Below are 68,890 nucleotides of genomic sequence, written 5' to 3' on the forward strand. Positions count from 1 at the left end.
CTGTTAACTTTGATCATAGGCCATTTATTTAGCATTTGAGTATCTTAATGGTCTTATAATTGAATGATATTGAGCTTATTGGATTTATCTTATATAGCTACTTGATTTGACTATATTGAATGAATTGGAGTCTACCAGATCATTCAATCAATATCCTTAAACTTTCAAATATGCTTCAAAGGCTTAATTTATATTGATTTTAACTCAAATAACCAATGATGTCAATGAGTTTGTCCCATTGAGACGATCAATACGACTAGAAGCTTGTTAAAATTAGAGCTTGAGTAGTCATGAATTTAATTCATGCTAATTAAATGATTTTTTATGATATATCAATATTGATATGATATATATACTACTTCTTAATTGATTCATTAACTCATAATAAATAATAAAATTTTATATTTTAATCATAGAAATGAACTATTTTCTTAAAAAGATGGTTTATTTTTACCACCCTTATATCACTTGTAGAAAAACCGTCCCATTTAAATGAAAAATTATTCCGTGCAGATATCAGACGACATCTGGAGACCAATTGGAATGTGGCATATCAATTTTTTGCTTGGTACCGGTGCTTATTATCATTGTGTATCGGTGATGTGACACGTTCTGATTAGTTTCCAAACCGTATGATGCCCTCACAAAATAATTTCCCCATTTAAATATACTTATGATTGGATATAAAATGTGGAACGCGTTCTGAATCAAAGCATGCGATCCGAATAAATTTGGCCTAACAATTACATGACGAGAATACACTTTTATCATCCCTTGACCAAAATGTCCACTGATGAAGTACAAAATAGCGGCCGCGTCCTCTTACCCGGTGAGAGCTTTCCTCTCCCGTCTCCACGTTTCTCTTTATTTTGCGCGAAGGAGAAGAAGCAGAAGACAAACGCTCGCGATCAATGGATAAAGGAACCCTAGCTGCAACTTCTTCTTCCTCTTCGGCCTCCTCTTCTCATACTGGAAACGTGGATCCTCCCCCAGAAATTGCTTGGACTGATGCTTATCACAGATTGTTTCACAGGTGGAAGTCCTTGCGCGAATCTTCCCAGGTAGTTGTATCTTTCTTTGTCTTCTGACGCCGTGGCTATCACGGTTTTCTGCTCCTAGATGATTTATTGCTTCCCGCCTAATCATTCTTGTGCACTAGCAAGATATGCCTAGGGTTTTTGCGAGTGCTTTATAATTTATTCACTTAGATGTTCAATGACGGCATTGAGAAAGAATTGTTGTTTGTTTACTTTTTAATGTTGGTTAGTGGCCACCAATACCAATTTCAATATCCAAAGTGAACCAGTTTGATGCTGCAAGGTTGGATGTGGAAATGTCAGCCATGCTGAAGGAACAGCTTGTTAAAGTTTTTTCCTTATTGAAGGTGCATTTTTTTTTACCAATCTCCTGTAGTTTTGTTGTCTTATTTGAATGAAGTTTAAATTGTACTATTTTTACTTGTTTGGGAATTAGCCAGGGTTCCTATTTCAATACGAGGCGGAGCTTGATGCTTTTCTTGAGTTTCTTATCTGGAGATTTTCAATTTGGGTAGACAAACCTACTCCGGGAAATGCTCTTATGAACTTGAGGTATAGGGACGAGCGCAGGGCTACCTCTGTTGGACAAGAAGGTTTGTGCACTTTGGCTTTTTTCTGCTCTGCTGAAGTTTACGAAATTAGCTAAAGGCATTTAAAGCAATGATACCTAGCTGTTATAATATTTGCTTATGTTATTGTTTTTTTCATTTTAGAAACTTATTAATAAGATAAATGGGGTTTATGATGTTCGATAAGTAGCTTTAAAATGTCTTTAAATTTCATTAACCACCATAAGCATACTAATTAGAGAGCATTATATTAGTAAATATGTACCCATTATGAGATCAAAAGTAGCTCTGAAGTTCACTCTCGAAAGGCTTTGAACGATTGGTTTTTTTCCGAAGCAAAAATGTACTTTACGCCAAAAATGAACTAAAGCGGGAGTTCCAAATACATCAAGAAATTAGTTTACTTTCGTGGCCAACCAAACACCAAAAAGTTAAAAAGAAAAGCATTTATTATGTATTGCATTTACATTTCCTCCAACCAAACAACCCCTAAATGAGTCAACAATTTACTTTCTTTAATTGCAAATATGAGAATTAGAACACAAATGGTAATGTAATGATCGAATAAATGTGAAGAAATTAGCTAAAAATTCAAACCATGCTAATCAATTAGTAATGATAATTTAATCACCATAAACAGATTCTTAATTGTGTCAAATTTGGACAATCAGGAACGCTGCCAAGCCAATATCAAAATATGTTGAAGAAATTAAGCCAAGGAAAGAATTTACCTAAGAAATTCTGGCCTCATTCTGGTAGAAGAAAAATGACTTGATACTGGTTGTCACACTCATATGCATCCAACTTGTACACATATGATTGAAAACTTGAAAAAAATTTGCTTGATCCAAAATTTGTAATTTACATGGCTCTGAACTTCTATTTAGGCTCATAATTCTTAACTTAGTAGATTCGATTAGTATGATTGATGCGGACATCGGTACGAAGATTTGGCGCATCTATCACAGGAGGCGTCGCAAATCGACGGCTATCATTTAAACCTTCTATTATGATTTATTTTTCTGAATTTTAGTTCTAAATTAATGTATTTTCTGTTTTACCCCTAGGATAGTTTGTTTGAGTGTTATGGCCCAAGGGGCAATTTTGTAATTTCGAATTTTCTCATATTGGGGCCTATAAATAAGGGCCTTAAGCTATTGTAATGGATGGTGAATGGATATGAAAATTTTGTGTTCCACACTTGTGTTCTTGGGAGAGAACGAGAGTGAGAGTCCTTTGGGAAGGAATCGAAGTTGTCACTAGCCGCAGGATGGGTCCGGGATCGTGATTTGAGATCCCTTGGAGATGGAAATCGTATCACCCACCAACCTTGGAGACGGCCAGGTTCGTGGTTTTATCTTTGCATCTCTCGTTTTATCTTATATCTTTTGTTTTGTTCCATCTTCCTCTTCCCGATCTTCGTTTGGCCACCGGATTCACCTCCACCCGAAATCCCTCATACCCTCTCCACCTCACGGCACACCACCCTACCCGAACCCCCCATGCCGCCGGCTCCACCTCCGTAGCCGCCGACCGAACTCCTCCTCCCACCCTCTTTGGGATTTCCTAATTTGGTTGGGTTAATTTAGGGATTGATTTGAATTTGAAATTATTCAAATTCAAATTTCAAATTCTTTCCTAATTTAGTTCATCTATTTTTGAGAATTGCTTAATTGAAATCAAGATTTCAAATTTAATTCCCTCCAAATCCCTCATAGATTTTGAAATTCAAATATCAAATTACCCATAATTACTTTCCTAAAATACATCCATGCTATTTAGGAAAGATTCATTATTGGGACTCAATCTATTTTGAATTTCAAACGCCTTCCTATGAAAATAACCCCTTATTAGGAAGCAACCTTAATTTAAATCAAATATGAATTTAAAATCTGATTTGATTTAAATGTGATTAACTCCATTGGGGATCACATACATTGAACTTGGACTCCTTTCTCTCCCCTCTCTCATGGCCGGCCCCTTATTCCCCTCCAATCAACATTAATTGGCATTCATTTTTGGATCCAATTAAGTATTTCTCTAATCACCTTTCCCTCCCACCGTCCATCTGTTAGAAATCCCTCAGGAGTTGAATTCCCTCAGATTCCCTTGGGTCCCGCCTTGCCCTTACCCGAATTCTCCAACTCTATTTACTTTCTATTTCTCACATTAATTCCGAAATTTCCCATGAACTGAGTGCTGTCCGAGCTTTCCCAGGCAAGCTCTAATCTATTTCCTCCTAGCCTCCACTCTCACGTACCCGCCAGCCTCCCTATTGAAATTTCTTTTAGAAATTTCTCTCTTAGGGCTTGATCTCCCTGTGATAATAGCTTGGAAAACATTACCTGCTACTGGCTGAAATTCTCAGGTTTTCCCATTGGTTTTATACACTAAACCCTACCCAAACTCCTCCCACATGGAGTCTGCTATTTTCTAAGACTGCCGGCAAGGATTTCCAACCCTTGCTCTCACGTCTCCAGTAATAGTAAGCCTAATAACTGCTGTTTGGGAAGATCAAACTGCTGTCCAACAGTTTTCGCTGGACTGTTTCCACTACAACACCATGAAATTTCAGATTTCCTGAAGTGACTTTTCAAATTTTGTGAGGAGATACTTGGAGTTTGTCCATCTTCCATAGCAAAGCGATTTCCGTTCTACATCAATGATACCATCAAATTCATATATTAATTCTTTGGAAGATTAAGAAATTAAATAGCCACATAAAATCTTGTGCACAAAATTATTCATGCAATGAACATTATAACCATCCTATAATAACATACCAAACTTAGCAATAGTGATGAAACCAAAGAGGGATTGTTGGTGGCTCTTGTTCCTTTTTGATTTAAAAATAAATCTTGTTTAGTTATGTATGATATGGAGGCTTTACTCTTAATTTTTTGTGCAACTATGTATATTGTAGAAGCGTTTCCCATTGTAAATATGGGAATAGTTCTTTCATTCCATCATTTGAAATGCTAGTTTCATTACTATTGAGCATCATAAGCAACATCATCATAAGAATTGTTAGAATAATCTTCATCAGCACTAATTTAGCAATACTAGCAATATCCTTAACAAGAGAATGTGTAGGAGTCTTGCATAAATTTACCTGATTTGATAAATTTTGACCTGAATGAATTTAGTTTTTTGATATGCATCCATATGTAATTAAACTTGAGGATATATAAGAACCAAATCAACCTGACCTCATAACAAGCCATATAGACTAACCTAATGCTAGGAAATAATAAATGCATCCCCTTCTGAAGGCCATCATCACATACTTGTCCCAAACTGTTAGAATGATAAATACAACAACAACAATATCAAGCATTTATCCTACTAAACGGTGTTGACTGCATGAATCCTTTTTCTCTATTGTGTCCTGTTAATAGTCAAATTCTCATTTAAATCTAATAAAAAAGGCCATTTATGATTTTTTGTAACCAAGTCTTTTTAGTTTTACCTCTATCTCTCGTAACATAGCCAAATCTAATACATCTACTCTCCTAATCGGGTCATCAGAAAGCGTACTTATATATGACCAAACCATCTAAGTCTACTCTCTCTAATTGTATTTGCCACTGGAGCTACTCCAATCTTTTCACATATATGCTCGTTTTGCATTCTATCTCTAAGAGTAAAGCTATTCATCCACCTGAGCTTCTCCATCTTTGCAACACTTAACTTAATTGTATGCTTCTTTTTAATGGCCAACATGCTGTGCCATAAAGCATTGCAGGCCAACACTGCCATTGCCGGGCCGTTGCTGGGTCTCAAGTTTTGGATGAGAAAAGTAGAGAGATGTGTTAGGTAATCGACAACCAGTGTAGAGCTTGTCGAAAAACCATGACATGTTATAATGATAAATAAAATAAATAAAGTTTTCCTAAATCATTGCTTAATGCAACACTTCCAACGAGAGTAAACATGTAGATTTTCATAAAAAATGTCTGTGTTGAACATATGAGATGGACAAATTTAGCATTGGGTGCTTATTAAGCATATTATGACCTATATTTTGTTATTCTTATAAAGTAGTCCATGAGTTATTACAAACAAGTTTGTCTAAATAATGAATACTTTATCTTTGGAATCCATAATCATAATGTTATCTTTGGAATCCATAATCATAATGTTAGACCGGTCCACTGGACCGGTCCAGCCGGTCCGCACGGGACCGATAGTTCGCGAAATGTCGCGTGATCTCCGCCTCCTGCGGAGATCGGGCGGGCCGAACGCTCAAGAGGAGCATTTTAGGAAGCGTTTTTGAGGAAGTTTAGGAGGGAAATTGATTGTAGGGACTCTTTAGGGAATTCCTTTTGAATTGTATACATTAAATAGTTGATTTCTCTTGGGTTGGAGCATCTTGAGTTTGGCTGAAATTTGAGATCTCTTAGATTTAGGTTTTCTTTGGGCTCTAGTTGCGTCTAGAGATTTGGGAGAGATCGATCCTCCTCTCGAATTGAGGATCAATTGTATCTTGTGGTTTTTCTTGCATTTACCATTAATATCAAATATTTTGGTGTGATTTTTCTCAAGTCTTCTCTCCGTTTTCCCTGTTTTTCCTCTGTTGGCTGCTGTTTTACTGCTGAAAACAGCAGTTTGGTTGCTGTTTAATACTGATTTGGGCGGGGAAATACTTGATTTTGAGTATTTCCTATCAAATTGGTATCAGAGCATCGATTGGGGACCTTAGGCGGCTGAAATCCCTAATTTTCAGCGAGCTTTCGGCTTCCGGAAGTGGGTTTTTTGGGAAGAACGATGGCCGGAAAGAAAGTAGACGTCTTGGAAGGCGAAGTCGGACAATTGAAATCCGATTTGGAGGCAAGATTCTTCGACTTCCAAAATCAAATCACCTCCAACAATGAAAGGTTGGAGGGGAAGTTCATCGCGATGGAAGAAATGATGAAGAAATTAATTGAAATGAAGACTAATCGGGCGACATCAGAAGTAAGAGAGACCACCGACAGCCGTGGCATGGGAGGAAATCCGAACCCTTTGCGGGGGAGGAGAAATTCATAGGTGGAGATCCTAGAGGAGGAGAACGACATGCCCTCTTTGGAACCGCTTTCTAGAGAGGAGATGAGTAGGGGATACGACCAACGGGAGGCTGATTTGGTCGGAAGAAGGGAAGACTTCAATCGCCGAGGTGCTGAATTTGAAAGAATCTAACATCGAGGTGCTGATTTTGAAGGAGGAAGGGAAGAAATTCATCGCCGAGGTGCTGAATTCGAAAGGATTCAGCGTCGAGGGGCGGTTTTTGAAGAAAGAAGGGAGGAACGTCATCGTCGAGGTGCTGAATTTAAAGGAATTCAGCGTCGAGGTGATGATTTTGAAGGGAGGAGAGGAGAGTATGAAGAGGGATTTGAGTATAATCGTCGGAGGGATGAACGAGACAGGTGGGGAACTCTTCCCCTTCGAGGAATGGGAGGTTATGGAGGGTACCGGGGAAACGGAGGAGACCCACGGGTGAGGAAGCTGAAGATTCCCGTCTTTGAGGGTGAAGACGGCCATGACTGGATCTACAAAGTGGAGCGTTACTTCGCTGTCAACGGTTTAATAGAGGATGAAAAATTGACATCGGCGGGTTTGTGTCTGGAAGGAAAAGCTTTGGCATGATATCAGTGGCGTGACAGGAGGGAGCCCATCCGGAGCTGGAGAGAGTTCAAAGATTGCTTATTAGAGCGTTTCCGAATTGACGGGGGAGGAGACTTCTATGAGCAATTCTTTGCCTTGACTCAGGAAGGGACTGTGACAGATTATCGGGATCGATTTGAGTACTTGGCTAGCAGATTGGATCACATTTCAGAGTCAGCTTTGGAAGGGAATTTCATTAGGGGTGTCAATATTTGACACGACACGACAACCCGACTCGGACCCGACCCGTTTGATAAACGGGTCGGGTTCGGGTTCACAGATTTGACCCGTTTGATAAAACGGGTCGGGTCGGGTTGACCCGGCGGGTTACTGGGTCAACCCGAAAACCCGTTTAATTTAAAAAAATAAAGAAATGTTTCTGTACAAATAAGTTCCCCGATGCTCATTTGATGGATTCCTCAGCCACTCCATGACAAGCTCCATATCCTTGCTCCGCCCAATGAGATCATTTTTAGGCAAGGATCTTTTTCACGTGCTCCGTGCAGCTCAAGCTGCTGCTTCTGACGCTCCTGCTTTGCGTGTTTTACAAGATGAAGGAAAGTATCAACACCAGTTATTGCAACTTTATCAAGTTTCTGCACAGCTGTCTCCAGTCCCTTCAAGGTGGGATCAATTTTGAGAGCACGTTTGCCAAATTTGAAAAAAAAAAGAGATTGGAAGAACGCTGCCGGGTCGCAGGTCGGGTCGGGTCAACCCGGCCGGGTCGGGTCCGGGTTGAAATGTCCGACCCGTTTGTAAAAACGGGTCGGGTTCGGGTTGACCCGTTTAGATACGGGTCGGGTCGAGTTCGACCCAAACCCAGCGGGTTGACCCGAATTGACACCCCTAAATTTCATGAAGGGGCTGAAACCAGAGATCTGAACAGCAGTCAGGGTACTGGGGCCGAGGAACCTGGGAAAGGCCATGGAGTTGGCCCAGTTGGTTTGAAAGAGGGACTCGAGGGAACTTCTCAGGAGGCTCTTACAGGACGACGACCACTCTTCTAGCACCCAAGGGGCCTGCATCAGGCAACATTAATGAGACCACCCGGGAGAAGCCAGTAGGAGGAGGGAGTGGGGAAAATTTCAAGAGGCTGACAGAGAAGGAGATGCAGGAGAAAAGGGCAAAGGGGTTGTGCTTCAGATGTGATGAGAAGTACATGCCGGGGCATAGGTGCAAGGACCGAACTCTTCAGGTTCTCCTTGTCTGTGAAGACAAGGAAGATGAGGAGGGAGGGAGGGGGGAGCAGATCTGAAGAGGAGGAAAAGTTGCACCTGGATGTGGCAGAAGTCTCTCTGAACTCTGTAATCGTATTCACTCCGAGTCACACTATGAAAGTGAAAGGAGAGATAGCTGACCGTGAGGTGGTGGTGCTAATTGATAGTGGGGCTACTCACAATTTCATTTCCACTCAGGTCGTTAACCAACTGAGAGTGAAATTGGTGGACACCGGTTGTTATGGGGTGATGATGGGTACAGAGAAGGTGGAGAAAGGCCAATGAATTTGTAAAGGAGTGGTGTTGACCATCCAGGGGATTCAAGGGAGGACTTTCTCCCACTAGAGTTAGGAAGTACTGATGTCATCCTGGGGATGAAGTGGTTGCAAACCTTGGGGGAAACCAAGGACAATTGGGGAGCACTCACGATGGAATTAATGGTGGATGGAAGAAGGGTGGTCATAAGGTGAGATGCAGGGTTATCCAAAGCCATCACATCACTTAAGACCATGATTAGAGACATACAAGAGGTGGGGGAAGATTATCTGGTGGGACTACACAGGCTGGATGCGATCATATTGGAAGAGGGAGGGGATGTGCCTCCTTCCGTGCAACCCTTGGTTCAGCAATACAGTGATGTTTTTCAGTCAACTCAAGGATGGTCATCTCCGCGGGAACACGAGCATATTTCCACCTTGAGGACAAGGTGGATTTTTGGGAGGGGAGTATTGTTAGACCGGTCAACTGGATTGGTCCAGCCGGTCCGCACGGGACCGGCAGTTCGCGAAATGTTGCGTGATCTCCGCCTCCTGCGGAGATCGGGCGGGCCGAACGCTCAAGAGGAGCATTTTAGGAAGCGTTTTTGAGGAAGTTTAGGAGAGAAATTGATTGTAGGGACTGTTTAGGGAATTCCTTTTGAATTGTATGCATTAAATAGTTGATTTCTCTAGGCTTGGAGCATCTTGAGTTTGGCTGAAATTTGAGATCTCTTAGATTTGGGTTTTCTTTGGGCTCTAGCGACGTCTAGAGATTTGGGAGAGATCGATCCTCCTCTCGAATTGAGGATCAATTGTATCTTGTGGTTTTTCTTGCATTTACCATTAATATCAAATATTTTGGTGTGATTTCTCTCGAGCCTTCTCTCCGTTTTCCCTATTTTTCCTCTGTTGGCTGCTGTTTTACTGCTGGAAACAGAAATTTGGTTGCTGTTTAATACTGATTTGGGCTGGGAAATACTTGATTTCGAGTATTTCATATCACATAATGTGGACACAATATCATTATTCCTAGTAGATATTGTATGTAGATTCACATGGAGATGAAAAGAAAGAATAACAAACTCATGAAATAAGATGAAATTATGCACATTGAAAATTATAGCAAAGCTAGCCTTTCTTAGATTTTCTAATCTATAGATGTTAGTTCCAATAAGTTGAAAATTTTTAAATAGCCTTGTATTCCTCACATTTAATTTTTTTTGTAAATTTTTAATGGAGGCCTTTTATGACTTTAAATATGTCGTGATTTTATCACAATATGAATTCCACTTATTTCTTGTTCACATCAATCTCAAACTTGTAATTTTGTCTGGATTTTTATATGAATAGAGCATGATTTTCGAGATTTTATGTGGGCTTATCTTTTTTATAGCTTTGTTAAACTTTCTAAACCATGCTTTTGGGGGCCATTTGAGCCCGTTTAAAGTTTTCTTTAGTCTGCATGCATGGTTAGTACTGAAAATTTGATTAAAATATAGTGAGGGTTTCATATAAGCTTCATCTTTTAGTTTGCAATATTGAAATTCATTTTTCATATCTTACTACTGTAAGCTTGTAAAAACCAGTTTAGATTGGCTGTCAAGGATAGAACTATCAAAATGGTGTTTAATTTTGTGATTGGTACAAATGTTCTCTATAATCAACTCCATAGGTCTAAGTGTAGGTTTTGCAACGAGTCTACTTTTTTTACCAATTTTAGAGTGTAAAGGTTTTCATTTGAGTGAATTTAAAACCTAATACATGGAGTGTAATTTTAGTACTAATATATCTAGTGGGGGCTTGTGACTTTGAGTGATCATCCCATTAATAAGTGCTCGTTTTAGATATCTTGGATCTATGGTTTGTAGTGATGGTTAGATGGGGATATTATTAGTAGAATTCAAGTTGGACGGTTGAAATGGAGGAATGCTGGATTTGTTGTGTGATAACAAATTACCACTCAATCTTAAGGGAAAATTTTATAAGATGGTGGTGAGATCTGCAATGCTTTATGGCGCATAATGTTGGCCATTAAAAGAGAAGCATAATATTAAGTGTTGTTGAGATGAGGATGATCAGGTGGATGAGTGGACTTACTCTTAGAGATAGGATGTGAAACGAGCATATCCGGGAAAAGGTTGGAATAGTTCTAGTGACAGATAAGATTAGAGAGAGTCTCTACAGATGGTTTGGTCATGTAAAACATCGGCCTTCCGATGACCATGTTAGGAGAGTAAATGTATTAGATTTGGCCTATGTTAAGAAAGGTAGAGGTAGACCTAAAAAGACTTGATTAGAAAATATTGGAAATGACTTTTTTTTATTAGATTTAAATTAGAATTTTTCTCTTAATAGGACATAATGGAGAAAAATGATTAATGTAGCCGACCCCATGTTGTGGGATAAAGGCTTGATGTTGTTGTTGTTGTAGTGTCCCATTGCATTATAATTGATAGCGCATGCTCACTTAAATTCAATTAATTTCTTTCCCTTTCAAATTTCATCACCTCTTAGTTTTAGTTTTCTTTTAGGGCTCTCGTTTTTTCATTTTTTTTTTCGGTCCTTATTCTTCGGTGCTTCTTGGATAGTTTTTGGAATATTGATATTGTTTATCTTGGTGAGAAAGGTTTTGTGTAAGATATTGGAAAGTGAAATAAAATTGGCTCATGAATGTTGGGTGCATGTTTGTGTTTTCTTTCTTACTACAGTAGGGAAATTGATATCATGATGGGTTTTAATTTCAAGGGTAGAGATTATAACTTTATTGCGTGGTGATTAATCTTGTACGAATGCAAATGGCTAAGCATGTTTTGGTTCAATGTTGAACTCATCTTTTGATCTTCTTGAATATACATGTAGTAATGGTTTAGGCTTTTTTAGTAAGTTTTTTTTGGGGCATTGTTATTGTTCGGGGAAGTTACTTCTCTTTTTAGGGATGCTCATGGTTACATGTGACTACATGGGTTGGTTGTGTGTTTGGGAGATCAAGATTAAGAAAATGAAAGTTGTCTTCATTATGAGTCTTCCCTTGAAAACAATCTTAGTTATAGAATATTTGATTTTCAACAAAAGTAACATCCTAGGAGATAATTTTTTGGAACTAAACACTTGATGCAACCAAAATTTTGGAAAAAACTAAGATTGTATACAAATTCGTCTTCCCCTCCCCTCCCCCCCCTCCCCTTGTCTACATCAACACTTAAAGCCTTTTTTAAGTTGGCATCCAAAGAAAATGTATTTTCTAGCTCTTGGATTGGGTTTAGTGTTTTAATGGTGATTATGGGGATAGGCACCACTTTTAAAGATTTTTAATGGAATTAGCGAGTATTTTTTGTCAGGAAAAAATTCAGTGAAGGTTTTAATGAGTGTTATATTTTGTGAAATTCTACTAGGAAGGTGATCTATTAGGAATGTGGCAGTTAAGGTGGCTCCCTCCTAACAAAATTCAAAATTTCCAAATTTTCCTCTCAAAGAGTAGGATCTTGGTAGTCTCCAGGATCTGGCATTTTTTTCCATACGTTTTTATCTTGTTATAGGGTGTCAACACAAGTGGATTTATGGATGATGTCTTTTTTGTAGAGGTAGGACGATAGGGCTTGGTTAAAATATCCCTTCACTTAATACATTTAATGTTGGTGTCAAATTGGTTAAGAATTATTGTAGTATAGGATACCATCAAGTTCATATATTAATTATTTGGAAGATTAAGAAATTAAATAGGCACATAAAATATGTGCACAAAAATTATTCATGCAATGAACATCACAACCATTATTTTAATAACACCAAAGTTACAAACTTAGCAATAGTGATGAAACCAAAGAGGGATTGTTGGTGGCTCTTGTTCCTTTTTTATTTAAAAATAAATCTTGTGTAGTTATGTATGATATGGAAGTTTTACTCTTAATTTTTTGTGCAACTATGTATATTGTAGAAGTGTTTCTCACTGTAAATATGGGATTAGTTCTTTCATTCCGTCATTTGAAATGCTAGTTTCATTACTATTGAGCATCATAAGCATCATCATCATAAGAATTGTTAGAATAATCTTAATCAACACTAATTTAGCAATACCAGCAATATCCTTAACAAGAGAATGTGTAGGAGTCTTGCATAAATTTCCCACGTGGTGGGACAAAGGCTTGATGATGTTGTTGTTATTGATAAATTTTGACCTGAATGAATTGAGGTTTTTGATATGCATCCATATGTAATTAAACTTGAGGATATATAAGAACCTAATCAACATGACCTCATAACAAGCCATATAGACTAATATAATGCTTGGAAATAATAAATGCATCCCTTCTGAAGGCCATCATCACATACATGTCCCAAACTGTTAGAATGTTAAATACAACAACAACAATATCAAGCTTTTATCCCACTACGTGGTGTTTACTACATGAATCTTTTTTCTCCATTGTGTCCTGTTAAGAGTCAAATTCTTATTTAAATCTAATAAAAAAGGTCATTTATGATATTTTCTAACCAAGTCTTTTTAGGTCTGTCTCTATCTCTCGTAACATAGCCAAATCTAATACATCTACTCTCCTAATTGGGTCATCAGAAAACCGACATGTAGTAATGGTTTAGGTTTATTTAGTTAGTTTTTTTTTGGGGTATTGTTATTGTTCGGGGAAGTTACTTCTCTTTTTAGGGATCTCATGGTTACTTGTGACAACATGGGTTGGTTGTGTGTTTGGGAGATCAAGATTAAGAAAATGAAAATTGTCTTCATTATTAGTCTTCCCTTGAAAACAATCTTAGTTATAGAATCTTTGATTTTCAACAAAAATAACACCCTAGGAGATAATTTTTTGGAACTAAGATGGTAACACTAAAATCCTTTTTTTAGTTGAGGTTCATCCAAAGAAAATGTATTTTCTAGCTCTTAGATTGGGTTTAGTGTTTTAATGATGTTTATGGAGATAGGCACCACTTTTAAAGATTTTTAATGGAATTAGCGAGTATTAGTTGTCAGGAAAAAATTCAGTGAAGGTTTTAAAGACTGTTTTATTTTGTGAAATTCTACTAGGAAGGTGATTTATTAGGCATGTGGCAGTTAAGGTAGCTCCCTCCTAACAAAATGTCCAAATTTTCCTCTCAAAGAGTAGGATCTTAGTAGTCTCAAGGATCTGGCATTTTTTTTCCTACGTTTCTCTCTTGTTGTAGGGTGTCAACACAAGAGGATTTATGGATGATGTCTTTTTTGTGGAGGTAGGACGATAGGGCTTGGTTAAAATATCCCTTCACTTAATACATTTAATGTTGGTGTTAAATTGGTTAAGAATTATTGTGGAACATGGGGAAGATTATACTTGCATGAGATTTATTTTTTATGAGGAAAAGCCAGTTGTGCGCAAGCAATCATATATATAACATATTAAACCATCTAGCCCAATTTATATTAGTGATATGGGATGGTTCCCATATGTTTGTGTGGTATTTGATCATTTGACTTCACATTAAAAATCTTTAACCTTTTTTTAAAATTGTATAATTTAGAAATATGGATTGTAGTATACTAAAAGACGGATGACCCATGTTATATGATTGAGCCAAATTTATGCCCTTCCTTTATTCAGGCTTTCATATAATTGTTATTGAGGTATGTGATTAGTACTAATGGTGCTTAGATAGTAGAATCCTTTTTGTACCTTAGCATGTCCAATCATCTTCCTTTTGGTTTGATTCTAAAATATACAATGAGTAGGATGAATACTGCAAAGCAGTTTAGGTTAGATGTTGATTTTTGAATAGATGTTAGTTTGTAGATAATCATGGAGAGTATATTACAATAAAAAAGAACTTGTGAGTTTTAAGATCCATTTTTGACAATAGCCACTAGGGTTACATCAACTACTTTTATTTTATTGTTTCTTGGGCAGGTTTTATAGGAAGAGAATTTGGTTTAAGAGTTGTTTATGTGATTTGTCGCTTCCTGGTCTATTATTTAGATTTTGCTTAAATTAGTTTTAGACACGAGGGGTATGACGTGCCATATTGACCTGATTGAACCATCTAACACGTGCTCATTGATTTATCAAACGATATCAAAAGAAGGTGCAGAGTTTCTCGATTTCTCTTACTTTTTCTTCTTTCATGGAAGTAGTGTTTGTTTGATGGTGTCTGGACTGATTTTTGTACGAAGACTTGTTTTTGTTGTATGGAAGTTTCTCATGGAGTTTCTAGAGCATATTTATTGTGTATTTTTTGCCTTGGAACAATAACTATAAAACTTATGTTCTTGATTATTCTTCTTGGGCTCAATTTAGGCTTTTATGGCTTGGTTCTACTTGCGTTTGGTGCAAGCAACACAATTGGGGCAACTCTCTCTCCAACTTGGGATGTTTCTAAACATCATATTTCCCTTCTTCATTTCTAATAGTAGATAATACGTCATTTATGTTAGAAAAGGAGTCTTTTTCAAGTATTTATATGTGTACTAAGTCATATTTAACATTAAGTACAACTAGGAATTTATAAATTATTTCTCATTCTATAAAAGTTCATAGAATTGCTACTCGCTCACGTTATTTCATTTTGCTACATTTGCAACAATCAAGTTCAATCCACATATTTTTCATTTTGTTATATTATTTGGTAACCGAAAGAGTACCTTGCTTGGTGGTGTGAATTTATGTCTTAATTTCATATACGAATGTGACATCATGCATTTTGGAATAAATTTTCTTCACCATGTCCTAGATATCCGTAGTTATGGTTAGGAGCATGTAGGTTTCATTGACTTTAGGTATCATTGAATTCCTTAGTCATGACGTAAGCGAGGAACCTTATACATACCTGGTGGCAAAATTGAGATCATTTTTGCTTGGTCTGTCTGTTAGCAATAAGATGCCTCCACGATCTGGGACCAAATAAGGTAATTTCTTTCATTCAATATAAATAAAGATCGAAGGTTTTGGTACTCACCTACTAATATTTGATTATGAACATTTGTATTGTCAACAACTTCCAATTGAGAAAGCATTTTCTTAAAGAAAATAAAAATATCCTTTTATGGATGTGGATGCTGGACTGCAGGTGTCCTTGTGGTGGGATAGTAGGTGGAGATGATTTAAAGTAGGTGCAAGGTGAGGGTAGCAGGTGGAGGGGGTAGAAAGTGGTGGATAACAAGTGGAGGTGGTGTTCAACAAGTGCAGCTGATGCACAACCAATACAGCCGCTGAAGACATCGAGGCAAAATATAAATAATGGTGAAATAGGATCTTGGGGCTGTTGGAAGGGAAGATAGAAGATATTACTCGAGATTTTCTTGCAGTTTAGAGCTCTAGTACCATGAAAAAAAGGTGAAATGATTTTATTTTTGTGTGTAATTTATTGAGGATCTTGCACATCTATTTATAAGAAGGATTTTAGGTTACTTTTGGTAATTTTAACCAATGAAAACTGCTAATTACATTGTAATTACATGACAATACATCCTAGAATAGAATATACAATGATTGGCCATATTTCTATATTTGTAGTTATGAAAATAAGGAATAAATAATGTAGCTTACACACATTTTTTTCCTCTTAAAATTTGAGAGAGAGTTTAGCCCGTAAAATTGTCACATTATCCATAATGATGGACATAACACTGTCGTTTCAGGTCCCAAGTCCTGGATGAGAAAGTAGAGGGTTGCGTTAGGCAGTCAACAGCCAGCTTAAGAGTTGTCGAATAATCATGTCATGAATCCTTTAAAAAATTGTGTTAATGCTAGGTCGTTCCCTAGAAGCGACACGCTGTATGGCCTGAATACAACGACAAGTGTACAAGGGCCACTACACCGATGCCTGGGTGCAGTGTTAAATAAGCAAGGATTCCCATATCAAGGACGGATGTGAGTAAATAAGCTAGTCCATGAAACTAAATTTAGGATATAAACTTGTATTATAGATTCCCTTACATGAAAATTAATGAAATTAATAGATATTATGATTCATAGGAAGATACATATTATGTACATTCAAGAAACTAAATGGGTTGGAGAGAAGGCTAAGGAGATTGATAGTTTAGGATTGAAATCATGATATTCGGGTAGGAGTCATACTAGAAATGGTGTAGGTGTGATTATAGACAAAAGTTTGAATGATAATGTTATAAAAATTAATAGAATTAAAGATTGAATTATAGCTTTAAAGTTTGTTGTTGATGCTAAGATTGTTAGTACTATAAGTGCTTATGCTCCTTAAATAAGTTTGGATATGGGTTCAAATTAAAATTTTAGAATGACTTAGAAGAATTAATACAAAAGATACTTCTTGAAGAAAGTGTTTTTATTAGAGGAAATTTAAATGGACATGTTAGTAGAGAGGTAGATGATTTTAAAAGTATTCATGGTGGCCATGAGTTTGGACCGACAAATGAATGTGGTAAGATCATATTGGATTTTTTTTTAGCTTATGATCGTTAATTGCTAATATCTTTTTTTAAGAAAAGATATGAGCATTTCATCACTTATACAAATGGATATAGTAAAACTCAAATTGATTATTTTCTTATAAGAAAATTAGATCATTTAGATTGCAAAGATTATAAATTTATTATGAGTGAAAATTTATGTACCGTACATCGATTATTAGTTTTAGACTTTAATATAAATGGGCATAAAAAAAATAAAGTAAATGATATTTTAGGATTAAATAGGGCATTTAAAGAATAGAAACAAAAATATTTTTTAGAGTAAGATTTTAGATCTTAAGATTTTGTCTGTGCATGAGGATAATTATGTTATGTGGGAAAAATTGGCTAGTGATATTAAAAATATTGTAAAAGATGTGCTTGGAGTATTAAAAGGAAAATCTCTTAATAGTAAAAATAGTTGGTGGTGAAATCCAATTGTGCAAGAAAAGATTAAAAATAAAAAAAATTATTATAAAAATTGGTTTAGATGTAAAAATTCTGATAATTAGGAAAGATATAAAAGGCACGTAAGAAATCTAAGAAAGCAATATGCGATGCGAAGATCTTAGCTTTTAATGATTTGTATAATAGATTAGATACTAAGGAGGGAGAAAGATATATGTATAAGTTAACCAAACAAAGAGATATGAGTAGTAAGGATTTAGTTCAAGTGAAGTGTATTAAGGATGAATATCAAAAAATACTTTTCTTAGAAGTTGATATTCAATAAAGGTGGATGTGATATTTTGATAAACTTTTTAATGAAGAATGTAAAAATACGATTGACTTTAGTGACCTTAGCACCTTAATAAAGATTTATGTTTTTATTGATGTATTAATAAAACTGAAGTTATAGAAACTTTAAAGAAAATGAAGTGTGGAAAAGCTGTTGGACCTGATGATATTCCAAGAAAGGTGTGGAAATGCTTAGGAGATGAAGGAATTTCTTGATTTACTAAACTTTTTAATTTTGTTTTAAAAACTAAGAAGATGCCAGATGATTGGAGAATGAGTGTGTTAATTCCTATTTTTAAGAACAAAGGTGATGCATAAGATTGTGAGAATTATAAATGAATTAAGTTAATGTGTCATACTTTAAAACTATGGGAGCGAGTTATGGAGCGTAGGTTGCAACGTGATACTAATGTTTCTCAAAATCAATTTGGATTCATGCCGGGTAGGTCTATTATGGAAGTCATACATTTATTGAGAGTAGAAATATAGAGAGAATAAAGAGGATCTTCATATATGATATTTATTGATTTAGAGAAAACATATGATAAAGTTCCAAGAGAAGTGCTATGGAGAATTCTTGAAAAGAAAGGAGTTAATAATGCTTATATTCAAATCATTAAAGATATGTATGTATGAGCTATTATTTGTGTTCAAACATAAGGTGTTTTGACCAAGTATTTTTCTATTTCAGTTGGATTGCATCAAGGATCAGCCTTACATCTTTTTGCTTTAGTCATGGATGTTCTTACTAGACATTTGCAAGAGGATGTACCTTGGTGTATGCTTTTTTATGATGATATTCTTCATGTTGATAAGACTAAAGAGGGAGTTGAAGATAAACTTGAATTATGGAGGTCAACCTTAGAGTCTAAAGGTTTTCGCTTGAGTAGATCTAAAATTGAATATAAGGAGTGTAATTTTAGTAGTAATGGATCTAGTGAGGGGATTGTGACTTTGGACGATCAAGTCTTTAATAAGAGTACATTTTTTAGATATCTTGGATCTATTGTTTAGAGTGATGGTGAAATAGATGAGGATATTATTAGTAGAATTCAAGTTGGATGGTTGAAGTGGAGGAATGCATTGGGCTTGTTGTGTGATAGAAAAGTCCCTTTCAAACTTAAGGGAAAATTCCATAAGATGGTGGTGAGACTTACAATGCTTTATGGTGCCGAATGTTGGCCATTAAAAGAGAAGCATGATACTAAGTTAAGTGTTGTAGATATGAGGATGCTCAGGTGGATGAATGGCTTTACACTTAGATATAGGATACAAAATGAGCATATACGTGAAAAGGTTGGAGTTGCTCCAGTGGAAGATAAGATTAGAGAGAGTTTCCTTAGATGGTTTGGTTACATAAAACGACAATCTCCTGATGACCCGATTAGGAAAGTAGATGTATTACATTTGACTTTTGTTAAGAAAGGTAGAGATAGACCTAAAAAGGCTTGGTTAGAAAATATTAGAAATGATCTTTCTTTATTAGATTTAAACGAGAATTTGACTTTTAACATGACACAATGGAGAAAAAGGATTCATGTAGCCGATCCCACGTAGTGGGACTAAGGCTTGATGTTGTTGTTGCCATAATGATGGACTTCCAACTTTACAATGTAAGGGATTGCCAAATTGGCCTAGAACTGCCAACATAGTTTTTGCCATTATGGTAATGGTTGACATATGCATGTTAACATGTTAAAGACTTGTGAGTTCATTGCTCATTGTGAAGGACCAAAATGATCATATACTTGATAGAAGTCACAATTTAGCCCTCTTGACTCTTTAAAGGAGGAGCTAAATGATCCCACCATCTAAAGTAATGAATGTTAGAGTTAATGGTGTTAAAAGTATATGTATTTTTGAAATTTTTTTTCTTCTTGAATTTTTTTTGTAAATCTAATTTTCTACTAAGTCATATTTTTCATGAGCAGAAGGTACGTTCATATGTAAGTGGGAGCGGATTGAAATCATGTATGGTGCTGGCATTTTTTTAAATAAGTTTATTTAATATTTCTATTTTTTTAATCAATTGTAATGAAAGAAATTGAGTTTTTTTTGTTCTTTCATGATGCTAAAGTTTTAAAATTGTGTATTGATTTTATTGAAAATCTTTTTAGCGAAAATGAAATATATATCCATTTAATTGAAATTAACGTTTATGAAAATTATTCTTTTTTTAAAAAAGAGAAAAATATATATTTTATGCATAGGGCACACTCAAAGTAAAATATATTTTATAAAAGAGCAAAAAATATATTTTATACTTCTTATGTTGGCAACTGATTATTTAAATGCTGAAATTAATTGGATTCTCCATGAAATTCAAGCAAGGTGGCAGACGAGAATGGGCAAAAATGGCTTTTGAAAGCTTTGAAACCTTGTGCTGCTATTTGAGAAGTTAAAAAACTTTAATAACAATTTATTAAAAAAAAAAAGGCCATCTATTGAGATAGAAACGTACTGTCTAGCAACCAAATGAAGTAGCTATTTTCATTACAAAAATGATATTTCTGCTGATCCTTGATCCCCTTCCATTTTTGTTATTATATAAAATGAAATAAATCATAAGTTATGGCAGCCACGTAATGCCGCCTATAGCATCCAAACCAAAAAGTTTGGTGCGATAGACGAATTTTTCTTTCAATTGGTTTTGTTTTTTTCTTTTGGAGCTGCATACCTTAAGAAATAAGCAGCCTCAATTAGTTTCGCTTAAGAAAAGATAAAGTGAACTTTGAAGAAAGTTTTTTTATGAACTTATCATAAGCCTCTTGTTTGAAAGATTGCAACATTATTTTGGATTGAGATTGGCTTTCGTCTGAAGTAAATGTAATTATAGAAAATATCATTTCAAAATGAAATGAATGTAAATATTGACATTACCTGAAGCTAAGAAAATCAATATAATTATAGAACTCACCATTTCATTCTTGTGAGTATATGTTTTTAAAACTTCTGGGCTAACTCCATGTTCTTCTCATTATTTAACATCATGTTGTTATACTTTTTCTTACCACAAGTGCTGCTATTTTGTTCACTATGTATAAATTTATTGCAATGGAGTTTGATTGGGGATCAACTTTCTTTGTTGTGAATTTAATAATTGTTCAGCAGTTGACCTTTTCGTATCTTTAGTGGCCTGCCTCTTTTAGGTTTAGTTTATCTTGGTGACAATGGTGGGATCATGTAACTTTTTTGTGGTCTTAAGCGCCATGTACATGAGGTTGCACACATAAATTTTTATGCATGTTTTCGCAAAATAGTAGGGATCGACATTGTCTTTGTAGTCACCCATATTCATATAAATTACATCGCAAGCATCTAAACATGACAATCTAGCTAACTACCACCTCCTGCATTTGTATGATTTGGACTCCAAATCCACCTTATATTGGGCCCCTTATATATTACTTCTTTCATAGTTTTTATTATTAGATTTATAATCAATGTACGTACCTGCGTCATGTATATTCCTCCCAACAACCTCCCTAATCCTTTGACATAACTTCACACCCTATTTCATATACTTCTTGTTCTCTAACATTCTTGTCATAACCATAAATCTAATATTCTCAAGCATTAAATTAATTGGCAATTCGCTAGCATCAATGATGAAAACATTGAAGTATTCACATACGTTGTTTAGTAAATTATCACATTTTGGGGTAAAGTTGAAATGTGATATTGACCATTTATTTGGACACTTTTCATATAAACATTGAAATGCTGCAGGATCTAATTTTCCAACTCCTTCATTCTGAATGTGCATTGATCAACAGTAGTTACCCTTGGTGCTGCTCGTATTGTAGTCTTTAATGCCACTCCAGTATAACCCACAAAATTATAGTTTTGGTGCAAATGTAACACAAAATTTGTTAGTAACATTAGGTAATATGTTCTCAAATTCAAGAATTGATATTTTCTGCTTCTTTGAAATGAAGGTGAATTTGTGTTGATTTTTAAATTTCTGTCAAGCAGGTTAAAAAATCATCCCCAATCTCTCACTTTATCTCTTTTTTACTCTCCGACTCCCATCCTCTCTCACTCTCCCACTCTCTCTCTTTTTTGCTCTGTCTCCCTCTCTCGATTGCTTTCTCTCACTCACACTTCCTCTTACTCTCTCTCTTTCTCCCTCTCTCTCTTCTCTCTCTCTATCTCCATCTCACTAAAAATTGACCACTCTCTTATTCTCTCCCTCCCTTACTCTATCTCAGTCTCTCCCTACCATGCTGTCTTGCTCCCTCTCTACCAATTACACTCTCTCAATCTTTCTATCTTACTTTCTCTCTTCTCCCATCTCTTTTGCTTGCTCTGCCTATCTCCCTTTCTTACCCTCTCCCTCTCTCTATCTCACCCTCTCTATCACTCTCTCTTTTCCATCTCTGTCACTCTCTATCAATCTCTATATCTCAGTCACTTTCCATTTCTCTCCTCTCCCACTTCCTACATATCTCTCTATATTTTTTATTCTCTTTCTCTCACTTTATCTGCTCACTCTCTCACCCACCATCTCTACTTCAACTATTGATCATACAATTAGAAATATGCAATTTTTTCCAACAAATTTAATTGCTGTCAAAAGCTAGCCCCCTTGCTGTCCCTTCAGAAAACACCCATCCACGCTTATTATTGGCCTACAACCTAACATAAAGCCTTTTTGTATGCATCAAGACAAATATATAGCCTCACAATTTTTTTTTCTTCAATACAAATCCTAGTCATGACTTGTAAGCGCATACATAGTTGAATCTTAATGAGTGTGTACTTTCAAGATGGTAGCCCCAAATTTTATTAAGTTGATCTTCCTCTTTTATGTGGACCAATTGAGTGCTTTCTTCAAAGTCTTTTTAGCTTGACCTTTCTACGTGTAATTTATTTTTCCTTCTAAATATATCATACTTATTCTATAGACTGATTTTGATTTTATTAAGTTTTTTTACAATGATTGTAGAGTTTAAAGCATTACTAAAATAATTCCAAGTATTTGTGTGCTCCTATAAAGATCTAATTTTCCACAATTGCTCCTCTCATGCTTGGAAATATATTTGACAAATTGGCAATTTGCACTCCAACGATGATCCTACATCTTTTGTCATTCTTGACAAATTTAATTGTTTTCCCTATCTAAATTAACTAATTTTGCATAGCTGCTTTGAAGTAATCATTGCTACTAAAAAGCATGCCAACTTCAATATTATAAGTCGTTGATTTTGTCCTAGGGTTGAAGGTTTTCCATTTTGTAGTTTTATCTTCATCACTATCTTGAATGCTTGCATTATTATTCAAATTAATGCAATCAATATCACATTTTTTTCCATATTAAATCTTAATAGAATATTCATATGAAAAGCAATGTTATGTTTCCCATCTATGTTGCATAGACACAGATATGGCACGACACGGACACGAGACATGTTAATTATTGAAAATATAGGACATAAACACGGGTTGGACACGGTATTATAATTTTTATATTTTAAAACTTGTGTATAAAATTTAAATAAGTATAATATTAAAAATAAATTTAAAATATAAGTAATTTAACTAGAATTTGTGCTTAAAATGATTAATATTAGGATACCGAGAGTAGGACAGTTATGTTGTGTATCAGACATCTAGAGAGGAGACATCAATGCTGTCGAAAAGAGGGCATCGATGTCAAGAGGGCATCTGTCATCAATGTTGAGAGGGCGTTGGTCGTCGATGTTAAGACGCGTCAGACAAAGAGGAGCTGTCAAGTTGTGGGTGTCGAAATTGGTAGCATTGAACATCAATGTCAAGACAATGTCAGGCTTTGATGTTGAGATAGTTTTGAAATGTCGTTGTTGTAATGACGTCTGATGTTGATGTTGAGATGACATCAGATATTGTTGTGAAACCAAAGTCGTGACCTGTCAAATAGAAATGAAATGATAATATTCAATGAATGAGGTATTGAGTGCGAGCGATTGATTTGATGTTGTGGATAAGAAATAATAAATTAAGTTTTTATATTCTACATAAGTAAAAAATTTAAATACAAGAAATTATTTTTTACAAAAATTCTTAAAATATCTAAGACGTGTGTTGGACACGGGTATCCAATTTGTATTTAGTATTTTTTCAATCAGACACATTTTCGGCATGTCCGACACATGTTGGAGGCTTGTCAGGCGCATGTCAGAGGCGTGTTGGATGCGTGTCAGACACTTCTCGCCTTTTTGAGGAGAAGAGTCCATGCTTCATAATTTCCCATTATCATGAGTCCCTGCAAATTTAGCGCAATCATCTACATTGTTTTCAAGCAAATCTTCTTTTTCTTGCATCTTTTAATGATTATCATGAAAATTTTCAGAAAAATTTGATCCAGTGACCTCAGTCTCCAACATATTCATCATCATCATCAATACAACTCTCATTTACCTCTATATATATGGATCACCGTATATTACTGTCTCAATCAAACCATCAAATAATTGTGAGAAATTTGAATATTCAAGCCATTCAGTTGGTAATGTTTTATGGCAATCATATAAACTATTTGTTACATTTCAAATATGTTCTACTTTATTTTTAGAATATCTGTCATAAAAATAATACATGACAAGTCCGCTAAAAATAATTTCGAAGTTCAAATATCAAAGTCACTTATTGGAAAAATTATCTTGATGTGGATGCCTAATTCTTTGGATCTTTGATTTGTGCCTATTATAAATTTTGCCACTGGAAAATGCCTTAAATAAAAAAAAGAACAAAATAAATTACCTATCAACACATTGTTCTTGATAAGCAGTTGCTGCGTAGCATGCTCTGGCTGATGAGAAGAATGGCATCGTAGCTTGCTTTGTCAACACTCATCTCCCAGGCTCAGGGTCTCATTGCTGCTTTGAGTGGCTACGAAAAATAGAACAACCTTTCTCTTTGTCTTGGGATTTAGGGTAAAAAAATATTTGCATTCCAAAAATACCTTGCAAATTTAACACAATCATCTACATTGTTTTCAAGCAAATCTTCATTTTCTTGCATCTTTTAATCACTATCATGAAATTCTTCAGAATCATCTAATTCAGTGCACTTGGTCTCCAACGTAGTCGTTATATTTGTCATATAATATTTTCTATGTTACAAAATTTAAACGTCTACGTGGTACAGCCATTGCAAGGGCTTAATGAGATTTCTGATTTACTGCTGACATGGGCCTGAAATGTCAATATTGCTTCTAGATGCAAGCTCTGGTGATCTGAGGATAAAACTACCTAGAACTTGATAATATTGCTATGAAATTAGAGTAAGAGAGTGAAATAAGCAATAGGTTTGTTTGGTTTGCTTTATAAGTGGCTTAGGGCTGTCATATTCTAAAGTGCTTGAAGAACATTACTAGATTCACAAATGCATGTTGGTGTTCCCTTGCAGATCAATGATACATATGAACTGAGAGGAGAGGTAGAACAACAGTCTACTTGTTTAAGTTAGTCAAGAGCTCAACCAACTTTGAGTGTAAACATTAAAGTTTGAATTTAGCCGCCTTCTTAGTTCATCTTCTTCCTATCTGGCGTATCTTGAATGCTTTGATGAAAACATCCTTTGATTATGCTCTATGTATGTAATGACCATTATCGTGCAACCTCTGATTATGGTGAGTTGAATAAAAGGCAACATGAATAACTAGTATTTGTTAAATCCTAGTAAATTTTGATGGTCTTGGGTTTGTCCTTGGTTTTCAATATCTTCTTCATCATCATTACCATTATCCCGTCTATTTGAGGTTGATGTTATAAATCCCCATATTTTATTCATTCAGGTTAGTTTTCAAAATCCCCTAAATCTTGGTTGGTCCTTTATTCTGATATTTTAATATAAGTAATCCCTTTTTTCAATATATGAATGCTTATAACTACATTGTACAACAGTATTATTGATGTGATACAAAGTCGTTCAGGAATTACTTTAAGGAAATTAAAGAGAGCAGATTGAACAAAATAATCCAAAATAAAATTATCACTTATAGCAAAAGATTAATCATTGGAATTCTCAGTTTTTAACTTGCTTAGGCAAAGAAGAGCGAAATCGATCGACCAAACAATTCAAGAAAACACAAAGAATAATTGTACGCTACGACAATAAACAAGAGTCCACGATTTAATAATGAGAATTTTCACCTTTGGAGTCCACACGCTCAACTAGTCTGGCTTAGCGGAAGAAGAGTCTCCACATTAGAACCGAGGTCACTCCGAGGAAGAAGGAACCTAAGATCGTCGTTCTTGGATAGGTGGCCGGAGCGGTGGAGGATGATGGTCGAACTGATGTAGAACGGGGACGCCGGCTTTGCTACGGAGAGGATCTCCTCTCCAAAATCTGAAATTGTTCCTTGCAAAAACTGAAATAAATCTGGATTTATCTCAGCTCACAAAATCTGAAAATCTGAATGTGAGAATTCTGTGTTGGAAATGAACAAACTGTCCAATAGTGAGAATAAAACTAATGGCAGCAATTGAACGGACATTCCAGGATTTGGATGTGAGAGGAAAGGGCTAGAAGGAGCAATCGGGATTTGAAAACCAAGGAAATGAGATTTGCCTGAGAAGAAAATTGAGGGAGACAGGTTGGACAGCAATTGACAAGGGGTCTACAGCCACTAGGAAGCATTCAATTCCGGAATTCAATTCAGGAATTCAATTCATTTTCTGAGAAATAACGTACAGGAAATTAATTCCTAATTCTCTTCTCAGGGAGAATCCAGCTGAAAACTACTGAGCTGTAATTTTAGGAAGGAGGAAGGCCAGATTTAGCAACGGCTGAATTAATTAGATTTGTCTGAGAAGAAAATTGAGGGAGACGGGATTCAAATTTCAAATTTGGATTAAGTTCCCTTAAAAAAAACTTCCCAAATCAGGAAGACCAAATAGGAAAGCAAATTAATCCTAGCAATTTTGAAACCCCTGGAGCTGGACCAAGGGATGGCCGGCGGCCAGATGGCCTGGTCAACAGGGGTGGCGGGGGGGAGCGGGCTGGCCGGGGGTGGGCTTCAGCCGGCGGGTGGTGGCTGGGTTGGGGACGGCAGCAAAGAGCAAGGGAGGGGAGTTTGTGGGGAAAATTCTTGGGATCCAAAGCATGAAACTCCAATCTCCCACAAGTGGCTTCAATCCCAATCTCCACAACAATGAATTGATCAAGAGAACTAAAAGAAAACGAAAGAGCAAGAAAACCCAGAACTCACAAAGAGATCTAGCTTCTCCTACGAACTCACTAAGAGATCGTGGAGGTTTGCACTCACAAAGAGAACATGAAATGTCAAATTTTCATTTATCCAAAAAACTAAAATTATAAATGCATGAGGTCTCATATAAATAGGCCAAAATGAAATAACAAGAAATGACACAAATGCCCTTCCGGGCTACATAAGCGACTCAATGCCCATAAGGGCAAAAGCGGAAAAATATTAAAATAAAATAAACTACTACATAAAATGACAAAATACAACTCATGATCGTGGCCGTCGATCTCCGGCATGTCATAAAGGTACATGTGTTGAAAATGCTGACGATGTCCTAATCAATTATGCTTTAATATCAAACATGATATTCAGCATTTTCTTGGACACCCATAGAAAATTATTCTTTATTTTCATTTTTTATATATTTTTGGCTTCATGTATTGGCCAACTCATCAACAGTATAATGCTTATATATTAACTATGTAGGATACTCACCATTCTGTTCGACACCTATAGAAATTTATGCTTTATTTTCATTTTTTTATGTATTTTTGTTTAATGCATTAGCAAGTCATAAGGCTATGGAAATAAATCCCAATAACCCATGACCAAACCTGAGAAAAGTACTTTGTTTCTTTCGTATTTCAAATCAGTCTTGTTCTGAAAGCCTTAAAAAAAAACTCTGGGTAATTCTTGGATTTGGGAAAAACTGTTCAGATTTTGAGCCCTTGTTATGATTCTTTGCTATAGTCATTAACCTTGACACTGCATTAACGCAATGGAAAGAAATACAATGAATGAACTACATGATGAACTCTGTTTTTCTCAAAATTTCTTTCATGATTGAGAATTTCAACTTGAATGGCATTGCTGAACAAGAATTTATGATAATTGTTTTTGCATTAGGCTTCTATGAACGCTAATTAATGGTGTTCAGTTAACATTTAGTTATTTACTGATTGATTAACCTTTTGGTTATTTATTAGGTAACCCTTACGTAGAATATAACCACTTCTATTCTTTGGGTTTCATTAGAATTTTATGTAAATAGCATTTACCACGTTGATCCCTTTATTTTTTTCCTGTACCCTACTTCATGCCTACATTGGGGCTTCAACTCATAAATTCTTCCCATGCAGTGAGAACAGGACTGGAAGGAACTGGGCTCTCTGTATCACAAAAATTATGGTACTGCATTGGTAGTGTTGGTGGGCAGTATATATGGGCTCGTTTACAGTCATTTTCGGCTTTTAGAAGATGGGGCGACTCTGAGCAGGTAACTTAACTTTCATTTGACAAGACGTAATGAATTTATATTTCTTATGGCATTAGCTTCTGTTGGGTAGTTTTTTAGATGCAAGGTTTAATTATTGTTCTGCAGAGACCGCTGGCACGACGGATATGGGTTTTAATACAACGTATTGAAGGCATTTACAAAGCTGCAGCTTTAAGTAATTTATTACTATTTCTGTATTCTGGAAGGTATCTTCTTATGTCCTAAAGACTCCCTTGCATTTATTCCAAGCTGAATGCATCTTTATAGATTTAGAGATAGTTTAAAAGAACAATTCTAGCTAAACGAGTTAATTTAAATAGAAGATAATATAAACAGAAGAATTTTCTTTACCTGAAACTTGCTCTGGATAAGGTCATATAAAATATGTATCAAATTTGAGGAGAGGTTGAGGAACTTTTCACCTTGCTTTACTGGAAGGGAAAATGACCTTAATTTTAATTTCCGACATCTAGATCATGAAAGGAAAAACTTAGACAGGCCAAATGATTATCTTAACTAGAAATTCATGAAAAGCTATATAATTAATATTTATTACAAATTCTGAACTGCTAATATTTTGTTAAAATTTTAATATACAACAGTCGTACAATATGATTTCATACTCTTCATGACATAATTACGGAAATTTTATTTTATGTGATATTACCTTAGTTTTCTGTTTCCAAGTGCAGGTATAGAACGCTTATTGAAAGAATTTTGAAAGCAAGACTTGTGTATGGAAGCCCTAATATGAATCGGGCCGTTAGCTTTGAGTATATGAATAGGCAATTGGTTTGGAATGAATTCTCGGTAATTTTTCTGGTGTTGAAAGCTCTAAATTTTATTGGAAAAACTGGAAAGTATAAAGTATAAACCCTCTTTGTTTCTAAAACTTTTAAGTTTTATATTCTGAAAACTTTTTCCATTTTTTTTACGGCTTTTATGCCAAATCGGAGTCACTGATTAAACATCCAGAGTACACTACAGAGGAAAGAATACTTAATATAGTTCTCATCCTAGCAGTATCTTTTTTTAATCCCAGTCTTGGTATATTCGGCTCACTCTATCTAGTCGGTCTCATCCAGTATATGATCTCTGCTTTGTGGTAGGACTACTATGCCAGGAATGAGAAGTTTTTAATTTCGAAGGAAATTATGTTTGACTAGTTGTATATTTGGTTATCTTTTTAGATGCAGTAAACTTGTTTATTCTGTACATTTGCTTTCCTTGTACATTGTGTCCTTTCCGACTTTCCAAAATAAAATCAATAACATCAAGCGCATCTACATCGAAATCAAACTGTCTGCATCAAAAACAGTTATGGATAATAATATTATTGGATTTTAAAATCATTTAGTTGTCAATGAATCATGGTGTTGAAGTTTCATCAGTAGAAAAGTCTACTATTGTGAAAAGCCCTTATTATGCTTCAAAGTTCAAATTCATTCAAAATTCCCTTGGATCACTAAGTTTGGATTTGAAATAGGACCAACTTTTTTATTCTCAAAGACATTCTCAATGATGTGATTTTTTTGGGGGGATTTACATACATACCATTTTATTTTATGCTATTTACATATCTAACTTCTAAAACTTTAATATTACTTGCCTACCATCCATAGAATAAATATGGGTGCATGAAATGAAATATTAAAGTTTATAGGTTGTTATTGGTGGTAAGAATGAAATATATGAGTGATGTGTTTGATATTAAAATTTCATATGAGTGGTAGGAATGTAATATTAAAGTTTTAGATGCTCGATATGCAAATAGTATGAAATAAAGTGGCATGTATGCAAATCAACCCCCCTCTTTTTTTTCATAACCGTGATAATGCACATAAGCAACGTAGGTACTACAAGTCTTTTGCCATATGAAATTCAAGAAGTTATCTGATAGAATACCATGTGTTGTATAAACATAAAGTTCCATCATGAATTCATGATATCATATTTGGTGGTTAGATACTGATTATTGGCATGATGTTTGTACACATCTCACTTTCCGAAGGGTTTCTTGTTTTAAAATATTTTAGTACCCAGCTAAGTTTATCCCGGTTCTTGTCATTCTTTATATTTCATGTATCGAGTATATTATATCAATGCCTTGTGAGCTGATCAATTAAAACAAGTCCAAACCTGTAAACAAGCTGAAGATTGACGAGATAACCATGCTATGTTTTTATTTTTGGATTGTTGGGTTGCTAAATAATGAATAAGCGTTTGGTCAAGGTTTCTGTGTATAATTTACAAAAGAAATATTGCTAATCATTGATGCCTGTGTGGAAATGAATAAGCTTTTGTTATGTGAAGTTTTGCTTGCTTGGTGGCTATATTAATGATTCAATCCGATTTTTTTTTTGTTTTGTTTTGGGTGTACAGGAGATGCTGCTTTTGCTGCTTCCACTTTTAAACTCATCTTCAATAAAAAAATTTCTTCTTCCTTTCTCCAAAGATAAATCATCTGGATCTTCAAGCAATGAGTCAGAATGCCCAATCTGCCATGCAAATCCCACCATTGCATTTGTGGCTCTTCCTTGCCAACACAGGTAAATTTAGTTTCTATTACTTTGGTATGTAAAGTTTTTTGACAGTCAAGTGTGCTTGTGAACCACTTCTGTTGATGTACTGCTAATTATCCTCGTTATGACGGTTTTTAATGCTTGTTGTTTTGGCACAGTAGCTTTCTTTTTGGGATAATCTGATTGTTTTGAACAATTCCCTGAAACCTTTATCCTTTAGGACTTTTTCTGCCTTATGAGTTATGAAAGCATAATAAGGGGCTATTTAGTTGGTTGAAAAGAAATGCAATGTAAAAGCCTGTAAATGGAATATAGTATAAAATGAATAATTTAGATTTGTTTGAATGAATATAAAATGAATGCATGAGATTATTTTTTTCATTTGATTTGAAGTAAAATTAGTGCAATGTAAAGTCCAAAGAGGTTGGTGGCGGCAGCCAGCGGCACCAGATGGTTGTTGGCGGTGGTGCCAGACAGTGGTCAGCCATGGCAGCGGGTGGTGGCAAATTTATGGTGTAATATGAACTCGCTCAAATCTGAGGACTTCCAAATATGCAAAAGATGAATTAGAGGGTGAATTCTAAATACCCCAAAGTTTTACGTTGCATTTGTTTTAAACTTCAAATGGGCGGCATAAACTAGAATTTTGTGATCATATATAGTCCTGTGATTTAGGGCAAATTATTGGGTCAGGTGACCGGAGGCGAAAAATAAGTTCGGACATCCAATAAAAATTTGCCGCGTCACCTTGCGCTTTTGACTGCGCTTTTGACTTGCGCTTTAGTTGTGCTTTACTTGCGCTTTACCTGCGCTTTTTGACTTGCGCTTTAGTTGCGCTTTACCTGCGCTTTAACTGCGCTTTACTTGCGCTAAATTTAAAATAATATTTTAGTGGTTGACTTGTGACCGGACTTGGCGGCGGCGGTGTTGGTTGGTTGGTGGTGGTGGTCAGTGGCGATGAATTTATGGTGTATTCGAAACTCGCCCAAATATGAGGACATCCAAATACGCAAAAAATGAATTAGATGGTCAATTCTAAATACCCCAAAGTTTTACGTTGTATTTATTTTAAACTTCAAATGGGCAATATGTCCTTCTATTATATCTTATGATTGCTCTTAGAACTTCAAAGAATTTTGTAATCCGGTCTTCATTAGAAAAGTCCCATCATTTGAATAAACAGAAATTTTGTAATCATATATTTTCTTCTGATTTAGGGGGTGTGTTAATTTAGGTTCATGTGTTGAACCTGCCTGATTTTAAAATGATTGGACACGAATATAATCAATTCAAACCTGAACCCAACTTATTTATTAAACGGGATAAAAATCTCAACAGGACCTGAATCTTCACTGTTTGATGCAATCCTGACTTTTTTGTCAGTTTCAAATCTGATTTTTATATTGTGTCAAATATTAAGAATAGTTGATTTTGTTACAGGTATTGCTACTATTGCCTTCGCACTCGTTGCACGTCAGTTAGCTCGTATCGGTGTTCACGATGCAATGAACCAGTAGTTGCAATCCAGAGACATGGATCAACCGAAACCAAAACGCCCAGCTTCAGCTGAGGAATTGTGTTGTTGTAAAAACAATGCGTGAAAATGCCTCTCCACTCTCCAGGCATGTATGTGTTGTTCATTCTTCTTGCGAATCTCACTGTAGGTATCTTTTTCTTTCCATTAAATTGATATATAGATGGCTTTTCTAGGATATATTTATTGCATCTGAATTCTATTGATATCTTCAGAAATATATTAAAAAATTTTCATTTATGAAGTTGGCAGCTAAGGCTTTGGAAAGCATATAATGAGTTGAATCACATGGGTGAATAACTTGCAGGTGATAAAGTTCACCTATGGTTAAGGTTATAAAAGACTCGAGTCACGTCAAGTAAAAGTAAATGCAGGGGCGGATCCAGCTTTTATCTAGCTAAAAGACTCCAACTCATTTAATAATATTGAATTTGGCTCCAATTTTAATTTAAATGAATAGTTTGACAAGCTTACAAGCGGAGCTAGGTTGAGCTTGAGTATAGACTCGAGTTTGAACTCGTGGTTTTATAAGTTTGGCTCATAAGTTTGTGAATGTGTTGAGTTTGAGTTGGTTCGTAATTTGATTCTACTCGCTTACACCCTTGATCAATAGAGCAACAAAATTTTGGCATAAAAATCATTTTTATAGTATTACCTAGGATATTTTATACAATAATTGTTCAATAATGCACATCAATTTTTTTAGGGATTATTATCTTATGTGGTTATATAAGATCAACTTAATATGTCAGATTTTTTAATTTAATTATCAAAATGTGTTTTCAAAATGATAATCTCTGAAATAATTTTCAAATAAAAATTAAAGAATGATGGAGCATAAACAACAACGTTCTTTAATTTGTTCTTTGATATGCTTGTTATATTTTACAAAAATTAAAATTATATGAATGAAATTTTAATTAAATTTCATATAAATGAATATTTGCCAATCTATTAGTTAGTGGAAAATGTCACTGCGGCTTAAATAAAGACAACTTTCGTCTTATTAATTTTTAAAATAATTTTTTAATTAAATGAATAATATTTTTTTTCATAAAATTTTACTTTAAAAAAACAATAAAAATATATTAACATAACTAACAAGGTTCATTTAATTTAAAATAATTTACAGCTGTTCATATTGGACCGAGCTTAAACGAGGCTAACAACGTAATTATAAGATGATAAGTTTAAAAAAAAAAAAAAAGATGCTAAGTTTTTAAATGAAGTGTTAATTTTGACCATAAATATACTATAAATTTTATTAAAATTAGCATAATTTAGTCAATCTTATTTTAATATTTAATAAATAATTAAAAAAAATCTGAAATTTATTCAACTGATTAGTATAATTACATGAATATAATTGTTGTAAAAATAATACCATGGAAACATACAAGGCTTGGACTTCAAGAAGCCTGCTTCAGGGTGCGAGTCAGCGCTAGTTCTACCTCCTCTGCTCAATAAATGGAGAAATTATTTTGTATGGAGATCAAATGCAAAACATCATTCAAATACCAATTTAAATACGTCACGTCAAGTCATCAACAGTATTGAGCAGCGGTACCGAACATAGGGGTGACGTGGTACATTATAATTAATCTACAGACGATATTCAACATCCGGATAGAATAATTAATCCAATAAATGGCTAATGAGATAATAAGTTAAACTTGAGCTGGCCTTGATTTAACTCTAGCTCATTGAGTTAACAAATATTAATATAAATTACACTTAAACACATTAAGATTTGTATGCTTAATATATATATATATATATATATATATTACTATTACAATTTCTCATTTATTGCATCATTCTATCATAATAATACTTTTGAGTCATAATTATTTTTTCTCTTTCATAATAGATGAGCAAGCTCGTGAGCCTTGACTCAAAATTGAGTTCAAACTCAATTAAGTAATCAAGCTCAAGCTCAAGCTCAAATTTGAGATGCCTCGAGCTCAGCTCGACTCATTTACACCTCTATCTATTATACATTGGTTGCATGAAAATTCAAAACAATAATAATTGCAATAAAAAATAAAATCTCATAGGGCTTCATGTTTTACACATTTGAAGCTTTTAACAGGTCCTCCCATGTAGTTACTTTCTCTCTTGGCTTGTTCCTCTGCTGACCTACCATCTTCTCCTTAGCATCAATCTTTTCCCAGCCACTGAAAGGTACGAATTTAATATTCTTGTTCTCAAGCAGTTGAAGAAGCCCTTGCCTTCCTGGCTTTGGAGTACCAGAAGCAGCTGTAAGCAAGCCCTTCTCCACATCTTCAGAGATGCTTGCAACCTGCAATCATAGAATATAATTACTATCTACAATCAGATCAAATTTCCTCCTCTACTTCTTCAAAATTTTGCCACTTCACTCGATCATCATCTTTAGGAATGCTTCATTATGATAACATCATAATCGAAGCGAAGTTCCATATATCGATATCGACGTGAGATATCAGGCTATTGTAGGATGTTATTGGTGGCACTCTTGATGGTCCTATAGACATGAAATTATCCTGTGCGGATATGGATGTCGTCCGGAAGCGAATCAGAATAGGCCATGTTTATTGTGTACTGTGGCTAGGTACCGTTGTGTATTGGATGATGTGACATGTTATGATTCGCCACCGGATGATCCAATATCCGCATAGAATAATTTCTCCCTAGACGCTCCATTAGCGAGCAAAGAGGTTGAGTGCCGGTTATAATTTATTAAGTATCTGAGACTTCATTTGGGACAATTTTATTACTGCTTCTTAAAACAGTTTTTTGTAACAAAAAATTGCTTTAAGAAACAGTAAAAAAGTCATTCCAAATGAAACCTGAATTTGATAATCATACTTACAGTTTCCTCAGCACAGTAGAGATTAGTAGCGACAATCCCTATAGGACCTCTTTTCAACCACCCAGCAACATACAAGCCATGCTCCACAGCCTCATGCCCTCTCTGATAGCTGCTCAGAACTCTGCCCTTCAGATTTGGAACCACGCCTGTCAAAACCATTAGTAGATAAAATGATAGCCTTTTTTTTTTGAAGAAAATTATACCAATTCTTAAATCAAACTGAAGTTCTATAACCAAAATTACTCAAAAAGCTCCTCAAATCTACAGCATAAGATTTTTTTAAATAGCTTTGAGTGAATTTAATTACAAACTCATATACAAACTGATGTGAAACTAAAATGTGATAACCAAGAATTACAATTACGATATTAATAGAAGTGATGAACTTTGCTTTGCTACCAATAAACTCTTTGTTTGCTCAAGTGAAGGTTTAAGAATATGGCATTGAAAGATTAAGTAATAGCAACTGGTTACAATTTGAGATTAGTAGGACTTGTAAAATAACAACCAAGGACTAGTAGGTAATGCAAATAGAAAATGTAACAAAAACCTCAAGTTTAAAATCTAGATCATTCACTCAATCTCTTGAAAGTGGAGGCTAGCGGAAGAGAATTGCAAGCACACTTAAGGATGCCACTATCAAACAAGTGACGCCAAGGAGACTAGTCGCCAGGGAAGAAGCCGGAGTTGGAGAAGTGAGCGGTCGTCCGATAAGAGTCCACGGAGTTCTTGGTCGTTGAAGCTCGATAGTCTCAGTGAGACAATAAACGGTGTGATTGATGTAACGTTCCACGTTGCCGTCGGACTCCCAATCCGGCTTGTAGAAGGGAGAGAGGAAGATTTCGATCTCTCCTTGGGCGTTGTAAGCAAAGCCGTGATCAACTTCCGGATCGGCCATGCATGACCATGGGAGATCCTTGTCGTGTGTAGAAACGTTGAGGTGGAAGAAGGGGAAGCCGCCACTTGAGAGGAGCGGCCAAGGAGAAGAGGGAGAGGTGGGGGCTCGGGTGGGAGAAGCTAGGTAAGGGGGCGGCTTGAGCTAACGAGGATTTGGTGGAAGATTTAGAAATCTGAAATTAATTTCAGATTTAAGTGGATTTGGCGGGATAAATTTGAATTTAAATTCAAATTTGAATGGAGAGAGTTAAATTGGATGAGAGGGAATTGTAGGAGGTAATTATGGAGGTTTAATGAGAGGCTATTGATGAAATTGGGAGAGAAATTATGAGGGAGAGGGGGCCGGCCATGTAGAGAGGAGAGAGAGGGGTTTTGGGATTAATATGTGGGCCCCAAGGAAGTTAATGTAATTTAAATCAAATCTGAATTTAATTTCAGATTTGATTCAAATAATAAGAAACTTCATAATGGGACTTAACTTTCTTAGAAAGGAGTTTTGAAATTCAAAATAAATTGATTGCCAACAAGGATTCCCTCCCTAAATCACATAGAGATAATTTAGGAAAGTATTTATGACAGAAATTGAATTTCAAAATTTGTATTTGGAGAATTATGGTGGGTGGGCTGGTGGGTGGAACAAGCTGAGGGGGAGAGGGGGCGGTTTGGGGAGGCTAAGGGGGGCGGCGGGCCAGTGAAGGTGGGCTCGATTTTGTGAGGAGGGGAAGGGGACGGGGTGTAGGAGGCCGGCGATCGGGTGGGTGATGGTTAGCGGCTTGGGCGGCCTAACAAGGCCGACGGCAAGGGGAGGGGCTCGGGTTAGGGAAAATTACCAAGAAAGACCTTGTGGGGAATGAGGCCGGCGGGTGGGAAGTTTGGGGAGAGAATTCGATGCAAGGAAAAATAAAAGAAAAGAAAGATAAGAGAACCGCGAACCTTGGTATCCACCAAGATTGATGGGTATTGCAAATCACCCTCCTCGGGCTTCTCCTCTCATGAACTCAGATCAAACAAGAACAAACTTTTTTTTCATTCCATAATTCATCATTTTTTACAATGCATGAGACCTCCTTTAAATAGGCCAAGATAAGACAAAACTGAAAGACACAAATGCCCTCAGGGCTACACAAGCGACTAAATACTCACAGGGGCAAACTAGAAAAATAAAATGCGAGAATAAATAAAATACAAAATAAATCAGAAATAAAGGCTCTCGATCGTAGCCGTCGATCTGCGTCTCCGACGATGGTACACGTGGCGAACTTTGATGTCCTCATCACAAACCCATTTAAAGAAGCTTCAAAGCAAGGACTTCTATAGTAAAACCAAAGCTCCCAACAATGGGGATGGGGTGGGGAAGCCAAATTTTTTAAAAAATATCTTCCTAGGAGCAGTGGGCATCTGCGTGTATGAATTCTTAAGGTTTTGCATATGTGGTGGTTTCTGGTTTAAGATTTTGTTTTTATGGTTTGAATTCTTATATTTAGGGTTTTTTTTCTTCTTTATAACTTCTTATATTTAGGATTAAGGTTTTGCATAACAGGGTTTAGGATTTTCAATTTATGATTTTTTTATTAGCGTTTAGGTTTTTTGTTTATAGTTTATGGTTTTGGATTTACTATTTAGGGTTTAAGGTGTAATGATTAGCATTTAGGGATTAGGATTTAGGTTTTTTTTTGGATTAGGGTTTATGGTTAAAGGTTAGGTTTTAGGCTTTAGTTTTCATAATTTTGGGTTTAGTGCTTAATCTTTTAAGGTTTAGATTTTTTGTCAGGTTTTAGTTGTAGTCATTAGGGTTTAGTGTTGACAATGTGGCTTTAAGTAAGGTTATAGCTGCATAGAACACCCTTGTTAGGGAAATAAGACTTCCTATAAATAAAGAGCAAGAAGCCAATAGGCCTATGAGAGAGAAACCCACCTTTATGATTATCAAAAGGCAACCCATCAATTGGTAAAGACTTGTAACCTATACTTTTCAATACAAGTCTGCAAACACAAATAGAAATTAACTAGCTTTGATGATATATTAGTGAAACTAATGGTTCTATGGATGACTAGTTGGACAAGAAGGCCTTTGTACCCGCAGGTGATATCTTCAAATTCCCCTCTACCAACTGCTAATCGTTTGCCAGTCTCTGTAAAATCAACAATAAAGTATTAGTTAAGGGAGATAGCCCTTTATTAAAAAAAATCAGATAGAAAACATTTGCAGGTGTGGGGAAGGAGAGAGGAATTAGAAGCCTTGCCTTCTAAAAATGTTTTCTCAAGGTGCACAGCACCAACAGTGCAGCCATTCTCTGAAGGCAAGAATCTATCAGGCTTTCTGAAGAACACAAAGTGGAGTTCCCTTTGCTCTGCAGGAGGACAGTGTGGAGAAGAAGCTGCTTTAGAGAGTAACTCATAAACTCGTTTCTGTATACGCTGCTTCTTCAATTCTTCCTATAATTAGCAAATCAAAGTTACAATTCTCAAGTTTAGTGTACAGAGGAATAGACTTAGCAATCCCAAGAGAAAGACAAATAAATTCATAGAATGAATATATAAATTAGTTCAAAAATACTTATGGAAGACTACGGCTTCGTTCGGGACGGCTTTCTTCCTGCTTCTTCAAGCAGCTTTTTAGTATAAAAATTATAACTTTTGTACTAAAAAGCTGCTTTAAGAAGTAGTAAGAAAGCCATCCCAAACGAAACCTACATTAATTTGAGAAAAAAGACTGTGAAGCTACAATGAGGGACAGCAAACTTAATACTTGATAGGGAACTCAAAATTATTAGAGAAACATTTATCCTAGATAGTGGGTGAGGTAAGGAGAAATCTTACCATAATTTCTAGCCAAGCACACTTTCGTGAGAAAACCATAAATAGCAAGCGGGTAAAACAATAACATCAAGCCTTTATCTCACTGTGGGGTCGCCTACTTGAATCATTTTACTCCATTGTGTACTGTTAAGAGTCAAATTCTCACTTAAATTTAATAAAGAAAGATCATTTCTAATATTTTCTAACCAAGCTTTTTAGGTCTATGTCTACCTTTCTTAACATAAGCTAAATCTACTACGTCTACTCTCCTAAGTAGGTCATTGGAAGGCCGCCGTTTTATGTGACCAAACCATCTAAGGTTACTCTTTCTAATCTTATCTTCCACTAGAACTACTCCAACCATACAATACAGTTAACTAGAGTAAAGATGCACATGATCAATAAATAAACTAGCTGAGAAGAAAATACAACAATGATGTCAAACTCTCTGTAAGTTGCAGGCCTAAACCCTTGTAAAATACAGCTCCACAGAGTTAAGGTAGCTATAGATAAATGCTGTTGCTTTTCAAGAGATTGTTACATAAAATGTTTTGTTTGGTATCAGTTAATTTGAAGGTTCTTAGTCGCAAAATCACAAGCAAGTTCTCCTAAATCAAAAAATTCAAGTATATATATGAATTGCAAATAATTTTATGCATCTTACGCAATAAAAAATGATCTGTAAATATGAATCGATAGTGTCTTGAATTATATTTGAATGCTATAAAATCAGAATCTTAGGAAAATGTAGTCTTTTTGGATATTACAAAACACACAAAGAAGTTATATAGAGAAAGAACTAAATATAATATTAGCTTTTTTGAGTGCCGAGTCGAGCTCGACTCATTTACACACCTACCCACAGAATATTAAAACTTGGGTTATTGAAATAAGAGACACCAAATTACAAATACGTATAAAAAATGAGACCAATGCAAATTAGCCTAATTAATTTTTAGGCGGCAAAGAACTTCATTATGTTGAATGATAGTGCCAGTTTAGCATGTTCCCAAAAGTAAAGTAAATAGATGTAATTGTCCATTAAAATTTGAAATCCATCTAGCAAATTGAATTAATAATTTAAAAGGTTGGAAACTAGCTAGCATATCTCAATAATATGATTTTTAGTAAAATTGGAAGAACTAGAATACGAGACTGTTGGAGAGATCAAATCAGCAGAAATGGCTCACATATTTGGATGACATTACAGAGGTATATGAGTAAATTCATAGTTGTAACTTTTGGTCTAAAGCATAATAGTATATACCTCATCAGAAGGTGATATATCTAGGTCAACTTGCTGAATCTTGATGTGTAGGTTCTTCATACCTGAAAGTATTTCTGAAGCTTTAGAGCATGTTTAAGACTAACCAGGGAAGAAGCAGCTCCCATGAAATCCCATCACCATAGTGTATTATGGAAGATTAGATTATGTTGATTTAGCACCATCTTCTTCAAATGGGAGAACTGGATAATGCGTTCCATACAAAAAAAGTTCAGATTTTGATTTATACCAAGAATTTCTCGCAATTCCTTCGCCGTGCAAGCCGCTTGTGCAGGACCACGCCTTGCTACCAAGTAAACCTTTCTAATGCAAAGTATACTTAAGTATAGTTTCAACATGTAGCCATTCCATCTTGTGAGGATGGAGAAATGACATACCTTATGGTGCTGTCCTGAAGAGAAGCTAAGGCATGATCTGAAATATCTGTTTTTGCTAATTCGCTAACCGGTCTCAAAAGTATACGAGCAACATCAAGTGCAACATTTCCCTAGAAGGATATATGATGTATTAGAACGGTTGTGCTCATAGCTAACTTCAAAATAAAAATAAGAAATTTATTCCATAAGAGAATAGGAAGATTTTACATTCAAGCAAAGCTAATTTTGGTGTTTGAGAATGGAGATATATTTCAAATTACCAAATTAATAATTTATCAACCGTTAAAAAGATTGCAGAAACATACCAGACCAAGGATAACAGCTGTATCAGTGCTCTTCAAATCCGGTGCCATGTTGAAACAGTCGGGATGTCCATTATACCACCAAACAAACTCTCTGGCTGAGTATATGCCATTCAAATCCTAGAAAAATAGTGAAGGCAGCCACCTTTTGAGACAAGATTTCACAAGCAACAAAACAAACAAACATTGCACAAGCCAATTTTCCCAACCTCTCCAGCGACACCCAGCAAATGCTCATGATGACCCTTTCTTGACTAGTTGGCCTTGGCTTTCTAATTCCTCATTTTTCATTCATTCATATTGAGCGTTTCTTGGGTTGATAAACCTATTTATTGTAAAGTATTTTGAATTTTTTTTATTCATGTTCCCTTAGATCTTTAATCTTCTTTCTAATCTTCTAACAATAATATTATCGATGCATTTTAAGAAAAAGATCAAAATAGTTCATAGATTTTTTATAAATGACCAAACTGATCCCCAACTTTATTAAAGGACTATTTTAGTCCCTAAAATCTTTAAAAATGAATTAAAATAGTTCTATGGTAGGCCTACTTTATTTTCTCTTTAAGGAGTTGAGCGATCAAAATGATCATTTAACATAGTTGAGAACAATTTTGGTCTTTCATAAAGAGTCAAGGGACCATTTTGGTCCTTTTCTTGATGCATTTTCTAAACTTCGTTGTACAATGTACATGCCCAAATCAATGAAGTCAAATTTCAATTCTCTTATGTTCAATAGATGTAATTCTAACCGCTCATCTAATATAATCATTCATTAATTTATCATGCAAATTTGAGTTATACCTATCAACTCATACAATAAAAAACAAGTTACAATGAAAGAAGCAACATCAATGATAATTATTAAGCTTAATTTTAGCTTGTCAATGTGGTTCCAATCCTCAAAATAAGCTATGATGGCTTCAAGCACAGCATATATATATAAGGAGACAAATCAATGCTTTCATAACTTACAGTAATTCTTCCCGTGAGTACTGTCACTTGTCTAGTTTTATCAAAAAATAAGATTAAGCAGAATCCAGAATCTAACTAATTCTAAAGTTTAAAATAGCAAGCAGGCCAAGAGAGATGAGATCTACTCTTCGGATAACAACTAGGAATGTGATGAAATGACATATCTAAACTAGAATTGACGTACCTCTCCAGGAATTCCAAGAGATCTGTCACTTTCAGCGCCATAGGAAAGAACAACCTGTTTGAAAGCAGATAGCAGTCTAATAAATGGTCAAATACTGCAAGCCAACAAGTTATAACCAGAACTATTGTCAACCATAATCTATTGTCATACACAAGTTGGAATGCTTACTATATCATAATTCTCTCTGAGCTCTGACAAAGAAATGACACTTCCAAGAGCAATGTTACCAAAGAAGGAGCATCTCTCACTTTTAGCAACCCGAGAGAATTGATTGGCCACGATCTGTTTTCAAATTTCTGGTATCATTTGGTTGTAACAAGTACGTAGTAGCAATTTATACAGTATATATATATATATATATATGAAATAACAATAAAAAACAAGCGAGGTAAACTTGGCATATAAATCACATTATATAAGGATTGTGTGCTAGAAAATTTTGTAGCAGGAGAGTCAAAATTAAATCCTCTTAGTATTATATAAAATTCCAACCCACACAGATATATTGATGAGACCCAAGATTTTTAACATAGAATACTCAAGAAAGCAAAATAAAACACGGAGCCTGACTCATTTGTAAAAATCCGTTATATAAATGGGAGTTACAAAAAAGCTTTTCCTTGTGAGGCAAAAGGGGTTATAGAATTTAAATATCCTTAAATGAATTACAAAAATACAAAAACAGGATTATATTTTCACAATAAACTAGAAAAGATGACAACGAACATCGTTGGTGGTCGTTAGCGATAATAGCTCAAAAATACCAAAGAGCTTTTTAGTTTACTCAGCTCTTCAACCTCTCCTTTAGTAGAGAATGACGCCCTATTTATAGGCTTTGTAAGAAGTGTATTTTGATAAATTTGGTTAGAATCCAAAGCTTTCCATCGTACGATTCATATTGATCATTTCGATCTTAGATCGTTTATTAAACATTTGAAGGCCTTAATGATGTCAGAATCAGTTAAGCCTAGGCTCTATAGATTCGTCTCGTCAAGCCTCTCGATTTTACTATAAGTATGTTAGAATTGGAAATCATTTGATCATTCATTTTATGTACAAAAATATTCAAATACACTATATATGTTTGATTTGAGCTCATTGGGAGTCGAATTGAGTCACTTGTGGTGTTGATGGGTTTGCCTTGTCAATATACTCGATTCAACTATAGGCTTTTTGAAATTGGTGTTCAAACGATCACAAATTTAATTCCATAAGCTTTCAGTTCAAATATTACCTTGAGATTCGTGTTGATCATGCTAATTTTTTTGGATAAGTATCAAGGCTAATATTAACTTAAATGCACCCCTCAAACTAGCTTTTATGCACACACAAACAAAATAGCAAGTTATTACATTGTTGTCGTATCATATCCCAAATCAAATGAAACAAGACATCGACTTCGAAGGGAGATAGATATCGAACAAAACTGGGTTTTGACAAGCTTTTTCCATTATTCCTACTTTAAGAACACATAATCTAGCTACCTACAACAACAACAACATCAAGCCTTTATCCCACTACGTGGGGTCGGCTACATAAATCCTTTTTCTCCATTGTATCCGATTAAGAGTCAAATTCTCATTTAGATCTAATAAAGAAATGTCATTTCTAATATTTTCTAATCAAATCTTTTTAGGTCTACCTCCATATTTCTTAACATAAGTTAAATCTAATACATCTACTCTGCTAACCGGGTCATTAGAAGGCCGTCGTTTTATGTGACCAAATCATCTAAGACAACTAATGAAAATAAAAACATAGTCAATAAACCAAAGACATGTCAAGACTGAAATGAATTAATCAGTGCAGTAGAAAGACAAAGCATGCTTAGGTAAAATATAACCTCAAATTGCCAAAGCGAAGGGCACAAATAAACTTTACAATTCAACGAAACAATATTTTCATTTTAAAATTCTAAAATGGTTCAATCTTCTAGTTTATAAAACAACTACAATTGTTAAATAATAATGTCCATTCCTTGAATAGAAAGTGTAAGCAATGTTCTTACGCAAACTTAACTTGAAGAACTTCTTTCACCATCAAATTCATATAAATGAAATCAATCGCATCTCTAGCATCTTTCTTCTTTAGCTCAAGCAGAAGTGCCAGCATGCCCTCCGCTCCCATGTAGACTACATGCCCCCTGCCTCGGCAACACCAGTGTGCAGGGTGATCCCATTGTGCGTGGCACTCTATCACATGTGTTGTTGGGTCCGCATCCCGCAAGCTTGTCTACGGATCTTCCACTCATGTTTAGGTTTTCTAATTGATGTGCAGAGCACACATGTGCTTGTGCCGCATTAGGGCGATTGGCTCAGTGGCTCTTGATGTCTGTTGTCCTGTCAATTTTTAACTTAATGATAGTTGCTCACCACTCGAGACAATTTTCAAATTGTTCACATCCTGATCTCTATTGGTAGCACTATTCAGCATTGCCTCTACCCATCACCTCAATAATATCCCTCACTAAAGGTTCCTAGGTTCATATGGTTTCCAAATTTGGTCATTGCGTCGAAAATTACTCAAGTGGCTCTAATCATCTTGAAGGATCTTCCTAATGCTCGTACTTCTCTTTATTTGCAAATATTGTGGGTGAGTTGCATATTTGGAAGTGCTTCCCTCTCTTTCCACCTATTTCTTTAATATTTTCATCAAGACTTAATTCCACCTATACAAAAACAAGCTTCTATATTTCAAGGCAAACATAAGCCCATTTTTTTCTAATGAGAAGATCGAGATTGTTAGACCACTTCCTTTTTCTATAGTAGACAAACTCTCCTTGGCTCGCCCAAACCAAGATATTATTCGCAAATTCAAGTCATATTTACACTGAGTTGGCAAATATTCAATTGAAGTTATTATTCATCACCATATCATTATAAAACTAATGATTTTGAAAATCAAACTGAACCAGCAATTTGAACATGAATAGGTCATATGGTCAGTTTAATTCATTATAGAAATCAATCTTGATCAAACCAGTATGAATCAATCATAATCGTTAGTTCAACCGGCAAATCATTGAACTGGCCCTAAATTTCTTAGAACTTGTCGAGGACCATTTTGGTCTTTCAATATAATCGGGACCAGTCCTTCATAAAGAATCAATTGATCATTTTTGTCATTTTTTCATTTATATAGTGATCATTTACCAACAAAACATACCCACATGATCCTATCACTCCATGTAAGCTCCTAACTATACAAATTATATAAATAAGACTAAAACAAAGTTTTCAAGTGATGTAGGACTAAATAACTTAGTTGAAGTTTTTAATTTCACAAAAAATACTTCTTATATTTTTAAACATATTTTTTTAATAATCTGAATAGTGTTTTATTTTTTGGTTAATAATATTTAATTATTATATATTTAATTATTTTTAATTATAAACTATTAAAAAATATTTTTATCTATTTATTGATTATAAATGAACTAATATAAATGATCTATAAATGAGTTTATAATGTGGATTTAATATATAATTTATAGTTGAAAATTTTATCTAAATATATAACATAAATCAGTAATAATTTATCTTAAATTGATAACTTTATATGTGAACTAAATTTATTTTCTAATCATTTATTTTTTATTTAATTTTTTTTAATATTTTTATGTCATCCAGTTCAACTTCCGGTTAAAATCCAATTGAACTATTGCATCTTAAACCTCTCATTTTTCTGATTCGATGCCCGATCCGATTTTTACAACCTTGATATTCACATGCACTTCGCTATTAGAGTAGAAACTCTAAAGCTTTTTGAACACTCATTACTTGCTAAATACCACCAAGACATTAAGCAAAATTTTCCAATGGTCAAAACCTCTGTCCACAACATGAAAACCCTTGGCAACTGAATGCATGACATGGAAAAAGATAGCCACTACTAATAATGAACTAATAGTGAACGTGAAGAAATAATCAAGACTAGAAAGAAGGGATAACCAACTAAGAATACATGTAGCTCTCCAATGAAACCAAGGGGAGAGTTCAGCATCTCAAACTTTAATTCAAAATGAAATTAATGAATGTAAAAAAAAAATCAATAGGTTCCAAGAATATATAATAATTGTTAAATATGGCTACATTATTAGCTACATGAGTCATTGAGAATTATACACTAGCGCTACATCTGCAAAGACGGTAAAACGGAGATACTCACAATGGAAAGGTCAGCACCCTAGCTCAGCTTGAGCTACTTTGGGCATGATCCCTAAGTATGACATGCTATATTGTGGTCTTTAGTGTATTACCATCAAATTCATTATGTTTAGTACATTTCTACGTATAGAATACATGATGTTTACTTTATTCTCCTATTTAGAGCATGAAAACTATACAATTATTTTAGAGGAATGCCATGATGATAATTCCATATGTCTACTATCTATATAGGGAACAGTATAAACTTGTCTTCTTCAAAAAAATTAATAAGGAATGCTTCACTCTCCCTCTCTCTGCTTGAGAAAAGAACGCAAGAAAATGCAAACCAAGCAAACAAACTCTCTTCACCTACTCAAGAGAGCTTTACATGTTCTTTCTTCTCAACAAGGCATTAAAGAACAACAAAAGGGTAAGGATATCCTGATATAATTTGCATTATGATAGGTTCAAGATCCTTTAAATTTGCATTAATATTACAGCTTATAATGATATCATGAATAGCATTAATCTCAGTGCAAATTCAAAGGCTCTCACGCCCATCCTAAAGAAAATTATGTTAGAGTATCCTTATGCAATTTTTTCCTTAAAGAATGTTCCCTTTCTCAACCAAGTATTTAAGTCAAATTAAACTCCAAATTATTCTATCTGATCGCCTCCAAAAATCCTAAATTGCTTTCCTAGCTTTCAACATACTAGAGTCTAGAGCTGCCCTCTCTATCCTATCCAGGGCTCACTTATTAAGCATTGAAACTATTATTCCCCACCAAATACCAGCAGACGCAACCTCTCTGTAACATAGTCAAGTGCACATTTGATAATGGTTGATGCTCTTCAACTAATTTTTATCACAATGGGTAAATGGATATGAGAGTGATTTTTAGAATTTAACTTTTTCATCCCTGATGAAAAAGGTTGGAAATTCCTCACTACTAAAATACAAAGGCCATAAGAAAAAAAATTCTTCCAACCTTTCACAAACTTCATAATTTCAAGTAGGGGTGTCAATAAATGACCCGACCTGCCAACCTGATTTTGATATTTTTTCTTAATTTCTTTTATTTATAGGTATAATCTTCTTATTTTTTATTTATTAACCTAAAATCTATGATCAATAAGCTAATAATTTTTTTTTCAATTTTAACGGGTTATGAGGTGTAGGGTTCAAGTTACTAGCGGGTTAGGTTTGAGTTAACCAAATTCGAGTTAGGTCAATTTGTGGTCGGACCCGAACCCGTCCCGTTGACCAGTTTTGACAACTCTAATTTCAAGTGGTGAAGATTTTCAAATCAATCAAATTCATCTAAATCTTTAATGCAATTTATTTAAAAGCTTGAACATCATAAATATTATCTTCAACGACAATAACTTCATCCTAATTATTTAGAGTTGGACTTATGATTCTTTCTTTAACAGTCATCAATGTGATCATGCTACCTTGTTTAAACCTATAGATAGCGGATGAAATCATGGAAACCACATAATGTGGAAAAAAAAAGGAACATCACATTAGACATCCACATCCTTATCTTAAGGAGGTTTTCAAATTGTTTATACAACTATTTACTTTTGTTTATACGAACTATTTGGTTAGTTGACATATATTATATTTAGTTATACTACTGCAAATATCAGCTATTTGGCTCGGTGGTATTTTTAAATAATAAATTTATAAATAACATTTAACTCTTATTTTAATAAAATCTAGATGTTAAATCAGTTTTGCTACATGCTTGCATCTATATGTTAGTTTATCATATGATTAAAATTAACGGCAATAAAAAGAAATATTATAGCACTACTGATCATCCTAGATAATATTATATTATTTAAGATAACATTGAATCAAATGCACTGTATTTAATAAATAACACTCTACCACTAATAAAATTATTCTTAAGACAACACTAATATCCGGATAACGGAACCCCCAAGGGGAACTTTAAAAGGAAGGTTGACCTTTGTTTCCGGATGATCCGGTGCAACCCCATATCTGACAAGTCCAAATGGCGTAGGCAATCGGTCAATAATATCAACCTCCACTGTTTGATGAGCCTTCAACATCTGTGAACATTACGTTGAATAAAAAAATAATAAGGTAAGAGATCTTAATAAAAGGATCATAAATATAAAACCAATATTATTTTGGTCAAATTGCATTATAATTATAAACTTAGTCAACAAATCACCATGAATTAATCAAGTCACCTAAAAGAGTTATTTGACAAGTTGCCTCTAAACTCAGCAAATAAACTTGACATTTATTATAAATAAAAATCATCAAAGTAGAGTTCTGCTCATCAATGAATTCCTAAATTGTAGTCATTAAGACTATTAATCTAAATTATAATGAACTCATTAAATAAACTCAAACAAGCATACAAAGGTTAATCAACAACTCAAACTAAGTTTTCATAGATTTCATAATAAGCCTCATTCACTATCAAAACCTCATTCACTAGCTAATCAACAACTCAAACTAAGTTTTAAATAAACATTTGTTAAGCCTTACTATGTAATTTTATATGTATTACTTAAATATAACATTTCCTATCACATTGAACATTGACCCAAGCCTATAAATAGGAGATCAGAGGATGAGTCAGAGACACTAAATCACATTTTGAAATGAGTAATTAATTTCTAATAGCAATCTAGTAAAATCATATATCTTCTCTCTCCAAGCTCAATTTCTTTCTTATATCTTCTCATGGGATTAATCCATACTTGTTAGTAAGGTTTTGATATCACTCACAAATAAATTTGGATCCAATGTCCTTTTAGGAGCAATGAGTGTGGACAATTGCACAAACAAGAGGTCAAACTATGGAACCTTTTGAGGACAAGGAAAGGTCTTCTCTGGTGGAGAACCAAAACTTTGTTATCACTTGATAGTTGAGTCAGATGCAAGTGCATCTGACTTGAATGATCCAAGGAATCCTTAAACAAGTTCTAAGAGCAACTCCTCATGTTTAAACTCCTGAAGGAACTTGGTTCCTTAATTCATAGATCAAAACCAGCATCTGACTTGAATGATCCAAGGAATCCTTAAACAAGTTCTAAGAGCAACTCCTCATGTTTAAACTCCTGAAGGAACTTGGTTCCTTAATTCATAGATCAAAACCAAGTTTTAGAACACTCACCTCAACTTCATCAATTAATAAAATGTACCTCCCTGAGGAGACTACTACTGAAACATCTTTCCCTCATCATATCAAAAAATCCCAGCCTAAAGCATCTAATGCATTTTCATTTCAAATAGCAGAAGTCAGCCTTCACCTGAGTTCAAAATGCTAACTCTCGAAGATTCTTTAAGAAAAATGGATCTAGCAAATCATGTTGTACACGATTTCTTGTCTTACTATTTAAGTCAACAATTTTCTCTTATTACTATTTACGATACTGTGAATTATCAAATATTATTCACAAAATTTAGGCAAGCATCACCATGCTAATTCTCAAGACTTTCACTTAGAACAAATTGTTTTTTTCTGGAATTCAAGGGAATTTTTGTCACACAATTTGTTAGCACATATAAATAATTTAAAAGCTTACAAACTCTCTTTAATATGAGGCAAGAATCTAAGTGAATCTCTCCAACACCTTATTATTTGTTTTCAATAGAAGATGTTCAACGAAGACTTCAAATCTATAGTCATCTAGGCTACACTCACTCAAGCTCTCCAAAAAGGTTCTTTCAAATATGCACCAAAGTTACAACAACAAAAAACTTTGGCAGTGTTATTAGGCAGTGTTATTAGAACATGTCAATAGCCAAATTGATGCAAAAAAGCACAATAATGTGAAGACTTCTACTTCAAGCACTTGATATCCTTAAGTCACATGAAATTTACCACAATGCCATTTAAGCCAAATAGATTTCATAAAGCTTTCTCTCGATGGATAAAAGAACTCACAACAACAATCAACGTCTAAATGAACAGAGAAGCCCTCCATCTTATTGACCTCTAGTTAAAGAAAAGTCATTGATCATAAATAAGTGTCATACTTTCATTCTTTGCGAGTATCCAATGCATAGTTGGTAAATGTTATAACTAGGAATAGTTTCAACAGCCTCCTCCACTGTCTACATAACCTCATACATGGGACCCATCAAAATATAGTTTTTTTCACAAAGAGCGCAACCATGATATATAAGACTATAGAAATCTTCAAAATCTTGTTAAAGAACTCATCAAAGTTAGAAAGTCCAAGAATTTGTTCTAGCAAAACATAGATGCCATTATGGAGATGCAACTATTAAAGAGTCAACAAATGAAACAGCTCTAGCATAAGTAAGACTAATAGTTAAAACCATCCATTGAAAATTTACTGTCAAATTAAATCAAAGAGGGAAAAATTTTAAAAAACTTCGTGGCTTTTTCTTTCTTGAAATTGAATAAAAGCAAAAACTTCACATTTTGCTTTTCTTATCTTTACATAAAAAATGTTTATAATTTTTTGTTAGAATTTTTAATTTGACACTTGAATGCAAACCATTTTTGAAACATTTAAACATAATCAAGAAAATCATCCTGCAATGACTTGGGTAACTCATCACGTATGAAGTTGACAAATTTTCAAATATAGTTCAACATTTTTTTCATAGGAACTATCAAGATATTCAATCATGGAATCAACATTCATTTATTTAGTTTGAATTCAACCAAACTTTTGAATTGAATCTCGAAATGCTGACAAACTTAGATTAAAAATCATTAAAAAAACTGCCTTAAATCTCGGATGCATACCTTACTAGTTAAGCAAGAGATAAACTAACTTAAGCTAGGGACCATTGTGGTATCAATTTAAGGTCAATATTACAAATTGTGAGAATAATTCCTATAGGAGAGCAACGGCCCCCAAGTTGGTGGATGATTTGCCCTTAACAAAGTTGCTATAACACTTGTTTCACAAGTTACATTCAAGAAATAAGCAAACTATGATGAATCAAGTAAAACAATATCATAGTAAAAATTATAACTTTTCAATAGGTAACATAAATTCTCAAAAATATTAACTTTGCTACTTGAAAACTTCGTTAATCAACTAATCAAATACTCGACAATTGGGTTATTATTACATATTTGGCAACTGCTTTCAAAGAACCAACATTGGCATTCTAGATTTCTCTCCAAATTGCTTAGACCAAGTATCAAGCCAAAATCCCAAGTATCTTAGGATGAAAAGTTAAACTCTAAAACTTGATCTCCACCTTTATAACAAGATCCATATTACGAGTGATAAAGTCCTTTCCAACAAAAACTCTAAAGATGGATGCACCAACAAAGAGAAAAAATTGTAGCATAAGGTGAGACTAACCCTAGATGTTAACTAATCTAAAAAAAAAATAATAATAATAGGAAAAAGCCAAATAAGACTTGGCAACAATATTTCGAAACAAAAGGTTAAATATACTCCCATATTTATGATACTTTTCTAATAATAAAATATCGCATTTACTTTGTATATTCAAAGATATTTTATATAACATCTATTTGGTGAAATCTTGGATATTAATAAGTGCTTTAGCAAGTTTCTACTCAAAATTTGACTCAAAATTGCTTAGTATTAACTCCAAAATTTTGCTTATTAAAACTCGCTTCATTTCTGCTCAATACCAATACCAACTACTTGGTTCATTGTCATTCAAACCATGCTTGCATTTTTCACAAAAGGAAGAGAAAACAAGATTAAAAAAAAATTCAAAAGTTCATTTCATTGCCGCCCAAAATGACTTCAACCAAAAAGACAAAATACATCCTTCTAGAATTGCTCTTAGAAGAACCCTAGCCCTCACTCTCAGGAAACTCTAAACCAAGATCTTCAAAAGCTTTATTGTTTAGTTGTTTTAGTGCATTGAAATTTAAGGATCTATATCATGTCATACATGGTTGATCCCACCATGGTTGCTCACACAATCTAAGTAAAAAGGTATGCCTTCTTAGTACTTGGCCACGATCTCAACTATGTACTCTTTGAATTCAATAAACTCGTTAATGATGGCATCTTTGCAAGGTTGAAAAAGTCGATTCAACCTTACATTCATTTGATTTCTTCAAAGCTTCCTCCAACTCTACAATTTCTACTTGTGAAAGAAGAAGCGTGCAAGCTACCCAAAGATGACTCCAAGGTATTAATTATGCTCTTAAACTTGGCATCCTTCTGCATACATGAAGCTCTCAAAGTCGTTAAAGCTTCTTCACATGCCTACTTATAACCTTCCTATTTGAGATTTACCTTCTTATAAGTCGCAGCAATTCGAAATCAAGTTAGCATGAAAGCTAGGTTTAGGGATTTTCATGTACCTTTTCAGCCGTGTAAAATCCAGCAGGGCCGCTACCAACTATACAGACACTGATACGATTCGATCCAAGAGAACAAAATCCTCTCGAGAGAAGTCTCGCCCCATGGAGAAACAATCTGCCCATCTTCCAACCACCGCCTTCGACTGAAATAATTATCAAGGAACGAGCAAGTGAGCAAGAAAACGAAGCGAACGCTAAAAGAGAAGATATACAACAATGCTAAAAAAAATCTAAACTTTCTCCCAAAAAAGTTAAGGGCCGTTTGGATACAAGACATATCCAGGATATGAGCAGGATTTATGCTAAATCCTCCCAAATAGGATTTCAGAACGAAATAAATACGGGAGTTTAGCGGATTTACGGGATTTGGCCGAAGAAGCGCGCAGAAGGTGCGACAGACGGTTACCTTCACAATAGCTCCCTCGTTACTTCCGATCCAACAGGCAGAAAGTCGTCGAACTTTCGTGAAGGAGGCGCAAAAGCTTTTAGCAAAACAGCGAGCTAACTCCCCGTCGCCGACGCCGAAGGAGGCGACCAGCGATGGAACGGAGAACATGCAACGCAAACCCAAGCCAGGCCTGAGGCGCACTTAAATAATTAATAGTATAATTAGTTATTAATAGTAAAAGAGTAATTAAAATTTTATTAAAAATGTAGCTCATGTTGATTTATTGTATTAAGAAATTTTAGAATTCAAAATTTATACATGTGATTTGTGTAAATTTAATTTATTTGATTCAAAAGTCAAAAAAAAAAAAAAGATATTTAAATAATTAATTAGATAATTTGAAGTATGAATAATAATTAAATAATAGTTATATTAAATAATATTTAAATAATTAAGTAGATAATTATATGCTTAAAAAATCGAGCCATCTTCTTGCTATGGATGATGTAGATAATTATATGCAAAATTAAAAAATATAATTATCCATTATTAATCCAATTTGCTTGTAAACTCATAAATCTTATATGTTTGAATGCTTCTATTTTAGCTTATCTTCATGACCCTCGATCTTAAAATTGGGCTCAATCCATCAAGTGTTTTGAAAGACAATATGTGTCATTGACTAGTTTATTTTAATACTTTCCTGAATCTAAGTCTATCATTATTTTGTGTTTATCTCTTTGAATTTGTTAATCTACAAATAATAATGTCATTGCTATATATTTTTACCTATATTCGAGGGTTGTATCCTCTGAATATTTTTAAGTGCATATCTTATCTATTTTGAGAAGATAAATTTGTATAATTTTCATAGTAAATTTCTAGGTGTGGCAATGCACCCTACAATGGTGTAGGACAAGGAGATGTTTATATTAGAATGTCAAATGGATCAACTTGGAGACTTAAGGATGTTAGACATATTTCTTTTTTGAAAAGAAATTTAGTTTCTATGAGTCAACATAGAAACTCAGACTATGAGATGTCATTCATAGAAGATTTGTGGAAGGTTACAAAAGGAGCTATATTTATAACTCATGGTCAGCCACCCTATATGATGGCGATCTTTGACATTGTAGGCTTGGCCATATTAGTAAGAATGGTATGCATTATCTTCTCACTAAAGAAAAACTTTCTAATTTAAAATATATAGATTTAGATTTTTATGAAGACTATGTTTATGGCAAGTACGAGAATGTGAGTTTTTCAAAAGCTGGTTCAAAGATGAAGGTAAAGAAAATGCATTTCGTGCATACTAATGTATGGGGTCTTGCTCTAATTTCTTCTATAAGAGTTTCTTTATATTTTATCACTTTTTTAATGATCACGATATAAAGGTATGAGTATAAGCCTTAAAACAAAGTTAGATGTGTTTGATATTTTCAAGAAATGGAAGGTCATGGTTGAGAATGAGATTAGTTTAAATATGAAGTATCTCAAATCATATAATGGTGGCAATTATCATAATAATAAGTTCTATAACAGCCCAAACTCTTAACTATTAAGATATTATTCAATTTAGCTTGGTAGGCTTACAATTTGTCATGTTGGTGTAACTTCCCAAGAGATCACTCATATAGGATTATTCTCGCTCTTAACTTTGGAGTTTCTTAATAAAATTTTAACACTTACATCAAAATGAGTCTAAATATTTAAGAATTTAGCTTCTTTTTACTTAAGGGGCTTCATAAACTCCCTCACTTAAATATGTGATATTCTCGACACTATCCTTATTCCAAATTCATCCACCAGGCATATATGATTCTAGAGGTGGCCCATATAAGTTCAAGTGGTGGTTCCCATCATGTAGCATTTTTTCTTATGTATATTTCAACATGTGGCCTCACGGCGTAACACTTTTATACTATATAACACTTAGTTCTCATCTTCTGATTGGTGTATTGCTCTGATACCATTTTATAATAACCCTAACTCTTAATTATTAAGATATTGTCCGATTCGGCTCAATAGCCTCATGATTTCATCTCATTTGTGTAATTTCCCAGGAGGTAACCCATCCCATGATTGCTCATGTACGAGCATACTTAACTTTAGAGTTTCTTAATAAAATATTAACCATTACATCAAAAGGTGCCTCAATAGTTAAGAGTTTAGCTTCTTCTTTTTTTACTTAAGGGGTTTCATAAGTTCGAGGATTATTATATTTTGAATGGAATCAAACATGGGTTTAATGTTCCAAGACCACCACAATAGAATGGTGTTTTAGGGTACATGAATAGAACTATCACTTAGCTTGCTAGGAGCATGAAGTTACATGCTAGTTTACCCAAAATAATTCTAGGCAAAGGTAATGAATAATATTATTTATCTGAACAATCATGGCCCATCAGTTTCTTTTAATAAGGGATTACCTGAGGAAGTCTGGAGTGAAAAGAAGGCAAGTTTATCTCACTTGAATGTCTTTCAGTGTTCTTATTATATTCAAATTGATGCAAGATACAAAAGTAAACTTAATCTAAAGTCTATCAAATGTATATTCATTGGACATGACTCAAATAAAATTGGCTTTAAAATCTAAGATTATAAGAATAAAAATTCAGCAAGAGCAGGTATGTCACATTTAATAAAAATGAAATGTATAATAACATAAATGAGATTGTTTTAGAAGATTCTTCAAAGTATGTTAAGTTAATAAGACAAAGACATAAATTTTGCCCGAGGTAAAGAAGTATAAAGAGGTTCTCAAACACACATTATTGAAATGATGATATCGAGTAGAATATCAAAACCAACATAGAGGCATTCTCCTTCTTTATATTATCTATTACTAAATGATGATGGTAAACTAAAGTGCTATAATGAGATCATATAAGTTGATGATTCAAAAAAGCGAGCCATGAATGATGAGAGGGGGTTACTTATGTTGAATCAAACATTGAGTTGACAGAGCAACCATATGACAAGAAAGCATTTACATAATAAATGGGTTTATAGGCTGAAAGAACATGATGATAGTAAGCGCTACAAGGTTGGTCTTAAGGTTTTCAGTAAAAGGAAGGAGTGTAATACATTAAAATTTTATCGTTAATGATAAAGACAACCACATTCAGAGTTGTGTTAAGCATAATAACAGCAGAGTATTTTCATATAAAACATATAGATGTAGAGACACTATTTATTTTTGGCGACCTGGAAAGAGAGTTATACATGGTGAAACCTTAGGGATATATGATCACATATAAAGAGGAATTGATGTGTAGGCTCAAAAAGAGTCTGTATGGGTTGAAGCAAATATGAGGATAGTGGTATATAAGTGTTGATAGATTTATGTCATATAAAGAGTACACGAAGTGCCAGGCAGATCATTATTATTTCTTCAAATATTTTGATAACTATTATTAAATTTTATTTTTGTATGTGGATAACATGCTGATTACAGGGTAAGATAAGAAGAATATAAGATATCTCAATGACAATTTATCAAAAGAGTTTGAAATAAAAGATTTAGGCTCAACAAAAAAAATTATCGGTATGAGAATGAATAGGGATAGAAGTGCAAGTATACTAAAATTTTCTCAGAATGAATATGTTAAAAGGTGCTACAAAGATTTAACATGAGTGAGGCAAAGCAAGTTTACACTCCATTAGGTGGTCATTCTCAGCCAAGGAAAAATGCTCTAAATTTAAAGGAGAGTAAGAACATATGGAGAGGACTCCACCTGCTTTAACAATTGGAAGTTTGATGTATGTTATGATCAATATGAGATTAGATATAACACATGTAGTGCGAGCTGTGCAATATTTGTGGCTACAAAACCGTGTGGTAAGAAATTTTTTTTTTTTTTTTTTTTTTGCATCTTTGAATGTTCTAAGTTTAAGATGAGGAAGTTTATAATGTAAATAAAAAAATAAAGTTAAATAAAAAATTTCTTCTGGGAGCGCTGCAGCATTGTGCCTTGGAACACACTGGTGTTCCCTCTCTATTTGGAAATTGAGTTGGAGGAGCAAAGCGGTCCACGCATGGAACCATAACGGTGTTATCCTCTCTATATTAAATCGGAATTTAAGGGAGTGTTGTAATATTTAGCTCTTTATCTAGGACCATATGCACTACAGGAAAACCCGCTATTACCGGCGGATTATATCAGCAGGTAACACATAAAATCCGACGGTAGTCCCGGGTTTTCGGTGCATTTACGGCGAATTTTTGTGCGCCGGTTTGGTTCGCGTCGGAAAAAACTTTTCGACGTTTATGAGACGACGGAAACCGTCCCGGCGCCATCTCAGGCGCATTACCGACGCAAAAAATGCTGGCCAAGCCGGCGATTTTCAATCAAACATTTCGGCGATAACTACGCCGGAAGTTTACATCGTATTGATCCGCCAAAAATTATCGGTGAATAAAATGCCGTAGATGCGCCGTAAATAAGCTACGGCTAGTTTACGACGCATATTGGACGCCGGAAACGTCAGGCGGATTGGATGCCGTAAACTGCGCTAGAAATTTTCGGCGTCCAAATAAGCGACGGCATAATTGCAATGATTCATTGTATTGTCGTTTCCGTCGAATTTTTGATGCAAAATCCGTCGGAAACCTGTAGCATTGACAAAAAAAATTCATTCTCAGTCAATAATTGCATTTCCACACATGCAAACATAAACAAAAATACTCCCAGAAGATAGTTATACACATAACAGATATAAACAACTTCAATATATATTTAAAAACATAAATAGCCATGTAAAGACTTTATTCAATAACATCAAATAACCAAAAACATAATATTGTTCAATAACACATGTTCACAGAAATAAACAAGTTCATATGACTAAATTAAACTACTCTGACTTCGTGGACTCCTCCTCAGCTGGAGCTACCTCTTTTCAACTCAGCTGCTCCCTCATTTTGCGCATTTCATCCAACAACTGATTGTGTTGCTCCTGCATCTGCATTTGAACCTGTGCTTGCAGTTCAGCTTGTCAATCAGCTTGTGATTTTCTTACTTGTTCTAGCTCAGCTTGAATGACACTTATTTGCTGAACATATAAGGACTCATGTGAACTGGATGCGAAGCTGGATGCAGTAGAGGAGGTCATCCCCTCGTATGCCTGAGCTTGCAAACCTAAATCATAAACTCTGTCATGCTGCATTCCTCCGACGGCCTGTGACCAAATGCGATACTCAAAAAACTCCACAGAGCCTCCAAAAGAGCCCTCACCAGATGCGGCATGACTCTCTCGAAGCCGTGTATACTCCTCCTGTGAAAGTAGAATATAAATATATATAATTAAACTAAAAATAAAATTTCTAAACATATATATATATAATAATATATATATATATAATTATATAATAATATATATATATATATATATATATATATATATATATATATATATATATATATATAATATTATATGGTTTTTCTTTCTCTCTCATCAATCCATTGTTGATCCTCTGTCGCTTATGAGTGTGACTATGTAATTCCACAGGAGTCGGTTCTCTACCCAGCATCTCTTTCTGTTATAATTAAGATAATTCTATTAATATTTATATTAAAGAAAAATTTAAAAATATTTAAAATTCATTACCAAACGTCGTATGTGCTCAGTATGTGGAATGGAGCCGCCAGTATGAAGGGAACTACCCAAACCCCCAACATCAGAAGCTCTGTTCTGTTGATTTTGATCCCTCCTCCTAGTATACTCTGCGCTGCCCCAAGCAGTATTCAACTCAGCCCATATAACTTAAAAGCAGTTGATAACAGACAATGCATGAAGATGTGACAATCATGACTTTAAATCCGAATAATCTCCCTATCTTATGTCACACACCTGCTTAGATTGGAAGAATATCCATCAGGTACTCGTAGGGTCTTCACCCATTTACAAATTGCTCGTTTTGCTCTAAAGTTAATGTGAATGGAGCTTTTGGTTTGAGAAATTTTCCCGCTCCACTATCCTTCAATTCCAAAGCTTTCATTATACAAATCTTTTTTAAGTCCATCCTTGCTTTTATATTATCTTTCGATTTCTCTCTGATGTCCATAACTGTATAAAAAATATTATCAAAAATATTTTTCTCTATATGCATAACATCCAAATTATATCTAATAAGGTTTATTCTTTAATATGGCAACGACCAAAAAAATACTTTATTTTGTCCAATTATGATTGACACCATATCTTAGCAATCTGAACTCAGCTAATGTTGAAGAATCCAATATGGTGAGCATGAACCTTACTCTTTCAAAAAAAAATCACTACTTAATCTTGGAGGAGGTTGAAACATCACCATTTTATTTTTAGTAAACGCTTATTTATTTCGCCTGAAATAATGACTTGGAGGCAAAAACATTCGATGACAATCGAACCAAGTGTTCTTCCTACCATACTTTAAAGTGAATGATTTTGTATGTTTTATATAATATGGATAACTTAATTTGCCTGAAGTGTTCCAACCTGAGAGCATACCATATGCAGGAAAGTCACCAATTGTCCAAAGTTGCTCTTAGTGTAAAGTTCTATTTGGTGGAGATATCATATGTACTTACTCCCTCTTCCCATAATAAACTTAAATCATCAATCAACGGTTGTAAGAATACGTCAATCTTCACTTTTGGATTATGTGGCCCTAGAATGATAAGTGTCAGAAACATATAAGGAGTAGTCATACACAACTTTGGAGGAAGATTATAAGGAGTGAGTATCATGGGCCAACATGAGTACGGTGTAGTCGACTGACTGAATGAAGTAAAACCATATGTGCATAAACCTAATCTGACATTTCTTGGTTCGACCGCAAATGTGGGATGTGTACGATCAAAGTGTATCTAAGCCTCTGCTTCTGATGGATGTGTGATAACACATTCTCATGAAATGTGATCATTATGTCATTTTATATGTGCAGCAGATCTCATGGATACATATAACCGTTGTAGTCTCGGAATTATTGGAAAGTAGAATATCCTACTAACAGACACATCCTTTTGCTTCCTTATATTTCCAGATTTTGGTTTAAATCTTGGTGCATTGTAATGACGGCATGCAATCTCTGAGATACCTTCTTTAAAGTATAACATGCATCCATTGACATAATAATATATCTTTGTGTATGTCAAATCAAGTTTGGAAACTAACTTCTTTGTCCGATATAGATATGTATGAATTAAATTATCTATCGGATTGGTTTCCTTAAGCAGCCCAATGAATTGATTAAAACATTCACGAGCAATATCATATGAGTGAGTGGTGCACCATTTCCAGATTGGTTGCTGGGCAGCATGCAATAAATCATAAAAATTTTGTGCCTCCGTATTCGGTAACTCTTATATATTTTTTCAATTTGTATTCCAGTTGCATGATGAACTAATTCCTTAAGATTTTGTCAGATATTTTCAGCCTCAGCTATATTACTACTTGTAGAATGACCGTATTGATAATTAAATTGTGGCTCATACTCACTATGAGAAGTCAAATACCAATACCGTGGCATGAATCCTCTGCTATATAGATCAACAGTTACATCATCTGGTGTTAGGTGCACTAGATTTTTGTGTTTAAAACATGGACATCAAAACTTTCGTTTTGATATAAATTAAGCTGGGTAGTTGTTTCGCTTGCTGAATTAAAATGTTCACCCCATTAATAAATTCATCTGTTAATATCTCGACCTTGAGATAATCGATTATACATCAAACTTCTTTGATTTCTAATATCCATAACCTACATATAAGAGCAAATAAGTAATGGATTATTGCGCTTAAATAGATCTAAAACTGATTATATAGAGATGTAAAAAGATAGGGTGTTTGTAGAAAATTATGATCAATTTGTATACTATCTCAAAGAGTGAAGCCACTCATCCACCGAAGCATCTCATCTCATTTCATTTTTAATACTTTCTAACCAAGTCTTTTTAGGTCTACTTATACCTTTCTTAACATAAGCCAAATCTAATACATCTCATCGAGTCATATGAAGACTGATGTTTTATATGACCAAACCATCTAAGGCGAATCTCTCTAAAATTATCTTTCACTGGAGCTACTCCAATCTTTTCACATATATACTCATTTTGCATTGTCTCTAAGAGTAAAGACACTCATCCACATGAGCAATTAAAATGGATAATAAAATAGAATATTTATCATCCTTATTTCCTTATATTTCAAAGGCTCTCCCATTATATTTATCAAATTTATATTTTTCTGAAATAAGACCCCATGCATTATAACATATAATCTCTAGAAATTATTCAAACCGATACATTTTAGTTTCAATGTAATTTCTAATATCTAAAATTATTATTTTTTTTATTATACCATATGCTACATTAGTTAAATTTTTTTAAGATAGATAGATAGAAAGATTAATATATTATTCTAAAAGAGGAAAATTAGGATATTTTAAAATAAGATGACTTCATTTTGAGATGCAATGCCCTAAAATAAGATGACTTCATTTTGAGAATGTTGGTCTTTAATAACCAACATTCTACTCTATAAAATATTATAGGTCTGATCATTATCTTATACAATTTTCCCTTAAGTTTGAGGGATATTTTTCTATCACACAATAGGCCTGAAGCAATCCTCCACTTTAACTATACATATTAAATTAAAGTCACAAAGTCACAATCCCACCACTAAATCTATTACTACTAAAATTATACTTAATATATTTGATTTTAGATCTACTCAAACAAAAACTCTTAGACTTTAAGATTGACCTCCCTAATTCATGTTTTTCATGTACTCCCTATCTAGTCTTATCAACAAGAAGAATATCATCAGCAAAAAGCTAGCATACATTAGGGCACATCCTCTTGCAAATGTCTCATAAGAACATCCATTACTAAAACAAAAAAGATATGGTCTATGATCCTTGATGTAATCCAACTAAAATAGAAAATATTTGGTCAAAGCACATTGTGTTTAAATACAACATATGTAGATCCTCCTTACTCTTTCTATATTTGTCCATCAAACCTCTCAAAAAACGTATAGACAAACTCAGCATGAATCCAAACAAATTAAACGAAAAAAAAAACCTTGCAATCAACAGGTAATAGAGCAGGAGGCGGACGACGAAAACTTGCGGTTGGAACTGCTATGACCGTCGGCGACGTCCGGTGACCGTCGGTGATCTCGATCTACAACGAGCGACAGAGGGCAACAAGCGAAACAGTGCCGATGTGAGAGAAAGGAACGAAAGAAATGAGCGGCCAGAGGGGCTTGGGTTTGAAAATAGGGCTTTCGCCGGCGAATTTTCCGGCGTCCAAGATGCTAGAAACAATTCCGGCGCAGAATACGCCGGTCTTAAGTCGTTGAGTTTAAAAACACTGGCGCATTATCCGTCGGTAATTGCGCTGGCTATTGTCCGCCGTAAAGTGCGCCGGAACAAGTAAAATGCTGGTTTATTCCGACGTATTTTCTGGTGCATCTGACGACGGAAACATTCCAGCATCATATGCGCCGGAAAATAAGTCGTAAATGTTCCGTCGCATTATGCGACGTTACAGGCGCCGTTTTTACCGACGCAAATTTATCCGCCGGAAAATCTGACGGTGATCGCTTGTTTTCCCGTAGTGATGGGGGAATCTTGAACATTTTGATCGTTTGTTGTAGCACTATATTGGAGCGTCGTGGCGCTGACTATACATATCCATTTCTCTCATTCCCCCTCACCCTAAGTCCTATTGATGAATGAGAGGTAAAGAGGAAAAGAGAGAAAGGAAGAAGAAAATTTTAAAAGCCGTGGTGTGAGATTCATCCATCAGAGTAATTAGGATAATTGTCTTGCTCCAGGTAGGCTCTTAATATCCCATTTATGATTTTTATTTTGATATTTCTATAAAACTTTATGGAGTAAAATTATTTTAATGAGTATAACAATTTTTTCACCGTGCATTTGCTATTATATTATTGAATATATCATTCTGGACATTTTAATTGTAAAAAATTGATATTTCATCAGTTAGTTTTGTTTATATAAAATTTTGAATATTTTCTGCTAAAAATGATATTTTGGACATTGGTTATAATTTATAAAAAATATAAAATGATGTTTTAAAGGTCTCTTATTCCTGGTTTTTCAAATAAAAAATGTCATGCATTTAGGTAAATTGTATATGCATCATATTTTGAAGTGTTGTAGATGTGTTAGTACACATGCGTTCATATTCATATTTTATGTCATGTATATAAGTTAATTCTATTAACCTCTACAAATGCTTTCATGCTTATATTGTGGAAGGTTTGATGTGAGTCGATGGGCTTTCTTTTAAAATAAGATTTGTGGTATAATCCTAAAAGATATGAAAAAAGAGAAATAAGGAGACAAATTGAAATGATATGTCGACAAACAATAAGTGATTGTTTTTTTATGTGAAAGCCATATAACCTAAATGACTCGTGATTGAGATTGATTCATATAGGGTTGGTTTATAGGACTGGATACAAGAAAAACACTACAAATATACATATGGCATATATAATGGCATGAATTATATAAGATATATGCTATGATTGACACAATTATCTGATAAGACTGATATAATTATATTTGTATATACAGACACACACACATATGTATCCTATGATTTATATGATATACATGCATAACATAGATAATGTACAACATGCATATGAAAATGACAAGAGCATTGATGAAATAAGATGTTATATAAAATATTTTATAACTATTGGGTATAGAATTGGCAGAACTTACTAATCGTTATTTTTTTATTAATGGTTATTGATCACTGCTCTTAAGATATACAACTGTACTAATAATTATTGATTATATGACATGCTACTGTTTCATTAATTGTTACATGCTTTTACAGTTATATGTTCATACTGATAGTGATTGAATAATCACATGCATATTATCCATATTCTTGCATTGATTTCAATTATAAGTTATGATAACCTACTAAGTTGTTAGCTCACTATGTAATTTTATATATTCTTAGGAAGGGGTCATGATCCAGTGGAGTGAGGATATATCAGATATTTAAGATTTACTTTGTTTTTTGTATTTTCTTTAATTTTAATCTTTTGTTGTCAAGAGCTAAAAGATAGATTGGTGAATAAATGGATTGAACATTTGACTATTATAGATAATTTTTTAGGGATGAATATAGTTGTATATTTTGATGTATATAAATTTTAGTTGCTGCCGCTAGATTAATTTATTTTGACGAATTCATAGAAGCATTGATTGATTTATTTAAAAATTAAAATTGGTAATCTTTCAAAATTAGATCTTGGGGTGTTACATCATCTATTTTATGTAGAAGTGATAGGTTCAAGGGAGTTGTAAGTGAAAGTGGAGTTATAAGAAAAATTGAGTTGATCTCCTTCACCTAGTGAGAGTTAACCTTGGGATGGATAAATGGAAGCATAGTTATAAGCATGCATAAGGACATGTATATTATGAATGTGTTGTATGTTTTGTTAAATGAAATAAATTCAAATGCAAAGAATATTTTATTGATAAGCATACTTTGATATTTATGTGAATGTATAAGTAATGTTATGTTAATATGTACGCTCTAAAATCATGTGAAAGTACATATTAATGTTTATAATATTTAAGCTCAAATAATCAATTTTGGAAAGCTAACTTCGATGAATATTCAAGTTGAAACCATATTATGTTGTCATTTTGACAATGTTGGTACAAGCAATCCCTTTCTTTATATTTTCTAAGAGTAAAGTTATTTTTGTTATTTTATAATTGATATTTTAATCTCTTATTTATACACCATAAATGTGGGCATTAATAGGAATTATGATACCCTATAGAATATATGAATGCTCACCATGTTATTTTGTGAAATTTCTCATTTCATGAATGGAGAACGGTTCAACCAAATAGAGGTTGAAAAGGTTAGGACTATTTGGAATTCTTCTATTTAGGTGTTTTGTAGTCTAATACTATATTTTGATCTATATAATCAACTCATACTGGATTATTTGTACATGATTGGTTTTGGAATGAAAATCTAAATGATTGTTTTTATTAATTATCTATTATTTTGGTTATTTTATTGATTTTCGAATGTTTTACGTTGTGTTTGAGATGTTTAGGTTCAGGGTTTAATTCTTCCATTAGGTTTTGGGGCGTGACAAGTAGTCAACAAATTCATGAGTAACCCAGGTAAATTTTATTAGGAGGTTGTTAAGTATATTCTTGAGTATTTGAAACAATTAACGAAGCACATAGCTTTGGATAAACTGGATTGAACTGCAGGGATATGTAGATTCTAATCTTTCTTGTGATATTGATGGTAGGAGTACAACAAGATATATTTTCATGTTGGGAAGTACAATAGTGAGTGGTGTTTCTAAGTCACAGAAGATTATTGCACTCTCAACCACATAAGCTAAATACATTGTTATCCATGAGGCTAGCAAGGAGATGATGTTGTTGTAAAGTTCAATGACATAACTTAGCAACTGACAAATAAATGAAAAGTTGCGTAGTGATAGCGTGAGTGTTATTCATTTAATTAAAAATGTTGCATTCCATACTAGGGTGAAATACATCCAACTTAGTTATCATTTCATCAGATCATTTTTGAAAAATGGTTAGTTATTTTTGAAGAAAATACACATGACTTAAAATCCTGTAGATATGTTGACGAAGATAATGGCAGTTGATAAATTGAAGCCAAGTGCAGCTTCAGTTGATCTTTATGATAGATAATGGAAGAGGTGAGCCATGCTACAAGTACTTTGATTGATGCAATAGACGAGGAGGAGGTTTGATCACATTCATTTTCAAGTGGGGAATTGATAGTTCTTTGTGGAATTTGATTGAGTAAATCAATCAAGTTGTACTATTATTTTAGACTTAAATTTCATCCATCAAACTTGACAAGGAGTTTGCTGAGTGGTACTAAGGGGTGAAAGTGAGCTAAGCCGGCTCAAACTCGACTTGATAACAAGCCCACAAGTCGAGCTTATTGAGCCACGAGCTCAAGCTTAGGCTTAAATTTGAGCTCCTTTGTTAAACGAGCTCGAGTTCGAGCTTGACAAGGCTCAACTTCGAGTGACGAGCCAGCACGAATGTATATAAAGATTTTTTTTAAATGACTACTATTTTTTATTAAATTTAAAGATTTAAAATATTAATAATTAAAGCTGTGGTAAAAAAAATAAAATTGCAAAGGTACAACCTAATAAAAACTACAACTTTCAAAATATACTTCTTATCCAACAGTAGGAAAACCCCATGGGAAAAAAAATGCAACATGAGCTATTCTTCTTCTTCTCTAGTAGTGATCCTGTCGGCGTTTCACTAGTTCTTTTCAAGCGAGCTCGTGAGCTTGCTTTTAATGTATGAGCTGAGCTTGAGCAGGATTTTTGAGCTCAACTCATGCTCGAGCTCCTTATTTGACTTTTGATTTGAGCTTGAGTTAGGCCTGATTTGAGCTCAACTCGACTCGTTTACACCCCTAGTAGTAGCGCCCCTTCTTTGCAATTCGAGGCAAAGGCTTTGATAAATTTTTTTTGTCTATACAATGTTGTATGCTAGAGTGTTACATTGCTTCAAACTCAGGCTAAAGATAGAGAATAGAACACTGATGCTATAGCATCAACTCTGACGCATCAAGAGTTTGACTGAACTAGTTTACTTATTTATTCATGGGCAATTTTTCAAAGTAAGCATAATTAGAGAGTTAACTATAAGATTAAACATGTCGTTGAAAGAATTTAAAAATAGACAAAGTCGCTCGTTTGAAAGGCGACTTATGTCTGATCCAAAGAACAACGTGACAGATGATGTGGCAATCATATAACTTGAAGTTAGTCGCCCGTTAAATGGACGACTTATGCTTAGATAAAATTATGACTTTCCCTTTCCCGATCCATTCCTCTCCCTCTGCCATTTTTTGCAACTGCTTCGGTTCTTCGCCTGCATCAGGTAAGGTAAGTTTTTATTTATGTATTTTATGTTAATTAAGTTAAATACATGTTGATTAGTGTTTATTTTGTTTAGAGAAGTAAAGATTTATATTTTGCGGATTGTTTCTCTAATTTTTTATGTAAATCTCTTTGTTTGTTGAATTAATTTCAAAATTTGTTAGCGAAAAGTATAGATTTCAGCATGTAGGGTGTGAATGTTTTAAATATTTTGTAGATCTGTGATTTAGGGTTGAATTATATATTTAAAGTGATAATTTGTGCTGAAAATATACATGTTTTTGGGTTATTTTGGGATGGAGAAGATGAAGGTTGGGTACAAATTTTTTTGAATTTATTCATATTTTGTTATTAAGCAATGCTCATTATATTTTGAAGTTAAATATTTGGGTTAATCTTACATGTGTTTGGAAAGAGGTAAATTTTTAAAAATTTATTTTAATTTTTAATTATTTGTTGTAATAATTTTAATTATTTTGAAGTTATATGTATGTTAGTTCGAATGAATTTTGAGATGAAATCCTTAATAAGTGTTAGTTTCAAAATAATTGAGGTTATGTTAAGTATAGAGATAATTAGAAGTATTTTAAAATTAAAAATTTTATTTTTGTTTGGAGTAATTATTTGGTAGAGAGATAATTAGAAGTAATTTATTGGATATTAAAAATTTTCATATTATACTAAAATTTTTAATTTTAAAATGAAAATTTAAACCACTGCTTCGTGTTCCCTTTCCAGTAGAACTCCATGGTCTTAGTGTTGGGTTCAGGTATGAAATAATCTAATTTAATGAATTTTTTTAATACTACATGCAATAAAATCTTATTTATTTACAATATAAATGTAATAGGTGGAATGAGGATCGACTAAGAGAGTTGCCCGTTGGAAATATCATTAGCTATAGAGATGAGCTCGATGGTTACTTAATAGTCAGGTATCTTCCTAAAGTTTTGAAATGAAAATTTAACTTGTTATTTTCAATTCATATAAGTTATTATTGAATACGCAGGTAATTTGGCAGTCATATATGCCTGATATTCATGCTCAGGTCGCATATATTTGTCTGTTAGGGGAGGACATTTGGACTGCACGTGTGCCTCTGATTAGTTGGAAGAGGGTTAAGTGGCACTTGCCAGATAGAGTACTACGATAGTTTGGATTATGCCCCACTACTAACGTCAAACCAATGGAGCCAAGCTTCAAAAGGGTAGATGGTCATGGGAAATCAGACATGGACTAGATGTTGTACCACCAAGCACACATTGCCATATGGGAGAGTAGGCATGGATATATAGTTACAGGGGACCTCCTTGACCAGCACAATAACTACTAGATTCATCACTACATACAGTGGTACAAGTCATGGGCAACACTATATATATTGAAGACATCTGTTGAGCCTCCCACAACGACATATCCTAGAGCTCCCTCTGAGCACCTTCTGGTAGCTTCAAATTGAACATACAATAAATTCCTTAGATAATTTTTTTTGTGAAATAATAATATTTTTTGTTAATTCTGAGAGATTTTTTCCTGGGTACTGAACATGCTTTGCAACAACACTTCAATGGTACAAATAATACACAACAACAGAGGGACATAAACACAGTGGCAGAGCTTTGACGTGGATTGCACAGGTAGTTGTATATTCAAGATCAAGGACACTTTGATGATAGAAGTGAGCATGATACACAATTTTTCATGACCTAGGATGCTTCTCAGCATTACAGTGGATATGCTGGATCCTTCTCTTATCCTGAATAAGGGCCCTTTGGGGGCCTCTTCAGTAACCAGGTGCCAACGGATTTGGATGCATATCTCACCCAAAATTTTATACCAAGCTCCCTGCATACAGATAACATAGCTGAGGAAGAAGTTGCTGTGGAGGAACAACACATGTTACGTCAAAGGCCACGATGAACTCTACAACATTACACTCAAGACACTGATGCATTGCCACAGAGGCCACATAGGCGACGCTAGTTCATCCTTTTATGTATTTCATTA

General features: G+C 34.3%; 2 protein-coding genes across 5 annotated transcripts; one reads left to right on the plus strand and one right to left on the minus strand.

Annotated features, from left to right (window-relative positions):
* The first annotated feature begins 775 nt into the window (after positions 1–775).
* Positions 776–32,637, plus strand: LOC110095193 (peroxisome biogenesis protein 2). The gene is made up of 8 exons (XM_020820631.2): positions 776–1,061; positions 1,268–1,384; positions 1,474–1,630; positions 28,201–28,337; positions 28,443–28,543; positions 29,030–29,147; positions 30,720–30,886; positions 32,300–32,637. Exons 1-8 carry the CDS (start codon positions 912–914, stop codon positions 32,427–32,429), a joined length of 1,077 nt encoding a protein of 358 aa, XP_020676290.1. The 5' UTR covers positions 776–911; the 3' UTR covers positions 32,430–32,637.
* Positions 32,638–34,177: 1,540 nt separating this feature from the next.
* LOC110095192 (NADPH:adrenodoxin oxidoreductase, mitochondrial) lies at positions 34,178–53,116 on the minus strand. 4 transcript variants are annotated; one of them, XM_020820627.2, is made up of 14 exons: positions 52,947–53,116; positions 52,541–52,683; positions 48,192–48,296; positions 42,235–42,348; positions 42,067–42,120; positions 40,911–41,027; positions 40,606–40,715; positions 40,458–40,531; positions 40,211–40,272; positions 38,388–38,580; positions 38,222–38,276; positions 38,060–38,127; positions 35,248–35,393; positions 34,178–34,695 (listed from the first exon to the last, which is right to left on the minus strand). In XM_020820627.2, exons 2-14 carry the CDS (start codon positions 52,661–52,663, stop codon positions 34,462–34,464), a joined length of 1,455 nt encoding a protein of 484 aa, XP_020676286.1. In that variant the 5' UTR covers positions 52,664–52,683; positions 52,947–53,116; the 3' UTR covers positions 34,178–34,461. The 4 variants fall into 4 exon arrangements, with proteins under 4 accessions (XP_020676286.1, XP_020676287.1, XP_020676285.1 ...); XM_020820628.2 differs by lacking the exon at positions 52,947–53,116 and adding an exon at positions 52,902–52,923; XM_020820626.2 differs by lacking the exon at positions 52,947–53,116 and adding an exon at positions 52,811–52,885.
* Positions 53,117–68,890: the final 15,774 nt, after the last annotated feature.

Source organism: Dendrobium catenatum, unplaced genomic scaffold (genome assembly GCF_001605985.2).
Source record: "Dendrobium catenatum unplaced genomic scaffold, ASM160598v2 fragScaff_scaffold_1063, whole genome shotgun sequence".
Classification (NCBI taxonomy): domain Eukaryota; kingdom Viridiplantae; phylum Streptophyta; class Magnoliopsida; order Asparagales; family Orchidaceae; genus Dendrobium; species Dendrobium catenatum.

Coding starts and splice junctions, on each gene's coding strand:
- LOC110095192 (XM_020820626.2), bottom strand. Junction 41,028..42,066: donor CTCTTGGAATTCCTGGAGAG/GTACGTCAATTC, acceptor CTATTTTTCTAG/GATTTGAATGGCATATACTC. Junction 40,273..40,457: donor GGAATTGCGAGAAATTCTTG/GTATAAATCAAA, acceptor AAATACTTTCAG/GTATGAAGAACCTACACATC.
- LOC110095193 (XM_020820631.2), top strand. CDS start 912: ATGGATAAAGGAACCCTAGCTGCAACTTCTTCTTCCTCTTCGGCCTCC. Junction 1,385..1,473: donor AAGTTTTTTCCTTATTGAAG/GTGCATTTTTTT, acceptor TTTGGGAATTAG/CCAGGGTTCCTATTTCAATA. Junction 28,544..29,029: donor CTATTTCTGTATTCTGGAAG/GTATCTTCTTAT, acceptor TTCCAAGTGCAG/GTATAGAACGCTTATTGAAA.